General features: G+C 36.2%; 3 protein-coding genes across 3 annotated transcripts; 1 reads left to right on the top strand and 2 right to left on the bottom strand.

Moving 5' to 3' along the window:
- Positions 1 to 23,019: 23,019 nt before the first annotated feature.
- LOC145107000 (uncharacterized) lies at positions 23,020 to 34,442 on the top strand. The gene is made up of 12 exons (XM_079043898.1): positions 23,020 to 24,522; positions 24,982 to 25,055; positions 25,363 to 25,432; positions 25,513 to 26,259; positions 26,347 to 26,443; positions 26,585 to 27,124; positions 27,968 to 28,000; positions 28,111 to 28,348; positions 28,461 to 29,067; positions 29,128 to 29,358; positions 34,348 to 34,358; positions 34,406 to 34,442. Exons 1-12 carry the CDS (start codon positions 23,020 to 23,022, stop codon positions 34,440 to 34,442), a joined length of 4,188 nt encoding a protein of 1,395 aa, XP_078900024.1.
- A 461-nt stretch (positions 34,443 to 34,903) lies between these two features.
- Positions 34,904 to 38,466, bottom strand: LOC145109349 (putative galacturonosyltransferase 9). The gene is made up of 3 exons (XM_079046494.1): positions 38,053 to 38,466; positions 36,475 to 37,683; positions 34,904 to 35,443 (listed from the first exon to the last, which is right to left on the bottom strand). Exons 1-3 carry the CDS (start codon positions 38,221 to 38,223, stop codon positions 35,168 to 35,170), a joined length of 1,656 nt encoding a protein of 551 aa, XP_078902620.1. The 5' UTR covers positions 38,224 to 38,466; the 3' UTR covers positions 34,904 to 35,167.
- Positions 38,467 to 52,197: 13,731 nt separating this feature from the next.
- Positions 52,198 to 53,079, bottom strand: LOC145109348 (basic leucine zipper 43-like). The gene has a single exon (XM_079046492.1). The coding sequence runs from the start codon at positions 52,993 to 52,995 to the stop codon at positions 52,402 to 52,404; it is 594 nt and encodes a 197-aa protein (XP_078902618.1). The 5' UTR covers positions 52,996 to 53,079; the 3' UTR covers positions 52,198 to 52,401.
- Positions 53,080 to 72,089: the final 19,010 nt, after the last annotated feature.

Raw genomic sequence — 72,089 nt, 5'->3', positions numbered from 1 at the left:
ACCCATTCAATCGCCATTTTATAGGCAATTTCCTTAAACACCCCTTATAGACTAGCTTCGTGAATGAGGCCTACTAACGGTAAGACTGACTCTTTCCTCATATATATATAATATTAGACTTTTAATGTTACATATATATAGTATAGGGTGTATTTTACACTTTTAAAATACTAGGTGGTTTTATTAACTTTCTCTTTTAATTAAACCTTTAATTAACTTAACAAAACCATGAGGGTGTAATTTGAACTTTTCAAAATACTTGAGTTTTAGAATTTAAATATTCAATAATTAAACTATTAATCAAAATTTTAAATTCCAAAACTTGAGGGCAAGTTTTGAAACATTTCAAAACATTAGGGTTTAACTATTTAAATTTCAAAAACAAACTTTTAGGTTCAAATTTAAACTATAAAACCTAAAGGAAGTAATTTGAAACTATTCAAACTTACTAGGGATCAAATAACAAATAATATAAATCAAACAATTAATTTAATGATTATCTATATTTGACCTAATTCAATTTCTTGCAAGATAAGTTACCCAATTAATACAAATAATCAATTTTAATCATATAAGGAATTTATTATCTAATCAATTGGTAACTATCTTGTGTTTTGGCAAGGATAATCATTTAATTAAGATAAAATTCGGATTTTAACTTCAAAAAACGATTTAGGCATCAAATCCAAGTCAAAACAGCAACAAAATCTCGAAATATCCTCTGCCTGACGCACAAACTCGCCGAGTCAGCTCTGAACTCGCCGAGTAGGGCCAACTCGCAGAGTCCAGATACTGACTCGCCGAGTTGAGTCGGGCAGAGACAAAAAATTCGATTTTCAGCAAGCAAAATAGTTAAGCATCACATACAATTGAAACCAATCAAGGCTCTGATACCACTGATGGGTTTTATGCATAAGAAACAATCCTATGTGCTCATACAAACCCTAATGCTTGGATCTAGGTTTCTCTATTGTACATGCTTTGAATCCAAGACTTACAAACCCTAGATCTATCAAATAAGAACTGAAATAAGGGTTTAGTAATTACCTTTGATTGTTATATAGCAATAACAATCAATCCTTGCTTTGATTAGCTTCAGAAAGCTTAGAGCCTCAAGTGTTGCACCTCTAATGGAGTCACAAACACCACTAAGCAACTTGGATGAAGAAGGAGGAGAGAGGAGGCAGCCAAAACGTCCAGAAACCCTAATCTAAGAGTTGTGCACGTTTTTGGGCATAAAGGGCTCTTTATATAGGTGTAGGCTATTAGGGTTTACAACTAGGAAACCCTAATCTGACTGCTTAGGCCCTAAGCAGCCCATGGATCCCTTTCTTTAGAGTCATGGACGAAATCTTATGGGCTTCCCCATAAATATCGTCCACTCCACTCTATGGAGTCCATTAGCCCACTCTTGCAATTATCTTATAATTACAATTCCAGTCTCTTAAGTTTAATTAATCTCTTTTAGTCACAAAATTAATTCTTAATTAATTCTTGACTAATATTATTTAAACAATATGATTTCTCCTTTAATATATTATTCTTATAATATATTAATAAATCATAATTCTCCTTAATTCATCCTACATATTGCTGTGGTGAAGGCAACCCAAAAGGACCATGCTCATAATCGGGTCAAGTACATACCAAAATAGTTATGGACTTAGACACTAATCCAACAAAATTATGGGTCACATCGGATGTGTATTGACTACTAGGAGCTGAATAAGCTAACGGTGAAGAATTGTTATCCACTCCCGAGGATTGACAATTTAATTGACTAGCTCTAGGGTGCATCTTGGTTTTTCAAGATTGATCTGCATTCGGGTTATCATCAGATGAGGGTCGGAGAGGAGGATACACAGAAGATGACCTTACGTACTCGTTATGGTCATTACGAGTTCGTGCTGATTCCCTTAGGGCTCACCAATGCTCTATACACATTCATGGATCTCATGAATCGCGTATGCAGGCCTATTTTGGATGGCTCTGTGATTGTGTTTATTGATGACATCCTGGTCTATTCCAAGATCCAGGAGCAGCATGAGGAGCATCTGAAGGAGTTATTGGAGACTCTGAGGAGGGAGAGATTGTATGTGAATTTCTCCAAGTCTAAGTTCTGGTTGCACGAGGTGCAGTTTTTGGGGCACGTTGTCAACCAGAATAGTATTTTGGTTGATCTGGCCAAGGTCAAGGCGGTGATTGTGTAGGAGGTTCCGAGGTCTCCATATGAGATTCAGAGTTTCCTTGGATTGGCGCGTTACTATCGGAGATTCATTTAGGATTTCTCCAAGATAGCAGTTTGCTTGACCCTGTTGACGAAAAAGACCATCACGTTTCATTGGGGGCCTCAGCAGCAGGCAACTTTTGAGACTCTGAGGCCGAGATTGTGTGAGGCGCCGATACTGACCCTGCCAGAGGATGTTGAAGATTTTGTGGTGTACTGTGATGCCTCAATCATGGGTTTGGTGTGGTGTTGATGCAATTGGGTCATATGATTGCTTATGCTTCGAGGCAGCTGAAGCCTCTTGAGGCGAATTATCCTACGCATGATTTGGAGCTACGGGATGTGGTTTTCTCCCTCAAGATTTTGCAGCAGTACCTCTATGAGGTCCATTGTACTATCAACATGGATCATAATAGCCTGAGGTATTTGATGGATCAACCGAATCTGAATATGAGGCAGCATAGATGGTTGGATGTGGTGAAGGATTATTATTGTGAGATCCTTTATCACCCGGGGAAAGCCAACGTGGTGTCCGATGCTCTCAGCCACAAGGCGGTTGCTACCCAGATCAGAGATGTGTGCTTGAGGATGACAGTGATTACCCCACTCTTAGAGCAGATTTGAGTGGCTCAGGTTGAGGCTATAAAGGAAGTGCACTGGAAGAGTGAGTGCATAGTGGGCCAGGTGGCTTCCTATGATTATGATAGTCGGGGGTTATTGACCCTTTATAGGAGGGTATGGGTTCCATATTGGGGTGGCATACGTCTGGTTTTGATGAAGAAGGCACACAAGTCGAGATTCTCTATTCATCCTGGAGCCACAAAGATGTATAGAGATCTCTGGCTCGACTATTGGTGGCCATGCATGAAGTGAGATGTGGCCTGGTATGTGGAGAGGTGCTTGACTTGCAGGAAAGTCAAGGCTGAGCATCAACGACCTCACAGCAAAATGGAGTCGTTGGGAGTTCCCGTTTGGAATTGGGAAGAGATTACGATGGATTTCATCACAAAGTTACCCCGTACGGCGCGCAGAATGGATTCAATATGGGTCATCGTGGATCGGTTGACCAAGAGCGCGCATTTCATTCCGATCCAGGAAAGTATTTCGGCGGAAAATCTAGTCGATATCTACATTCGAGAGGCGGTGGCACGCCATGGGGTGCCGGTTTCTATGGTCTCTGATAGGGATGTTCGGTTTACTTCCAGGTTCTGGAAGAGATTCCATGAGGAGTTGGGTACTCGTCTGCATTTCAGCATGGATTTTCACCCACAGACTGATGGTCAGAGTGAGCGGACTATCCAGACTTTGGAAGATATGCTGCGGGCATGTGTTCTAGATTTTGGCGGTAGTTGGGATACGTATCTTCCTTTGGTGGAATTTTCATAGAACAACAGTTATCACGCCAGCATTGATCAACCCCCTTTTGAGATGCACTACGGGAGGAAGTGTAGGACCCCGATATGTTAGGGAGAGGTCGGTCAGCGGGTCATGGGGAGTACCGAGTTTGTATTCAAGACGAAGGAATTAATTCAACAAGTCTGCGACAGACTTCAGACAGGACAAAGTCGATAGAAGAGCTACGCAGACAGATGTCGGTCAGGCTTGGAATTTTAGGTTAGAGATATGGTACTCCTGAAGGTGTCACCTTGGAAAGGTGTCATCCGAGTCAGAAAGCGGGTCAAGTTGGGCCCTAGGTATATAGGTCCTTTCAGGGTTTTAGCCCAGGTGGGCAGGGTGGCATATCATTTGCATCTCGTGGAGGAGCTCAGTCAGATTCATATCACTTTTCATGTCTCTCAGCTGCGTAAGTGCCTAGTTGATGATTTCATAGTCATTTCATTGGAGGGCATTCAGGTGGATGATCGCCTAAATTATATAGAGAGACCAGTAACGATCCTTGACAGGAGGATGAAGACTCTACGAAACAAGGTGGTGGATCTGGCGAAGGTGCAGTGTCAGCACCGAAAGGGTTCTGAATGGACATGGGAGCTTGAGGTCGAGATGAGGGAGCATTACCCAGAGTTATTTGCGGCAACAGACTTCGAGGATGAAGTTTAATTCAAGTGGGGAAGAATTGTAACACCCGATTCAAGGTACTTTTCATTTTTGACCCTTAGGGTGTAAATAATTTGCAAATTTGGTCCCAATGGGTGTAAAGTGTAACTTTGAGGGGAGCATGTGTATGTTGGGCGTACTTCTAGTACGTTGGACATACGTTGTCCAAGGACAAACCCTAATTTTAGGGTTTGGACCCTATTTAAGCAACCTTATCTCCCATGATCCCCTCATTTCTCAGCCTCCATTAGCCTTTGAGCCTCATTTCAAAACCATAACCCATCTAGAGAAGATTTGGCCTCTTTGTGTGTGTGTTTATTGTGTGTTGGTGAACCTTGAGGAAGAAGAATCTTGAAGAAGGAGCTTTGACCAACGGAGAGCTTGTAGATCCAGATTCCACTCATTATTTCCAGCTTCATTGAGGTATAAAGCTTGGAACTTGCTCATTGTATGCTTAGATCTAGTCTTTATGGATTTTTGGTCACTTTTGGTCCCATGAATGAGATCTAGTGGGAATTCTTCGACTCCAGAAGTTATAAGTTGCTTCTCTTGATATTTCTGAGGCCCCTAGTCCATAAAGTTAGCATCTTGATGGTTGAGGATCAACCATGCATGTGTTTATGTCCATTTGGTGAAAGTAGGATGCTAAATCTAGGATTTAAGTCCTTTTGATCCATACAAAGGCATCAAGTTAATGATTTTACGGATTAAGACGTTGCCTAATGCTTGGATCTGGAGTTTAGACGTTTAGTCTTAAGCATTAAGGACTTAATGGATGAATAGTGTTGAAGGCAGCGTACGCTGGGCGTTCGAGTCCGTACGTTGTGTGTATGCGTTGGACCCCCCGACTCAGTGAATCCACCTAGTACGTCGGGCGTACTAGGGAACGCTTAGTGTTCGCGGCCAGGTGGACTTTTGGCTTTTGGGACGCCTTTGGGCTTTAGGGTGTTGGGCCTTTGTTAGGCCACAAATCTTTCTGACTTTGGGCCATTATTAGGCTTTGGGCTTCTTGGATTTGGGCCCATATTGGGCTTTGGTATCCTTTAGGAATTGAGCCATATTGGGTTTTTAGTTCCATTGGGTTAGGCCTCGGAATTTAGGCCAAGTGAGGAAAGGGTAAAATGGTCTTTTACCCTGGGTGTTGGACAAATGAACTAGATTCTTGGTTATGGTTTATGGCCCAATTATTAATTAGGGGTTTATTTCATTGGTTAGCACGGGGATTTTCTGGTTCATCAGCCCGTTCATTTGTTTGATTGGCAGCAGACTGAGGTGAGTTTGCTCACTATACTATAGGACACTAGGATATGTTATGTGTTTGTATTCTTTGTGACTCCTGATGTATGTGTTATATGCATGTGTGCCTTTTTGCTATATTTATATGGGGTGAAATAGAACTAGTGTAACGCCCGTGTTTCTAGGCTAGACATTAATATTGACATAATAGTCTAGGTTAACCTTTGTAACTCATTTTGAAGAAATGAAAAGGGATTATGTGAATTATGTGTTTTATGCTTAATTACTAGGATTTAATTAATTAAGAATAAAAATGAGAGTCGAAAATAAATATTAGATAAAGCCGATATCTATTAAGAAAGTTGTAGTGGTCGTCACAAGGATTACGGATATATATAAAGAATACCAAAATCCAAGTTATAACGAAGAAGTTATGACCAGTTGAAGTTTCGCGACAAAACCGGCACGGTGCCGAATGACGTAAAAAGTGAGTTTTTGATAAACTACTTTTTAGCCTTAGTGATGTAAATGAAAGTCTTAGTGTTCGTTAAACCGAGAGTATGTATAAAAAGAACGTCCAAATCTGACTTCGTATGAGGAAGTTATGATTTTTCTAAGTTTCAGCTTAGCAGTAGACAGCTAAAAACTCGAATTTCAGATCGAATGATTTTTAGCCGACACAACCTAAAAGAGAATCGAAGGTCTCGTCAATAGTAGTACAACGGTAAAAAGACAGACGAAAACGGACGTCGGATGAAGAAGTTATGAATTTTTAACGGATTTCCTGTCCCGGTGTGTTAAAAATAAAAATATAAAAATTAAAGTCAAAATTAGCCAACAAAGTCTAAACGAAAGTTGTAGAGCGTAATTTTACCTACGGGTGCATATAAAGAACGTTAAAAACGGAGCCCGTATGCGGAAGTTATGGATTTTAGAAGTTTGGGGCACAAAAATCGAGAAAAATCCCAATATTCGAGAAATTTCGCATGGATAAGTCCGATCTCGGTGAGCCACCTGCCCCGTGTCCGATGCTGATGACGAGTCTGAAGTGGTCCAGTAGAAATCCGACGCGTGTCCGACGTCGTAACTTGTTCCGGAGCAGCAGCCGATGTGTGTCGCGTGACGCTTCGCATGTCCGAAGCTTTGGCACCTCGCATGCGCGCCATCTGTCCGAGCCACCTGCCCTCGCGAAGTCCGAGCCGCGTGTCCCTCGCTGCTGACTCACCCTTCTCGGCCGACCTTCGGACCTCGCCTTATAAATACAAGGCTTGCGAGATTACCCGGGTAAAAATTGGATTTTCGCCATTTTACACCCCTCTTTCAATATCTTTATCATATCGACTTCCCCCGAAGCCCCGAGATCATTTCCAATTCCCGAAACACGCCCCGAAGTGCCCGAAGACCCGGAAAAATTCATCTTTTCGGTTTTGAAGCCCAACCCTCGCAGAGCCCGGTTTCTCAATAAAACTCTCGGTTTTATTAGAAACGATTGTTTTAGGAAACGAAGTGCTGCCCGATTATCATTAAATCAGGTGAGTGTATAGTCACTTTCATCTTACACATAGATATGAAGTATTTTATATAAAATACGTGCTATTTGTATATATGTTGTTTGTTTATTTGAAATGGATGTTGCATGGATGTTTTATACATGTTTAAAATAATTTAAAATGTATATATATTTTATCTTCAAATATGTTGGGTAAAACATGGGTAGATAAAGAATGAGGGATAAAAGTACGGTATAGATGTACGTTAGTAGCTATGAATTTAGTATAATATAGATGTACGTTGGTAGCTATGGATTTAGTACGTTGGCAGCTATGGACTTAGTGCCTGTTGTATAAACCTTGGTGACGATGTGACTTCGTGCCTATTTGACATAAATTGCTGAGGGAAAGCAATTTTGTCACCCTGATGTTTGCCTTATTTGACATAAATTGCGTAGGAAAGAAATGTTGTCACCCTATGGGTTGTTTTATTTGACATAAATTGCTGAGGAAAGCAGTGTTGTCACCCTATTGTTTGTCTTGTTTGACATAAATTGCTGAGGAAAGCAATGTTGTCACCTTATTGGTTGTTTTATGTCAGGTTGTCTTATTTGACATAAATTGTTGAGGAAAGCAGTGTTGTCACCCCGATGGTTGCCTTATTTGACATAAATTGTTGAGGAACCCCCGAAGCAATGTTGTCCCCCTAATGAAAATCCTTAGGCTAGGTCCCTTGTGATAATTGTTTTAGGGATGTGAAGTGAGGATAACGGTAATGGGTAATTAGGGTTATTATTAATAAATTTATTGTTGATTGATGAACTTAATAAGTTTATTATTTATTGTGGGTTGAAAACCCTATATGCTCACCAGGCTCCCAAGCCTGACCCACTCAGCTTTTTATATTACAGGTAGTGGACCCTGAGCATAGTCGGATGATGATGAGAGATTTTTGGATTATAGGCCAGTAGTTGTAAATAACTGTTGTAAGGCTTATAATGTCTTGTTTATGCTTTTGATCTGTATCGGAACATGACATCCCGAGGTTTTGATATAAAATGAAAATATATATTTCTTAAAGAAAGGTTTTGATAAATTTTTATCATGTTTTGTTTTGGGAACAAATTCTGCAACATCTTTTAAATGGATTACTCTGATTTTATTTTAAAAAGCATAAATGAAATTGGTCTTTTCTGGCCGATAAATTAGGGGATGTCACAGTTGGTATCAGAGCATTAGTTTAAGCAAACTAGGAATTTGTAGGATTTCTAGACTTAAACTTAGAATGTTGAGTGATGATTGTGAGATGAGTGTCTACCATATTTTAGACACGAGCACTAGTTTATTTTAGGAAAGATGCCTAAAATGGGCTAAATGCTATATGTTTGCCATACATGATATTATTTGTTCGGATCTATGGTCTGTTGCCGACCGGATCTGGAAACCTTATGTGTGTAGGTTTCTAAGCGTACGATTACGATATTAGAACTAACATGTAACGTTTCGGAGTGATAACGAGAATTTAAATACCTGTCGTGGATAAAGGTTTAAATTCTCCTAATTTGGCGTATAGATCATAATGGCAAGAACCCGAAGTGGAGCTGGAAATGTAAATAGAAATCAGCAACCTCAACCCCAAGTGATGGAACAGGTGCCTATAGCAGGAGCTGCACCAGAACCCATCACCATGGCTGGAGTACAAGCCATGATTCAGACAATGATTGCTGAACAAAGGGAGGAAATGAGGAAAATATTGCTGAACAACAGGAGTGAACCTTCAATTCCTGTTGAACAACCTGAATTAAATGACGATCAATCTGAAGAAGGAAACAACAGTAGATCTGTTGGTCAAACTGAACCGTTTGTGGTTAGGAGAAATAACCATGAGGATAGAGTGGAGAGAAATGGATGCAAGTATAAAGACTTTATGACTTGCAAGCCATCAACTTTCACTGGAAAAGAAGATCCCGTCGTAGTAATGGATTGGATCTTGGAAATGGAATTGGCTTTCATGACATGTGGTTGTCAAGGCAAGTTACAAACCACATTTGCAGTGCGTCAGTTCAGAGGTAGCGCTGCTCGTTGGTGGAATACTCTGGGGAAAACCCTAAGCCCTAATGAGCCACTACAACTGACTTGGGCAAAGTTCTTGGTGCACTTCAAGCGCAAGTACTGCTCGGCCCAAAATGTGCTTCAGCTAGAAAACCAATTCCTGACGTTGAAGAAGGGAAGTATGACCATTGATGAATATACCAATAACTTCACAGACAAAATGGAGTTTGCTTTGCGTATTGTCCCAGATGAGCTGACGAAAATAGACAGGTACGCAAAGGGACTTCCATGGGAGTATGCAGTGCCAGTGCGTTAAGCACTTACTTTGGAGGCGGCTATCTGGGCTGCCAAGTCTGTTGAAGATATGATTAAGGGAAGAGCCGCCAACAAGATTGAAGTTGGCGAGAAAAGAAAGTTTGAAGGAACTTCAGGGTCCAACGAGAAAAGAAAATTCCCGAAGTCTGGAGGAGGAGGAGGCGAAGCAAAATGGTGTGAGAAGTGCAAAAAGAAGCACTTCGGGAAATGTAGCGAAGAGGTGACCTGCTACAAGTGTGGGAAACTGGGCATTATGCCAACGAGTGTCCGTCCAACAAGAGGATGTGCTATGGATGTAACGAGGAAGGGCACATTTTGAAAGACTGCCCAAAGAAGAAAGAGGCAGCAAGGCCCAATGTTCCACCAAAACCAAAATCAAGGGCATTCCAAATGATCCTTGATGAAGCAGATGGAAATACAAAGGATCAGGAGTAAGGACCTTATATTCCCAAAACTAAGACATCAAGTAGCAATGCAGTTAGTAACATGTGGTGTAGCCTATTAGAGGCATAGTATAGGGTAAACTTGAACCTCTGTGTAATCATTTCAAGAAAAATATAAACCCTAGTTTTGTTATCTGATGTATTGAATGACTATGTGAAATCCATGTATGGTGACTTGGAGAACTGCGAGACAATACTTGGGACGAGTATGAGTAGGTGTGAATGGTAGTAGAGGCCTATACTACCTGAAGCACAGGACTCGTACTTGGATCAAGGAAAGTCACAAGGTTACCAAGAAGCTAGAAATTGATTCCGTTTTGTTCGAGTATTTCATTACCTTCGTTTCGGTAATGACTAAGAAGATGATTGTTATTCCGACCCCAGAGGTCATATCAAATTGACTCCGACTAAGATAGGTATGTTACGTGGTTTGGGAAAGTTGAGTCCAAGGTTTATTGGACCGTTTAAAGTTCTTCAGAGGATTGGGAACCAAGCTTACAAGGTAGAATTACCAGAAGAACTAGAGGGTATTCATAACACCTTTCATGTGTGTTATTTGAGGAAGTTCACGGGAGATGTACCCGACATAATTCCAATTTCTGAATTAAGGTTGGATGAAAACAAGAGGTTAATTGAAGAACCAGAGGCAATCGTTGACCGTAAGACTAAGAAGTTGCGACGCAAGATGGTCGATTTAGTGCTTGTGCGATGGAAACATACGAATGGGCCAAATCTCACCTGGGAAACGGAGAGCGACATGATGAGTCGCTACCCGTATTTTTTTCTGATGTGTGATTCTGGGGACGGAATCATTCTAAGGGGGAGAGAATTGTAACGCCCGTGTTTCTAGGCTAGGCATTAATATTGACATAATAGTCTAGGTTAACCTTTGTAACTCATTTTGAAGAAATGAAAAGGGATTATGTGAATTATGTGTTTTACGCTTAATTACTAGGATTTAATTAATTAAGAATAAAAATGAGCGTCGAAAATAAATATTAGATAAAGCCGATATCTATTAAGAAAGTTGTAGTGGTCGTCCAAGGATTACGGATATATATAAAGAATACCAAAATCCGAGTTATAACGAAGAAGTTATGACCAGTTGAAGTTTCGCGACAAAACCGGCACGGTGCCGAATGACGTAAAAAGTGAGTTTTTGATAAACTACTTTTTAGCCTTAGTGATGTAAATGAAAGTCTTAGTGTTCGTTAAACCGAGAGTATGTATAAAAAGAACGTCCAAATCTGACTTCGTATGAGGAAGTTATGATTTTTCTAAGTTTCAGCTTAGCAGTAGACAGCTAAAAACTCGAATTTTAGATCGAATGATTTTTAGCCGACACAACCTAAAAGAGAATCGAAGGTCTCGTCAATAGTAGTACAACGGTAAAAGACAGACGAAAACGGACGTCGGATGAAGAAGTTATGAATTTTTAACGGATTTCCTGTCCCGGTGTGTTAAAAATAAAAATATAAAAATTAAAGTCAAAATTAGCCAACAAAGTCTAAACGAAAGTTGTAGAGCGTAATTTTACCTACGGGTGCATATAAAGAACGTTAAAAACGGAGCCCGTATGCGGAAGTTATGGATTTTAGAAGTTTGGGGCACAAAAATCGAGAAAAATCCCAATATCCGAGAAATTTCGCATGGATAAGTCCGATCTCGGTGAGCCACCTGCCCCGTGTCCGATGCTGATGACGAGTCCGAAGTGGTCTAGTAGAAATCCGACGCGTGTCCGACGTCGTAACTTGTTCCGGAGCAGCAGCCGACGTGTGTCGCGTGACGCCTCGCATGTCCGAAGCGCTGGCACCTCGCATGCGCGCCATCTGTCCGAGCCACCTGCCCTCGCGAAGTCCGAGCCGCGTGTCCCTCGCTGCTGACTCACCCTTCTCGGCCGACCTTCGGACCTCGCCTTATAAATACAAGGCTTGCGAGATTACCCGGGTAAAAATTGGATTTTTGCCATTTTACACCCCTCTTTCAATATCTTTATCATATCGACTTCCCCCGAAGCCCCGAGATCATTTCCAACACCCGAAACACGCCCCGAAGTGCCCGAAGACCCGGAAAAATTCATCTTTTCGGTTTTGAAGCCCAACCCTCGCAGAGCCCGGTTTCTCAATAAAACTCTCGGTTTTATTAGAAACGATTGTTTTAGGAAACGCAGTGCTGCCCGATTATCATTAAATCAGGTGAGTGTATAGTCACTTTCATCTTACACATAGATATGAAGTATTTTATATAAAATATGTGCTATGTGTATATATGTTGTTTGTTTATTTGAAATGGATGTTGAATGGATGTTTTATACATGTTTAAAATAATTTAAAATGTATATATATTTTATCTTCAAATATGTTGGGTAAAACATGGGTAGATAAAGAATGAGGGATAAAAGTACGGTATAGATGTACGTTAGTAGCTATGAATTTAGTACAATATAGATGTACGTTGGTAGCTATGGATTTAGTACGTTGGCAGCTATGGACTTAGTGCCTGTTGTATAAACCTTGGTGACGATGTGACTTCGTGCCTATTTGACATAAATTGCTGAGGGAAAGCAATTTTGTCACCCCGATGTTTGCCTTTTTTGACATAAATTGCGTAGGAAAGAAATGTTGTCACCCTATGGGTTGTTTTATTTGACATAAATTGTTGAGGAAAGCAGTGTTGTCACCCTATTGTTTGTCTTGTTTGACATAAATTGCTGAGGAAAGCAATGTTGTCACCTTATTGGTTGTTTTATGTCAGGTTGTCTTATTTGACATAAATTGCTGAGGAAAGCAGTGTTGTCACCCCGATGGTTGCCTTATTTGACATAAATTGTTGAGGAACCCCCGAAGCAATGTTGTCCCCCTAATGAAAATCCTTAGGCTAGGTCCCTTGTGATAATTGTTTTAGGGATGTGAAGTGAGGATAACGGGAATGGGTAATTAGGGTTATTTTTGGTTGATGAAATTAATAAATTTATTGTTGATTGATGAACTTAATAAGTTTATTATTTATTGTGGGTTGAAAACCCTATATGCTCACCAGGCTCCCAAGCCTGACCCACTCAGCTTTTTATATTACAGGTAGTGGACCCTGAGCATAGTCGGATGATGATGAGAGATTTTTCGATTATAGGCCAGTAGTTGTAAATAACTGTTGTAAGGCTTATAATGTCTTGTTTATGCTTTTGATCTGTATCGGAACATGAGATCTCGAGGTTTTGATATAAAATGAAAATATATATTTCTTAAAGAAAGGTTTTGATAAATTTTTATCATGTTTTGTTTTGGGAACAAATTCCGCAACATCTTTTAAAAGGATTACTCTGATTTTATTTTAAAAAGCATAAACGAAATCGGTCTTTTCTGGCCGAGAAATTAGGGGATGTCACACCTAGGGGTGAAATAGACCCTAGGATATGTTATGTGCTTGTAGTCTTTGTGACTCCTGATGTATGTGTCATATGCATGTGTGCCTGTTTGCTATATTTATGTGGGGTGAAATAGACCCGGTATAGCCTTGTGCTGACATATGAGTTGAAATAGACTCGGACGGTGAAATAGACCTGGTACGGCTTGGTCTGACGCATGAGTTGAAATAGACTCAGAGGTGAAGTAGACCTGGGGATGAAATAGACCCGGCACAGCCATGAGCTGGCAAATATGTATGGTATGCAGTATTTTGGGGAACTCATTAAGCTTCGTGCTTACGGTTTTAATTTTATGTTTTAGGTACTTTCGGATCGAAGGGGAAGAGCTCGGGATGATCGCATCGTACACACCATGACTTTTCACCTATTTGACTCTGATGTGTTTTTAATGATTATGAATACATTATGATTCCCCTTTGGTTTTACTAAACGCGTTTGGTTGATGTTTTATTTAATATGAAAACAAAAAATTTTGGTTTTGAATTTTGGGACGTTACAAAGATCCCAACTCCCATTCTCCTTCTCTTTCTTCATCATCATGATTTGATAGCTAAAAAGGGGAGACATGGAAAATATGAAGGATGTCACCCATTAAACTTGGATCTAAAGACTTTAAAGCTTGATTGGAATTTTCTAGTATTGCAAGGTATAATATTCCATAAAACCCATTTATATTCTAACTAGAGTTTAGGTGGGGAGAGATAATCTAAATTTTTCTGGATGATTTCAGCTTTTTGTTTTCAAATTCATTTTATGGCATGCTACATGGTTATCAAGCTCAAAACATTATTCATATTGATGAATTTGAGTTTGGGTAAAATCCAACCATGAACCCTAATCATTAAACCATGAGTAATTGAGTTTATGACCAAGCAATTGATTGAGATCTATGATTATATGGTAATTTTGATGCATTAATCCCAAGGCGGATGATCTAACTCTTGAAATGTGAGATATAAGGTTTTAAACATGAGAATTGGTCATTCCGAGGCTTGTATTTTCTAATAAGGGTGTAAGAAACTCTTATGAGTAAATCTATGTCCATGGAAATCATATATATTCATTAGGAAATGATCATGATCTCAAATGAAAGGAACTCCATGAATCCAAAGTGATTCCATAAGAGTATTAAGGTGGTTGGGCATTTTGGAAACTATAGAATTGGAATGTATGATTCCATAGTTGTAACACGGGATCCTAAAATAACTTAAAATGTACTACAACTATAAATTAAGTGTTACAGTTAATTAATATAACAATTATCTCATATGTATGTTATTACTTTGGTCAAATATTGACATTTATACAAAAAAAGGTCTATGACCTCTCAAGATGGAGTTTTATGTAAAACTTAGCCTATGGACTTGCTTTAATGAGACTTAATGAATTAAGTTAATAAAATGGTGAAGTCCATACTACATATTAGACATGATTATTATCCCTAAAATATAGTACAACTTGGTTAACAAAATCATATAGACAAAAGTACATTGGTGTAATGAGAAAATTACATATTTGGGTTGTGTACATGGCACTTACAGGTCGTGTGTCTTGTTGAAAAATCCCACACTTCACATTTTTCATATTGTTTTAGACATGATAATTTATCTGATTAATATAATTTAGAAATAAGTTTTATGACTTATGAATTGTTGTGACCATGTGCAGGAATTTTGGTCTTTTTAGTAACCTATGTTGAGCTCAATAGGTGGTGACAGAAGAGCTTCAAGACTTAGAAGAAATAGTGTTGTTTAGCTAATCTTTTGAGGTAAGTTTACCGGGACTACAAGTCCCTATCTTATATTCGCATTTGATGTTTGAATGTTGTTTTCCTACTTCGAGTTGATATCATATACATATCAATATATCGTGGAGTTTGATTTCACTTGATATTCTTATTGTTTCTTTAATTTCTATGTGTGTATCCAAGAGACTTATACGTATTCATGAAATCCTTTTGAGATGTATACATATTGTTTTAAGAAAATCTATGCCTAGATTTTGGAAAATATACTTAGAGCATCATTATGTACATATATGTAGGATGAGAGTTTGTGGGTGTCACTCATGATACCGGAAGGGGTTTGACAAATTTGTTGTAGTTAATTATGTGTGTGAGTGGATTTCTAGATAATCATCACATTACACATTTAGGGTTAGCTACCCATTTGTGTAGCCTAGTGTCATGGTTTATTAGTGACTAGTATATAAATAAGCAAAAAGGAGAAAACTTTCTCATGAGCTCGATGATTAACCATATACTTTGGTGAAATGGACTTTATTAGATGGACAAGTTTTGGGAATAAATGCATGCATTATATATTATTGTAAGTTAAATCCTAATTACCCTTTTCAGAGTTGGGAAACAAATTATTAAGCTTTACTAACCAATGTTTGGCCTTGATTGTATTTTGAGATATGGTGTATATATATATATATATATATATATATATATATATATATATATATATATATATATATATATATATATATATATATATATATATATTTGGTTGTTTTGAGTCACTACAAACCTAAGTTGATTTATGATGTTTTTTTTCGGAGGTTTGATTCGACTAAGTTAGATTGTTATCTTCGTACTCAAAATGAGTCAACCTCGGGTATTCTCACTAGGTAATTTCATTTCGTAACTTATTTTGACTTGTGCTTAAATTGAACAACTTAGAGGCAAGATTAGAAGTACAAGGACTTTTGAGAAGGTCACGTCACATATGGTTATTAAACTGGACTAATATTATAAAAGCCTTAAATTTTTAACGCGTAATTGGAAAAAGCCCTAATATTTTTTTTATTATTGCTATGGCCACAACTTTCTCGCAGAATTATCACTCTAGCCCACTTAACGAGTTTCATGGTTAACTTTGTTAACCTTTTTGCAAAATCAGTCCTAAAAAGTTCAAATTTTGTCCCTGAGGTTTGCAAAAAATTACACCACATGATTTTTTAACTTTATTTTTATTTTTTTTGTATACTTTATTTATTTTTGGTTTTTTTTTATAAATATATATACATTTTTTATTTTCTTCTTTTATATATTTTATTTATTTTCATTTTTAACTTTATTTTTCAACAATTTGATTTTTTTTATCTTTTTACCTTTTATTTTGTATTTTAGTTATTTATGGTTTTTATAATGTTTTTATTTATTTTGATTCAAGTAACGAACTTGAATTCAATATAAATGACTATAACAAGTTTTTTTTATAGAGACCGACTATTTTTTTTTGTTATTTGTTTTAGTCTATTATCAAATTGAAAAATATTATCTTGAATTTGAACAATTGTTATCACATATAGAAATATGATTTAATTTGCAAGTTATATAACACACTGAAACATAATTCTCAATAAACAAGCTAATTTTTTTTAATTTTCATTTTTGGGTAACATAAATATAGTAACACTAAAGAAAAAAAGATTAAAAAGAAAATAAGTTGGACCGAAATTAAAAATATAAACATAACTATTTTATTTACTTGAATAAAAATAAAAAATTACAAAAACTATAAATTAAAAAAATTGTAATATACTCTAATATATTAATACATTCTACATTTTTTTGAAAAATGTCAATAAAAAGTTAAAAATACAAAAAAAACAAAAACAAATAAGAAAAAAAATTAAAAAAATAAAAAGATGGAAAAAATAAAATATAAGACAAACAGAAATATGAAAAAAACTAAAAAAACTGTAATATACTCTATATATACACTAAAAATAGAAAACAAAAGGTAAAAAGGTATAAAAAATTAAATTGTTGAAAAATAAAGTTAAAAAATAAAAATAAATAAAGTATATATAAAAAAAAGAAAATAAAAATGTATATATATTTATAAAAAAACCGAAAACAAATAAATTTTACAAAAAACCAAAAATAAAGTTAAAAAACCATGTGGTGTAATTTTTGGCAAACCTCCGGGACTAAATTTGAACTTTTTAGGACTGATTTTGCAAAAAAGTTAACCAATTTAACCATGAAACTCGTTAAATGGGCTAGAGTGATAATTTTGCGAGAAAGTTGAGGCCATAACAATAATAAAAAATATATATTATGGTTTGTTCCAGTTACGCGTTAAAAATTTAGGGCTTTTATATTATTAGTCCTATTAAACTAGGTTATGATATTATAATGTTACACCCTCATTATTTTGGATTTTTAAACCTCTTTTGGATTATGTGACACATGATTTCTGCAAACTTAAAATTTAAATATTTGAATTTCAATATATATATTTTTTTAAAGTTATTTTAATTACCCCAACAGAGGTATGTTTAGGGTTAAACCCCTGTTTATTATGGACAAACAAGAATAGACAAATTCAATAGTATCTTATGAATTCAAGCCAAAAATCACATGTCATCTTTGTGTTCCCTTTGAGAACGATATACATTCATACGTTATAAACCTTTTTCATGACCTTCTAGAAGATAAATCAATAATTTTCATTTGAGGTGACACCACCTTTAGATCATATAGACAAAGTTTTACAATATCTCCATTGCTTAGATGCCTCCTGAATTTTGTAAAGAGTTTTAACTCAACCTCGGTTTTGGCAACAATGTACTATATCCTACCTCACATGGATATATCATTAGTGATAAGGTCTTCTATCATTAGTGACTTCGTTATCACCCTATAAACTTAAGGATTAAATACAATAATTTCAATTTAGGCATCCATCAGTAAACAGTTCTATTGTGGTTTGAAGCCCATGACTCTCTCGTTTGAGGTTTGGTAAGTTGATCTACCAGGTTCTTACTTGTCTTGACATAAACAACTTTGATGATATCACTTTCAATTAATTGTCTCATATAATTATGTTGAAGTTCAATGTGTCTTGACTTCCCATTTCATACAACATTGTAAAGTTTGGAGAGTGTGACCTTACTGTCATAATACATGAGAATATATGGCATTGGAATATCCAAAATTAGATCTTTAATTAAGTTTGCCTCTTTTTCTGCTTCTTGTAAGGCAATAATCTCGGCCTCTATTGTTGTGAGCTATACATGTATGTTTTTTTCCCGACTAAGAAATAACTCCTCTAGCTAGTGTATATATGTTTTTTTCTCGACTAAGAAATAACTCCTCTAGCTAGTGTATATATCTAACTACTCAGCTCCGAATGTGCCATGTGAACTGCAAGTTGTACCTAAATTTCATCATTTTAAGAACTCCGCGTCTTGCGTGTTTGACCTGGCTAGACGCACGTGTGGGCTTGGTCCATCCCTTAACCTCCACTAAAGCCTTTAAAAGCTTAAATGATGTAAAACCTTGGAAACCCACTCAAACTTCTTTCCCCACCTATATGAGGCAAAAGAAACTAGCCAAGTTGCTACTTCCTTCTTAATTTCTATCATATTCCTTTTTAGGTCAATAATACCAACCAATTTTATTATGCTAAATGTTTTTTTTAAGTTTCATATTTTGTACACTCAACCTTCTTTGTTGAGTAATATTCTATGTTATGCTCCTTATTATACTTAACATTTAAAACTCATCTCTAATATTAAATATTGAATTCCTAATGGTCTTATGATATGCTAATCATTTTCTTTTATTTTATAATTATATATGCAATGTTATGCGGTTACATAAAAGTGAAATATAAACTATAAATTTAGTAGTATTTATTTTAGTATCTTGATTGTAATTAATGTTATTATTAAGGATTTCTTTATTTTATAAATATCATATATGCTTAAAAACAACAAATTAGATAAGGGGCTAGAGTTGATCCGTACACAATAGTTTTTCTTCATATACAACAAATTATGCTTTAATACAATAATATTGTATTGTACAAACTTATAAAGCATAATTGGTGTATATGAAGAAAAAATGTTATGTACAAATCATATCCCTTAATATCATATCCCTTAATAAATAGGAAGGGTAAATTACTTAATTTGAAAAATGATTTTTTTGGTGGTCAATGATTGAAGAATGTGTAGGTTAATAGCATTTTTGTTTTATAAAATTATAAAAGCAAAAATAAAAGGTTATGCATAAGATGGAAGATCGAAGATATTTAGGATTTGATTCCGTATGACTTTGAAGAATAAAATGTAATGAACTTGTTTTATGCGAAAGATTTAAAGATTGTAAGCGAAGATATCAAACGTTTGACATTGCTTAATGATTTCCAAATATTCTAACCTCAACTCCAACTTTCTATGATAAACAATTACTCGAATAAGTAGAATGTGCAAAATTATGTTAATCTAAAGATTTATGTCAACCATCATCCCATTTCAGTGTTTCACATACGTTTTTGTAACAGTTTGTTTTTGTTTTTGTAATTTTTTTTTTTTTTTTTTGTGTGTTTGTCGATGATTTCCCTCCATTTAGACAAGTTAGTTTTGGGATCCTATAACGAGTGAATGTTAGTACTCAATATTTTCCTTTGAGATCAAAATTTAACAAATAAATATGAACATTATAGCAACTGATCTTTTAAATTAGAGGCAACTGATCTCGTAAAAAAATATGTTAAATTAGAGGGTATAGCTATCGGTCAACATAACCAATTATTAGAGCATCTCTAATTTTTTTTTTATTTGACCACTTATTACCATTGAAGTAGATAGGTTTTTTGCTTTTTTATTTTGACTGCTCAATGTATATATATTGAGTGGTCAATTTATTTTCACATCTTGTTTAACAGCTTATATTTTAATCATATTTCAATTTACATTTTTAATTATAATTTAATTTTAAATATTTTTTTATTTCTTTGCTAATTAATTATTCATATTAACTATTTAATAACATCTTAGTTATGAATATAATTTTTGTGATGATTATATAATATTTTCAATGTTTTTATTTTATTTTTATAACTATAACATAATAATTTTTTTGTATTTTACGTACATAAATAATGAACCGATATATTTATATTTATATATTCATATTAAAATATTATTTGTGTTTAAAAATAGACTAATTAAATGAGGAAGATTTATAAAACATTTTAAAAAGATGAGGATAAATTAGTTAAATTTGTGAAGAAAAAAAAAACATTATGTAAATAAACTTAATCATTGGAGCATTCATTTATTTAGACATCAGCACTATAACCATTGGAGATGTCTTATTTCAAACATAACCACGTATTAATTATTTGGAAAATAATCATTAACTAATTGTTGGGCGTTTGGGCTGGACATAAAATGAAAAAGCCCCAGTGCTTAAGACTAAAGAGCCCAACCAAAGAAGGCCAAACATAAATAGTCTCGGGTTTGGGGCTATTTTAAACCGGTTTTAATTATTTTATTTTTTAACAGTTATTAAAAGCAACAAATGTGAAACAATTTTTTTTCTTGCTATTAAACAAATACGTATTTATCTGCTTATTAAATACAAAAGAAAAGGTTGCGAAATTTAGAATGCCCAAAACAAATTTAATAATTGAATGTTATACTCCAATCACGCACTATACTTTAATAATTGGGAACTAGAGGGACACAAAACATAATAATATAAAACCGCGAAAACGACTCATGTAACAAAATCTAACACGAAAATAAATTTATAATTTTCAATATATATATATCATAATGATTGTTTCGCCGATGCTACATGTTATCATGTGAAATGTTATTTAACTTTAAGGGGAAATAACAATACATAAAATAAAAAAAAATAAAAAAAGTTAACAGGTGGTGCACCCACCACTACAATTCAGGTACCAAAGGAGAAAACAGAAAAAAATGCTAAAAGGGCAGGGGACCACTACCGGTCACAAAGATCCTGTTGATGTGGAGGAAACGCAAGGGTAAAATGGAAATTAACATCAAAAGTTGGCAGTTAGGTTATAAGAAGTGGTGGGAGCGCATCATCGTGGGCAGGAAGAATATTTTTAGAAGTTTCTTCTTCTTTTCGGAGACCATAACATCTCGAATCACTATATCTATCTTGTTCTTCATTTGTTTCTCAATTGTTCTTTATTGCCCTTGTTTTGTTATGAACATCGAGTAATATCAAGTTGATTTCCATTGTCATTCCTGTGTTCTTGTTATCAATTCAGTAAATTCATAACAAATTCAGTAAATTCATAACAAATTGGTATCAGAGCCCTTACCTGGGGTCATGGCCGGAGGAAAAGAGACGGGAGGAGCTCCACTCAAAAGGGTTAACAAATTGGTAATGGGAAAGGGGAATTGCAAAGGAGTGATATTACACATTCAAGGGATGGAAATTCGGGAGGATTTCTTACCTCTCACATTGGGAAATTCGGATGTTATTCTGGGTATTCAGTGGCTGGAAAAATTAGGGGCGGTGATAACAAATTGGAAGACCCAAGTCATGAAATTCCAAGTTGAAGGGCATGGAGTGATTCTCAAGGGAGACCCATCTCTGGAAAGAGCCAAGGTGTCCTTAAAAACAATTATTAGAGCTATTGGGTCAATGGGAAGAGGCTATTTGGTTTAGTTCAACCAACTGGAAGGACAACCCCCAACTAACCAGGAAAAAGATTGCCCTCTTTTTTTGCTGCCAACATTACAAGAATTTGCTCAGGTTTTCTCATGGCAGTGAGGACTTCCCCCGTTAAGAAATTATCAACATTCTATAAACCTTAAGGAAGGGACATAACCAATATTTTGTTAAAATAAATAATATTTAAAGTTACAAACTAACATTTTGTTAATTAAAATAAGGTCATTTGTAGATATATGTGTAAAAGGGTATTGCAGGAAAACATGCAGAATAAAGAAGGTGGTAATATGTTTAGTTTGATATGTACCCGGGTTAACACGCAGATCCTTGGGTTAGAGATGACCCAGATATTTAAGGTCAGGGGTTGTTGTTCCGGTCATTCATTCAGTCATTCTTCACATTCACAACATACACTTTCTCTCTCATTTTGTAGAACACTTGTAATTAGGGTTTTCTGTATTTCTAAGATGATCTATTATATGTTCTTGATCTTGTTCTAAGATTAGGATTGAGTGATTCATTGTTGAGAGTAGTGTAGGCTTATGTAGTGAGGTTTGCATTGTAAGTTCTTCAAAACCACCTGTCTATTAATCCTTAAATGATATAATAGATGGTGATGTTGGGTAACTGAGTTCTTACTAGTTTTTACATGGTATCGGAGCTATAGGGCTCCGATTCTCGTCTCATTGTTACTATCGATGCTTCGTCTTCGCAGAATAAAGGTAACTGTTTAGGGTTCTGATTCTTTGTAGTTGTTTTTTTCTATTGATCTTCATAATCTGTCTTTTAGTCTAGTTTTCTTGTTGAAAACTAGATCTACCTTCAGATCGTGTAAGATTAGGGTTTTGTTTGCCTATTGCAAACAATAGCTTCTTGATCTGGGTTACTGCGAGTTTTTTGTTCTTGCTTTGCAGATTCAGAAGACTGGAACTGCTTGTTCTACATTCTAATCGAGTGATGGCCTTCTCTTCTACTGGATCGGTCGATCAATCTCATAAGGTCTGAAATAACTCACTAAGGGTCGGATTTCATCACCGATAAATCTTAGTTGAGATCGGATATGAGAGTCGATCGGTTTACTGGTTGTGTTCTCTTCTAATCTCACTGTGAGGTTTTCTTGTTCCTTATTCCTTCTTGTTATTGTTCTAGGGTTCTTTGTTTTCTTTGTAAATACGAGTTGTTATATTGTTTTTTGACTTGGTGACTGCTTGTCTTGGACCCCGACATACTGTGGTGACCATCTGGACTTTAAGGCTTCACTATTGTCTGCTTTGTTTTTGATTTCTGGTTTTATCTGTTTTCTTTTGTAAAGAATGACTGATTCTGGGGTTGAATCTTCTGGTGGGTCTGGGGCTAAACCAGATCCTACAATAAACTTTGATGATCCTTTGTATGTTCATCCTTCTGATAATACTGTCACTAGTGTTATTAGTTTCAAGTTGTTAGGCACTGAAAATTTTAGGATATGGCGCAGTTCTATGGTTAGAGCCTTAAAGGCTCGTAATAAACTTGGTTTTACTTATGGAACTGTACCTAAACTTGTTAATGATCATGTTAAAGAGTCTAAGTGGGAACGTGCTAATGCTATTACTTGTTCTTGGATTCTTGGGTCTATTTCTGAGAACTTATATGCTAATCATGCTTGTTCAGAAAGTGCTCATGATCTGTGGAATGAATTATCTGAAACTTATCATAAAACAGATGGTTCTGTTATCTTTAATGTTCATCAAAAAATTGTTTCTCTTACTCAGGGAAGTTTGTCTTTATCTGATTACTTTAGTAAACTTGATTCATATTGGAAAGAGTTTGATGGTTTAACTAATCTTACTGAGTGTACTTGTGAAGCTGCTAATAGCTTTAAGAACCATTCAAAATTATTGAAGTTAATGCAGTTTTTAAGTGGTTTAGATGAGTCTTATAATCAAGTTAAGAATCATATTTTGCTTATGGATCCTCTTCCTTCTGTCAAAACTGCCCTCTCTTTAGTGTCTCGTGAGGAGTCAAATAAAAAACATGGTTCTAATTCTTTGACTTCAGGTTCCAAAACCTTGTCTTCCGCTTTTGTGTCTAAATTTGTTGACCAGAAAAAATCTAAATCCAAGGGTCAAATACCACAGTGTAAAAACTGTGGTCTTAAGGGTTATTCCATTGATAAATGTTTCAAAATTATTGGGTATCCAAAGGATCACAAGCCAAGGTCTGAAGTCAATAGTCAAAACAAAAGTTTTTCTAATAATTCAACTTCTGTTTTTCAAACTGAATCCCCTGGATCTAGAACTGGTGATAGTGGTAATGATTGTCGTTTTTTAACTAATGAGCAATATGCAAAGTTTCTCAGTCTCATTGGTGAAACAAAGCAAGCGTTGGATGAGACATATGTCAATGCCAATATGGCAGGTATTTCATGTAACTCTTTTCTTAATAATAACTGTTCCAAATGGGTCGTTGACTTTGGAGCTAGTCAACATATGATTAGCTCTGAGTCACATCTTCAAGATTCAATTGATGTTTCTAGATTAAATCTAAGGGTTAGTCATCCTAATGGGTCTTCTGCTCAAATTAATAAAATTGGGAATATGCAACTATCTAATTCTCTTACACTGTTTGATGTCTTTGTTGTCCCAGATTTCAATGTTAATTTGTTATCTGTTCATAAGTTGTGTAAAGATAACAAATGTGAAGTTGTTTTTAATGAACATAGTTTTCATATTCAGGATTCACAGTCCAAGGGGACGGTGGAGACTGGTAACCAATCTGGTGGACTTTATTACCTTGATCCATATATTTCAGGTAGTAAGTCCTCTATTTCAAAGAATGTTTGTTGTGTGTCTAAATTTACTTGGCATAGTAGACTTGGTCATCCTACTGATCAAGCTTTAAACATTCTTAAAAATAAACTCAGTTTTAGTAATGTTTCTCTCCCACCTTGTGAAGTTTGTCATAAGTCCAAACAGACTAGAGAGGCATTTCATAATAGTCTTCATGTGACAAAATTTCTTGGTGAACTTGTTCATCTAGATGTGTGGGGACCATATAGATTTGAGTGTGTAGGAGGGTTTAGGTTCTTCTTGACTATTATGGATGATTTCACTAGAGCTACTTGGGTTTTTCTTCTTAAGTCTAAAGAATAAGTTTTTCAAAGCTATGTTATATTTTTTAATATGTTAAAAAATCAATTTCGAGTTGTTGTTAAAACTATAAGAACTGATAATGGAACTGAATTTATAAATTTTCGTTTTAAAACCTTTTGTGAAAATCATGGTATTGTTCATCAGACCTCTTGTGTTTACACTCCACAACAAAATGGAGTTGTGGAGAGGAAACACAGGCATATTCTTAATGTTGCTAGGTCTCTGATGTTTCAATTAGGAGTTCCATTAAAGTACTGGGGTGATGCTATTCTCACATCAGTTTTTCTTATTAATAGAACTCATTATTCTGTTTTAAAAGGGCTATCTCCTTATGAGTTAGTTTATAAAAAGTCACCTAATTTTTGATAATCTTCGTGTGTTTGGGTGCTTGTGTTTTTCTACCAGTTTAAATAATACTGATAAGTTTTCTGCTCGTTCTGAAAAGTGTGTTTTTATGGGTTATTCTTTAGAAAAGAAAGGATACAAAGTTTTGAGTCTTGATTCAAATTCTATGTTTGTTTCCAGGGATGTTAAATTCTATGAATCTGTGTTTCCGTTCAGAATGCAGAATCTTGTGTTTAGTAGATCTAATGATGTTTCTAGTGGGATTGATCCATTTTCCTATGATAATCCTTTACCTTCTGAAAATTATGTTGATAATGGTGTTTCTAATAGAACTCAAGGATTGGATCATCATTTAGATGTGCTAGTTCTCCTTTGAGTCCTAGTAGAACAGATCCTACAGAGAGGGACATAGATACTAGTTTAAGATTTGAAGGGTCCAATGTGCCTCTATTTGATGGGTCTAGTCCTAGTTCTGTTAGTTCTCCTGACTCTCCTGTCCGGACTGAGGAAAATAGTCCTTTAGTTTCTGATCCTCCTGATACTCAGTCTATTGGTCTCACACGTACTAGAAGAGAAACTAGGCTTCCATCTAAATTTAGTGATTATATTGTAGAAGGAAAATATAAATATGGAATTAAAAAAACTCTTAACTATTCAAATTTAATTTCTGAAAACAAGCGTTTTGTCTCTAATCTTGATAAAACAGTTGAACCTCAGTCTTATTATGAAGCTTCTCTTAATCCTGAATGGGTTAAAGCTATGAATCAGAAAATGGAAGCTTTGTATAGAGATAATACTTGGGTTATAACAAATTTACCTAAAAATAGAAAACCTATAGGGTGTCGTTGGATTTATAAAATAAAATACAAGGCAAATGGTGAAATAGAAAGGTATAAAGCTCATTTAGTAGCAAAAGGGTATAATCAAAGGGAAGGTATTGACTATGAGGAAACTTTTGCTCCAGTAGCCAAAATTGTTACTATTCGTGTTGTTCTTACTTTAGCTGTAAACTATAATTGGAATTTATATCAGTTTGACATTAATAATGCTTTTTTGTATGGTTCTCTTGAAGAGGATGTATATATGACATTACCTCCTGGATATCATAGTAAAAATGATAACAGGGTTTGTAAACTGTTAAAATCTTTATATGGTTTAAAACAGGCCCCACGAAAGTGGAATGAAAAGTTAAGTAGTTCTTTGATTAATTTTGGTTTTAAACAGAGTTATAATGATTACTCAATGTATGTTAAAATTACAGGTAAGTTGATTGTTATTCTGTTAGTATATGTTGATGATATTATTGTCACTGGAAACTATGAGACAGAAATAACAAAAGTAAAAGATTTCTTGAAATCACAGTTTCTCATAAAAGATTTGGGAAAATTAAAATATTTTTTAGGTATTGAAGTTATTGATATTCCAAATGGTATTTGTTTATCTCAAAGAAAATATTGCTTGGAACTTTTACATGACTTTGGTATGTTAAGTTGTAAACCTGTTAAGACTCCCCTTGAGTCAAATATTGTGTTTGATAATAATAAAGATGTTTTGGTGGAAAGTGTTACAGATTTCCAGAAGTTAATTGGTAAACTTATTTATCTTACAATTACCAGACCTGATATTGCATATGCAGTACATGTTTTAAGTCAATATATGTATAAACCTACTAAAGCTCATTTTCAGGTTGCAATAAGATTGTTAAGATATCTTAAGTTTAGTCCTGGTAAGGGTACTAGTATTTTGAAGTCTAAATCTAATGAACTTTTATTAAAAGGGTATTCAGATGCTGATTGGGCTAAAAGAATTTTTTCTAGGAAATTAGTAACTAATTATGTTGTGTTTTTTGGTAATTCTCCTGTCTCTTGGAAAAGCAAGAAACAATCTACTATATCACGCTCTTCTACAGAGTCTGGATATAGAGCTTTAAGTTCTTTATCGTGTGAGTTAATTTGGATTTTGAAAATTCTATATGATATTGGGTTTAAAATTTATGTACCTGTAAACATATTTTGTGATAATGAATCAGCCATTAAATTGGCTATGAATCTAATTTTTCATGATAAGACTAAACACTTTGAAATTGATGTTCATTTTATAAGGGAAAAAAATCATAAAAGGAATTATTAAACTGGTTAAAATTAGTTCTTCTAATCAAGTTGCAGATATATTCACTAAGTCTCTTGTGTCTTCTCAACATGAAAGTCTTAGTGATAAATTGAATTTGTTTGATCCTTTTTCTTTTAAATAATTAATTTCAAAATGTTTAGTTTGAGGGGGGATGTTAAAATAAATAATATTTAAAGTTACAAACTAACATTTTGTTAATTAAAATAAGGTCATTTGTAGATATATGTGTAAAAGGGTATTGCAGGAAAACTTGCAGAATAAAGAAGGGGGTAATATGTTTAGTTTGATATGTACCCGGGTTAACACGTGGATCCTTGGGTTGGAGATGACCCAGATATTTAAGGTCAGGGGTTGCTGTTCGGGTCATTCATTCAGTCATTCTTCACCTTCACAACATACACTTTCTCTCTCATTTTGTAGAACATTTGTAATTAGGGTTTTCTGTATTTCTAAGATGATCTATTATCTGTTCTCGATCTTGTTCTAGATTAGGATTGAGTGATTCATTGTTGAGAGTAGTGTAGGCTTATGTAGTGAGGTTTGCATTGTAAGTTCTTCAAAACCACCTGTCTGTTAATCCTTAAATGATATAATAGATGGTGATGTTGGGTAACTGAGTTCTTACTAGTTTTTACATATTTGTTCGTCCTTATAGATATTCTCATGTACAAAAAGCTTAAATCGAAAGGTTGCTTCATGATATGCTCACTTTCGGTATCATATAGCCATCTCGTAGTCCTTTCTCTAGTCCGATGTTGTTGGTGAAGAAAAAGGATAGCTCTTTGAGGTTTTGTGTAGATTATCGAGCCCTTAACAAGGTCACAGTTAAGGACAAGTTCCCAATACCGGTGATATACGAATTGTTAGACGGATTACATGGATCACAAGTCTTTTCCAAGCTAGACCTGAAGTTGGGGTATCATCAAATCCGCATGAAGGCAGAAGACACCCCAAAAACAGCCGTCAATACACACGAAGGACACTATGAGTTTAGGGTCATGCCCTTCGGCCTTACCAATGCCCCCGCCAGCTTCCAGTCCGTCATGAATGAAATTTTCAGACCCTATCTTCGAAAATTTGTTTTGGTTTTCTTTGATGACATTTAAATTTATAGTCGTGATGAAGTCCAACACCTTTCCCATTTGAAGGGTATTGAAGACATTACAACAACACAAGTTCTATGCGAATCTAGCTAAATGTGAATGGGGCAGAAAAGAAATAGCATATCTAGGCTACGTCATCTCAAGGAAAGGAGTGGCTGTAGACTCGGAGAAGATCAAGGCAATTAAAGACTGGCCAATTCCAAAAACCTTACGGGAACTCAGGGGGGTTTTGGGCCTCACTGGATATTACCAGAAATTTATCGCAGGATATGCTAACATGGCAGCACCAATGACGGATCAGTCACGCAAGGATTGTTTCGATTGGTCACCACTAGCCACGGAGGCTTTTAACAATCTCAAGTCAACCCTTCTCCAAGCGCCTGTCCTAGTGATGTCGGATTTCTCCAAACTCTTCATCATTGAAACAGATGCTTCCGGAAAGGGTTTAGGGACAGTTTTGTTACAAGATCGACATTCGATTGCCTTTTACAGCCAAGTTCTTGGGGTTAAAAATAGATTGAAATCAATTTATGAAAATGAGCTGATGGCCATCGCCTTAGCTTTCAACGGGTGGAGGTACTACTTAATGAGTCAACACTTCTTGATCCGAACAGACCAACGCAGCCTCAAGTACTTGATGGAAGAACGGGAGGTAGGCCCGGAATACCAAAAGTGGATGTATTAACTTTTGGGCTTTGATTTTGAGATTCAGTACAAACCAGGAGCTGCCAATAGATTCGCCAATGCTCTATCACAAGAATTTACAGAATCAAAGGAAATGAAAACTCTTACCTCTAGTTGGACTTTTCCTGTTGATGAATTAGATCAAGAAATAGCTGAATATTTGTTTATTCAACAGGTTAAAAAATGCATAATTGAAGAAGGGAAACACCACGTGGGCTATACCGTGGAAAATGGAAGGCTGGTGTATAAGGGTAGGCTGGTCATACCCCAAAAATCTAAGTTGATTCCTAAATTGTTAAAAGAATTCCATGACTTCGTGCTAGGCGGACATGCAGGAGAACTTAGGACGTATCAGAGGCTAGCAACTGAGTGATATTGGGTGGAATGAAAAAGAGTATTCAGAAGCATGTCCAGGCGTGTGTCGTGTGCCAAACACAAAAGGCGTTAACAACCCACCCGACGAGTCTTCTACATCCCTTACCCATTCCAAACCAAGTTTGGGACGACTTGTCCATGTATTTTATAGAAGGCCTTCCTAATTCGCACGGTTACAATTCCATTTTGGTGGTGGTGGATCGCCTCGCCAAATACTCTCACTTCATAGCAATCAAACATCCCTTCACAGCCAATTCCATAGCATCAATCTTCATTAAAGAAGTCATCCGTCTTCACGGGTTCCCATCGTCCATAGTCTCGGACCGGGACAAGGTTTTTATGAGCTTGTTTTGGCGAGATTTGTTTAGACTTCAAAGAATGAAGTTGCTACGAAGCACTGCCTACCACCCACAAACTGATGGGCAAACGAAGATTGTCAACAAGTCCGTCGAGTTGTAGCTACGGTGTTTCATTCAGGGAAAACCTCATTCTTGGTCACAGTGGTTGCCGTGGGCAGAATTTTGGCATAGCACCTCTTATCACACCACCAACAAAACCACCCTGTTTAAGGCTCTATATGTCTGTGACCCGCCACGAGTAATTCGGTTGCAACCAAGGCAAACAGGGGTATCAGCCGTGAAAGAGCAACTTATGGAGAGAGATGTCATCTTGGATGAGCTTAAAGGCCATTTACTGCAAGCTCAACAAAGGATGAAGACTTATGCTGATAAGAGCCGCAGAGACATGTCTTACGCGGAAGGGGACTGGGTTTACTTAAAATTGCAACATTATAGGCAAAGATCTATAACCAACCGACCCTTTCAGAAGTTGGTGGCTAGATTTTATGGTCCATTTTTTATCCTTAAGTAAAATGGAGCTGTACCATACCACCTGCGATTGCCGGACACAACTCGAATAAATCCAGTCTTTCATGTCTCACAACTCAAGAAAGCCATATGCGACGAGCCTGTTCACCCGGAATTACCAATCCACTTAACAGAAGACATGAGGCTTAATTGGGAACCAGAAAAGCTGATGGGAGTTCGAACCATAAGAGAAGATATGAGCCAAAGAATAGAGGTTTTAATCAAATGGAAGGGTGTACCATAATTTGACGCCACCTGGGAGGATTTCCAAACCATTAATGGCACATTTCCCGACTTTGACCTTGAGGACAAGGTCCTTTTGTGGGGGCAGGGTAATGTGGTGCACCCACCACTACAATTCACGTACCAAAGGAGAAAACAGAAAAAGATGCTAAAATGGCAGGGGACCACTACCGGTCACAAGGATCCTGCTGATATGGAGGAAGAGCAAGGGTAAAATGGGAATTAACATCAAAAGCTGGCAGTCAGGTTATAAGAAGTGGTGGGAGCACATCATCTTGGGCAGACAGAATATTTTTAGAAGTTTCTTCTTCTTTTCGGAGACCATAGCATCTCGAATAGCTATATCTATCATGTTCTTCATTTCTTTCTCAATTGTTCTTTATTGCCCTTGTTTTGTTATGAACATTGAGCAATATCAAGTTGATTTCCATTGTCATTCATGTGTTCTTGTTATCAATTCAGTAAGTTCATAACATAACATAACATTATTCTCAAAAGATGATATAAATCCATGCTTTTTTGTTTTTCTTAAAACACACACACACACACGATAGATATGACTGTAATAAAACGAGCAGTCCTTGCCCGATAGATGGGCGAGTTAGGCCTAGGCCCTGGGCATCAAATTAAGGTGGGAATATTTTTTGTATAAGTAAAACTGTATGCATATTAAGTCCAGTTTTCAGTCCAAGAAAGAATAGGTCCGGCCGTCCGGAGGCAAGTGTGAAAAGCGGGAGCGCCAAATTAAAGCTTTTTGAGAACTGCAATCGTCGAAATCGGTAATAGCTACCCTTGAAAATCGAGGAGTCGGCAGTGGTTTGGGAGGAGTCGGCAGTCAATTGATTGATCTGTAGTCATTTGACTAAACTATATGGTCTGACTCCTATTCCCAATTTCTTATTTGTAGTTTCTCATTCTCTACATTCAATCGATCATTCTCTTAATCTGCTGCTACATTGAGTTCGATTTTCTTTCATCCTCTCATTCGATCACCTCTCATTGTGAGTGAATGGGTTGGATTTCTCTTCAACTGATTTCTGATTCATCTAAAACAAAAGAAAATACCTATTGGATTCTGATTTTTTTATTTCTCTTCAACTGATTTGGGTGAATTCGATTTTTCTTAATTTGTTTCCAATGTCTTTCTAAACCTGCTACCATCTATCATCATCTGACCTCTTAATATGATTTTTATGGTTTGTTTTAGGAGCTTGATTTTTTATGTTTACCTGTTAGAGCTCGAAATTTGCTTCTTTGAATCTGATTTTAGTGGTTTTACTTAGGTAAATTTTTTGAGTATATATAGTTTTCTTCTGGTACAAATTTCTAAAGTTCCTTTCTAAATTTTTGTGTCCTTTCTAAATTCTTGTGGTTTAATTTAAGCATCAAATGATTCATTCTAAGTGTTTGATAGAATTACTATGAAAGATTGTGTGGTGACACTTGATTTTAATTTTGTTATTTCTGATTAAAGATATTGGGGGGTGGGGTAATTGTCAATTTTACAGTTTAACCAATTCAAATATTATTATATGTGAACCAAGTTCAAGAGCATCTACCCCATTTTCATTTTCATTAAAGAAATGCAACCATGCTACATTTTTACAGGCGAAACATTTCAAATATTATAACCTATTGAAATATTATTACATTAATTTATATTAGATGTTATGAGTTTTTAATACAATGCTATTTGTCGACTTATGTTTTTATTTCCGTGTAAAAATTTAATTCCTAACAGAAGAATAAAACTCAGAACATGTTTGTGATATTTATTTTGTTTCTTGTTTATAGTATTTTCATGTTTCCTTTTAAAAATGAGAATTTTCTAATACATATTGAAGGGTTGAAGGACAAAAGGCAGAAGCCATATAAATCCCAAATCACACTATGGAATGGAATGGAATCTCTAATTCCAATCTTGCAAGATTCCATCAGAATAACAAATCAAACATCGTTTTAGGAAAAAAAAATTGTATTTATATATTTTTTATTAATTGTATAGTTTATACCACTTTTGTTATTAATTTTTTTTATATATGTGCGTAAAAGTATAGGACATTATTTTATTATCTAGCTCAGGGCATGGAAAACCAATGGACCTGCCCTGAAAACGAGCACAAACAATAGCTTGTACATGTTCATTCATTTATGTAAACTGAAAAAACAAACGAACACAAACGATTAAATGAACGAATTTTTTTGTTGGTGTTCCTTTCTTTAACAAATTACATTGTTCTTATTCGTTCATTTATCTTCATTAAGACAATAAATGAAATAAATGAACGGACATAAACGATCATCAATGAACATAAACATTCAAATTAAGGATTGTAAAACATGGCGTTATATTTCTAATATATTGATCATAATAACATTTACATTCCTAAATTGATAGGGATCCATGAAAAAAATTACATTATTTATAAAAAAAATGATGTGGGGAGATAGGAAAAACACCGGTTCCGTTAAAAGTATATGTATTTGATCTGGAACCCGTTTTACAAAAAAATGGTTTAAAGTAAATTGATTCGTTTTGGATTCGTTCAAACAACTAGTTTACTAATGAATAAAATCCTTTGGTCTGAAAGTGGTTTAAATATCTGGTCTGCAATTAGGAGTTGGAAAATCTTATTTGTTCCGACCTTTTTTTTGCATAATTCCACTGACTTGGGAAATTCAACAAGTTTGAATGTGCTTTAAGATAAAAAGCCACTTTGAAAATGTTTCTCGACCTTGTTGAGCGCAATAATGTCATACCTTTCTAACTCGTATTGGTTAATTATCTAAGATCTTAAAGTTAATGATTTGTGTTTGTGATAATTTGAAAAATATATAGTTTTGTGGTTGTATTGGTTAATTATCTAAGATATTAACTTATTGAAATTAATGATTTGTGTTTGTGATAATTTGAAAAATACATAGTTTTGTGGTTGGAAAATCCATAAGTCAATAAGTTATTTTTTTAAAAGTGTTTATCTTAGCTTATATATGTTTTAATAAGTATTTGTCTTTTACAACCTAAAAAGTTATAAAAATTTTTAAAAAGTTATAAATTTTAACTTACTGAAATTTTCTTTTGAAGGATCAGTGGGAAGTTATTTTAAAAGTCTTTTTTATATTGTCAAACATTTTTTTTACTTGTTGACTTTTCAAAAAGCCAATAACTCAATAAGTTGTTTTTAAACGAAACCATAAGAGGGCGTTTGGTTCGCAGAATTTTTTTGGAAAGAATGAAATATATCAAAAGAATTGGAATCTGAAAGAATTTGAATCTAAATGTACTAGAAGATGCAATGCGTTTGGTTGACATGATACTAGAATGAAATATGTTTTCTGTTGGTTTGCTGATTTCATAAATGAATTGAAAAATATATTTTGTAATATAACAAAAATACCCTTTAATAATTTTTTGCAACTAATTATATTTTTTTAATAAACATGACATTGTTTTATTTAATTACAATATTTTTTATTGAACTCTTCTATAAAATTTAAGTTAAAAAAAGAAGTTTATCAAATAGAAATATAGATGAAAGTAAAAAGCTAAACAATTTGTCAACTTCATTTTTGTGAAATTAATGGTTACTAGTAATGGATTTTAAATAATTTAAAGAATTTTGTCATTTTCTCCAAGAAAACAAACATAAGAGGTAAAAAGAGGGAACAAAAAAAAATTCAACGTAGGTAATAAAAAAAAAAGGCAAAAATCACTTGGATGGGTTTTTTTTTTAATTTTTTTAAATTTATCTCATAAATAACAGGACGATAATGTGTAATTTAAAATAAGGATAATAAATTGAATTTACATTCTTGATGCAGGGTGGAGGAATTAGAATTCTTTCAAATTGGAAATTGAATGATAATTATAGAAATCTAATTTCATTCCTTATGTAACCCAAACACCATCTCCAACATATTTTAGTTTCCAATTCCTTCTAATTCCTTTAGAATTATGTGAAACCAACTCACCCTAAACACCCTCTTATTATCCTACCTACAAGTTGTATACAGTTTTTAACCTTTTTTTAAATACATCAAAAACTAAACGAATATGAAATGTGAAACGACATGTTTCATGGTATATATAATAAAACAAATTAAAGCTAAATTTGTAAAATATTTAAAAAAAAAAATAAAATGCCCCCCATCTGATTGTGTCATCACATTAAACCCAACTATATATGTTGGCAATGTAGAAATATTACTTGTAAATACATCAATTGATTAGGGTTTACTCGATGAAGTTAATTTTCCCATAAACGAACATAAATTTAACAATACTTTTACAAAATTATTCCAAGTTTATATAACAAAATATGGATGAAACAAAACTTCTTCATTAATCTTACACTCAATATTTATAAATAAACGGCAATTCACATTTCATAATTTTAGCACTTTTAACTATGATGACATGTGTATAAATAATGGGACACTTGGGAGAGCTTGGCTCACAATGTTACAACTAATTAAAAGTAAAAAAAGATGAACCCAAAACGATGGATAGTTTATATAATATGGTTTTGATGGGTTACCTTTGTTTTCACTCAGGGGCAAAATGGTCATTTTGTTGTTTTGTGTCTATAACCCAAAGTTACACATTTGGACGAATTCCATTTCATTATCGACATATTTAGTCCATAAATGCTTGAATTGATTCATAGCAATGTCAAGCCATGGTTTCATATTCCCATTGAAATGAATCACAGCCGCATTATTGATTTCATCCATGCTTATACTTGGGTTGTATCCTAGTCCAAGAACATGCCATGTTTTTTCCAATGATCTTGTTGTTGAATAGAATGTCATTAGTCCAGGTGGCAGTGTCCCCATATCCCATAAACTCTCATCTTCATTCTAATAATTAAAAAAAAAACAAATTACATAAAGATATAATCATATTCCAAATTACATAAAGATTACTTGTTTTTTTAACAAATATAGGCAATGTATTTTAATTTCACCCCATAATTGCATTGTAGTTACGATTTTAATTAATAATAAGGGTTAATCTCATAAAAGACCTTATATTTTGTGTTTTTCCCAGATTAAACCTCATTTTTATTTTTTGCTTGAAAAAGACCTTGTATTTTTTTCATTTTTTCAGCAAAGTCCTCAACTTTGTCTTTTTTTCCGGAAAAAAAAACCCTCAACCTTCTACATGCTTCCAAATAAACCCTCAACTTTTTTAGTTTTTCTCGAAAAAACCCTCACATTTTATAAATTTTTTTTGAAAAAATGACTAAAAGGGCCAGATCGTAAAAATGACAAAATATAAGGTCTCTTTCAAGCAAAAAAATAAATTTGAGGTTTAATCCGGAAAAAACACTATATAAGGTCTTTTATGAGATTAAAATTTATATAACTGTTACATTTATTATAAAATGGAGTAACTTACTGAAATCGTCCCTATGGTTTGGCCAAAATTGCACGTTTGGTCCCTAACTTTTTTTTTGCACTCGGATCGTCCCTGTGGTTTGATTTTGTTGCGTTTTTCATCCTTTACATATATAAAGTTAGGGACCAAACGTGCAGTTTTGACCAAACCATAGGGACGATTTCAGTAATTTACTCTATAAAATGTATATAATTGTTAACATGTAATGGCAATAAACTTACATTTCATAACAAATAATAACAATTTAGTCACATGTTACATGTTCGAGGATATATCATATATGTTGCTATTATCATTAAAATATTTGTAATTCAGTTGCTATTTTAATTTATGGTTAAAAAAAACAATTTTTTTTACCCATAATAACTACATAACTTGAAACTTGTAAAATGTAAGTAAGTTGCAATTATTGTTATTATTATTGTAAAGTATGTTACTATTTATGTAATTAATTTTGAAAAGAAAAAGAAAAAGAAAAAAGAAAAAGTACCAGATCCTGCCAATAATGATACTGATCAGTTAATCGTTCACGTCTCCATGCATCAAGATCAAATATATTCATTCCAAAAGCCCAAGCACAAGCTTTTGGATTAAACTTTTCCTTAATTAAAGGATGTGAAAAGTTTAAATATTGAGCATATCGATGAAAAGATCCAAAACATGTCTCAACAGCTCCATTGACTTTCCCCTCCAAGTCAACTTTCCATAATCCAGTCAAATCTTTCTGAACCACAACATCATCATCCAAGAACAAGATCCTATGAAGCTTCGGATACATCTCTGGTAAATAAAACTTCAAATAATTCAACATTGAAATATGCTTTGTGTTTTCAGATTTCGTGTTGTTTTCTAAATAAATCTTTTGTAGATTTGCAGATTCAAGTTGTCTTAGAAGAGGGACATAAGAGGAATTCAAGAAAGTGAACTCTTCAACTGCTTTAATGTCAACAAAAGCTCCACCTTCAATTGGCCTCATTTTGAACCAAACTTTCATAGCTGCAAGATTCATCTTATCTGTAACAATATGGAAAACATGTTTCCATGGCTCTTCAGCATTCTTCACAGCTGAATTCACCACAACAGAAATTGCAATCACATTATCTGAAAAGATTGCGTAATGATACAAAGAAGGGTCTTCAAATTCAGATTTGGGTTCTTCATCTCTGTATTTTTCTGGATTTGCAATTCTTTCTCCCATGAGTCTCATTGCAAGACAATGGAGACTTTTTGGAGTTGATTTTGCAGCAATTAAGCTTGCAAAAGCTCCATTCTTTTTAGCTTTAATGAGAAGCTCATTAACTGCAAAGATTGTGTCTTTTAGCTTCTGGATTTTGAGTTGATTGTCATAAGATTCTTTGTTTTCAGCAATCATTAACCTTGCAATCTTGATTTTGTCCTTGACTTCTTTTTCAAATTGTCTCAAGACTTCTTCATCTACTGCTCCATCGGATTCGAATAATGCAGTTCGATAGGTTGGTTTTAGACCTAAATCTGAAAAGTTTTGTGCCATGTCATCGAAAGTTTTGAGTTGCTTTGATATTTCTAGCTTAAGCTTTCTTGCATATGAGGCATATGCATTCACAAGCACAATATGGTCACTTGCTTGCTTATGTATCAAGTCCAATCTAGTCTTCAATGGATCTGACTTCAAAGCAAGAAATGTCCTGTGCATGTATGCTCTTCCAGTTGTTTGTATTTCCTGTTATGAAATCATATAAACCATCAAAACAACTTCAAATCCTCATCTCTTTCCACTATCTTAAGGACAAAAGAGAGTTTTATCATCTAATACTATAAGCTATTGAAATGAGTTCATTTGCCAGATTTAGTTCAGTAGGATGGAAGTAAAGGCCTCAGATTATGTAACTGAAACTAATTCGCAACCAACAGCTCCAAAAATAAGTATATACTACGCCAATTTCAAATTGAAAAGTCCATCATTAATTGGATCCACAGTTAACTTAACAAGAAACTCTCACAACATACCTCAAATTGCATAAATAGTAGCATAACCAAAAAACCATATTCACAATAACAAATACAAGCTGAAGACGATCGAAACACTTACAGAGTTGTCGGAGAAATGTGCAGGATGAGATGAGAAAAGCACGGAGGCAGTTGCGAAGAAAAGAAGAGTAAACATAGCTGACACAAAGATCCGGTAGGAAAAAAAGCTGCGTAAGGCGGAGGAAAACGCCGATCCGCCAGCGCCTCTGCCGCTGCGTGCTACCACCGCCATTTGGCACAAGATCTAGCCAAAAACAACACTGTATTGTATCGAATTCTTGTGAAATCAATTCAAAGTGTAGGGATTTGAAGTTGAAGGAGGTTGAAGAGGACTATTGGTGCTTGAGAGAGTGTGAAAACAGCATGATGAGATGAGTGGGATCTGATCTGAAAAAAGGAGTAGAGGGCGAGAGTTGTAAATTTGGGGGTAGAACGTGATGGGGTCCAAATTACCGGATCCCGCGTCGGTGGGTTGTGTTCTGTTTTTGTCTTCTAATTTATTCTTCGTAGTTCCGTGTTATTGTTTCCTAAAAAACGATTATGCACATTTTTCTTATGTAATGCTTATTAACATTGTACATTTTAAAAATGTATATCAGTATATTTAATTATATATCTTTTTTCTAATTTTATTCTTTTTTTTTTGTCACGTTTCATCTTATTAGGTCTCCTAATTTTACTTAACTAAAAAATATCTCTTGATTAATAATTTATTTAAAATAATTGATTAATAATTTTGAGTTTTTACTATTAAAATTTAATTAATTTTTTAACCGTGGTTCCTACGGATTATAAACTAGTGATTAATAATATATTTAAAATAACTGATTAATAATTTTGAGATTTTACTATTAAAATTTAATCAATTTTTTAACTATAGTTCCTGCGGATTATAAACTAGTGAGTTATAAAATAATGTTGTTGGCGACACAGGGTTTCATAATCTAGTCTTTGCATCTTCGTTTTGATTATGGATAGAAGTTTTTATATTTTTTGCTATGGTAAAAATTTGATATCATCAATGAACGATACTATCGTGACGATAATAATGGCAAAGATTAGGACTTGGCTTAATGCTGAGATATCCATAGTGTAACTCTTGCAACAAACTTTCAGTTGTTTATAGGAAAGTCGTAAACATATGAAAATAAATTGTAAGTTATGTTACGTGATAAATTTATTGAATAATTTGTAATATTGGCTTTGGTAACTACGTCATATTTTGGATAATTCACGCTACTTATCTGATCAACTTTCGTCTATGCCATCTTTAGAATAATCTGTTCACATGACTTTATTATCTTGGTTAGTTAGAGAGCATCCCGAACTCATTTGATTTTTAGTTTGTAAATTGTAACAGTGGCGGCCCTGGGATGTGCAGGAGATGCAGTTGTACGACGCCTCCGATTTTGGGGGCCTCTAAATTTTGGGACAAATATATAGTTATGGTGTTGACATATTCGTAAAATATATTTTTAAGAGTTATCACTAAATAAAATTGGTTGTCGGTTTTTTATATGCACACTATAGCATTGGTTGCAATCTTAAAGTCATTTTGAATTATGAAAAAAAAAATCAAAGAAAATCAAAAAATCAAAATCTAATCATAAATTTTAAAATCTACCAAAAATTTAATGAAATTATCTATATAAAAAAAAAATACAAATATGTTTCAGGATTCAATATTTTGTGAACATAATTTTTTTTTGTGTGTTCATATTTCATAAAGCTATTGGTTAATTGGAGAAAATCTTTGAATAATGTAAAAAATATGAGACACTTTTGGTTTCTTATTCACTACAGAAAAATTGAATTCGGTGAGTTAAAGACAAGTTGCAAAAAGCTTGAAAATATGTTGCAAATTCACTACATCTCAGACATCGATGTTAATGATTTATTCAACGAACTGCAATTATTGCAAAAATATTTACCGTTGAACATAATACAAAAAGCACACTACTAAATTTATTAAAAATGACAAACACTTATCCAGTTTCTTGTCTGCATACAAAATATTCTTGACTGTTTGTATTACAAAAATAATCTTTTGAAAACTAAAGCTTTTAAATCTTGTTTGCTCTCGACCGTGAAGAGAGATTAAATGCTTTAACTTTTATTTCGATTAAGAAAGAGTTTTTTGAAAATATTGATTATAAAAAGTGTAATAGATAAATTTTCTTCTAAAATGGTAGACAATCGATGTTTAGAAAATAGTAATGCGGTGAATTTTTATCTTATTTTTTTTAGAAAAGTAATAATGAATGAAGACATGATATCATGTTAGTGAAATTACGAGATGTTTGTTACCAAATTTATGTTTTAAATTTAACAGTTACTTAATAATATTTTACAATAAATTTGTTATTGTCTCATTTTGATTTTGAGTAAATTACATGAATGGTCCCTATAGTTTGGGGTAATCTGCACGTTTGGTCCTTAATTTTTTTTTAACTCGGAAGGTCCCTGTTGTTTGTTTTTGTTACGCGTTTAGCCTTATTGTTTGTTTTTGTTACACGCTTGGTCCTTATCTTACCTAAAAAGATTATTGTTTAAATAGGGAAAAATGACGAGGTAGGTAAGGTAAGGTAAGGTGAGGGGGTGGGTTGGGGTGTTTTATTTAAATAAATTAAAAAATCAATGGCAAAATAGTCATTTTAGGTAAGAAAGGGACCAAGCGCATAACAAAAACAAACAGTACGAACCTTCCGAGTTAAAAAAATAAGTTAGGGATCAAACACGCAAATTACCCTAAACCATAAGAACCATTCGTGTAATTTACTCTTTGATTTTTGCGCAAGGCCGGATCTGGTTGGTAAGTAAGAAAGCTTAAACCGACAAGTTCATGTGATGTTAACTTTGATCTTTTTTGGTTTATATGGTGTTAAAAGGCCAAAGTACGTATCAAAGCCAATCTAAAAAATTTAAGTGTTGTTTTTTTGTTATATTTTTACATTGCTAATTTTGGTGCAGTTAATAAGTACCATGGTGGTTTGGAAGTTATTTGGGAGCTTAGGAACTAATAGTTGTATTTATTTTATAATAAATTTGTTATGGGGTCTCATCATTCAAAATTCACGTCAACACTATAAGACAAAGAACATTGAGATAAGACATCACTTCATCATATATATTGTTTAAAAGGGAAAAATTAAGTTGGTGTATGTCCTTACAACAAATTAGCTCATTGATATTTTTGCAAAGCCATTGGATGAGAAGAAAATCACTTTTCTCATTAGTGAACTTGGGATATTATCCCTAATATGATCATGTACCTTAATTATTTGACGGTAGACTTTTCAAGTCCAAAGCATGTAACTTTTGTATAGTACTTTTTGGTCCCCAGAAGCATGTTGTCGCATGTAGCTATAAGACTCACCGTTCACATCAGCATTACAGTTTGTTAGGAATATATAGCCACCTTTTCGTATCATGAACTTATAAAATTGTTTATACTTCATCATATAAGAATGTCAGGTCCATAAAAGTTCTCTAGCATAGGTGTAATCTTCATGAGCTTGTGGAGATATTTTTAGAACATAGAAGCATGCTACCATATTTGATTAAAGTATCTTGTTCTCTAATTGCATATCTATATGCTGAAACTTTTTAGCACCCTTCTTATCAAGCTTACAACAAAATTTGTTTCTTAATCACAAAGACTGTATAGTCCACTATTAACCATTACTTTATTAAGGAAAGGGTATTTTGTTCTTTTTATTTTTATAAAAAAAAAGTGCTACACTGAAGATTCAAGCTCACACTAAGCATACATGTCATGCTAAAGGAAGAAGACTCAAACTCAGTTAACACTAGAGGTAAAATACTACAACATCTCACTAAAGGTCTTTACGAATTCTGTTCTTATACTGATCATTTCTCACATTGATGACCTTCACACACTGATAACCCTATCTGCTATACTATCTCATGTTGCTCGCATATAATAACGTCTACTAAATTACAAATATGTATCATGTAGAAGTAGTCGTTAGAATGAGTCATAAATGTTCTGGTCTCAAGGCACTACTGTTCACGTGCCTATGTATTAGGAATTAGGTATTCCTTTGTATTTTCCAGTGTTGCAGAAATCGGCATTGGCGGCCGATTAATCGCTTGGCGGCCTTCAACTGATTACGATTAGGGTGCTTGATGGAAATTAGTCAAAATCGGTCAAACTCGGGCTTGGCGGTCCTTGGCGGTCATAGGCGGGAAAAATTTTAAAAATTCAAATTTTTTAATTTTCAAATATTACACCAAAATTTTTAATTTTCAAATTTTTAAGCTTTCAAATTTTAAGATATTATACTAAAATTTTAAACTTTTAAAATTTTTAAATACTTATTTTTTTAGGATATATTAATTTATTAAATAATTTCTTAATAATTTAGGGTCCCCGATTAATCGCCGATTAATCCCCGCCGAGTCCGATTAATCGTTTAACGTCAGTCGACCGCCGAGCTACCGCGAACGATTTTCACAACCATGGTATTTTCTTTATGTATAAATACCTGTGTCAGAAGCTGTATCAATATAGAGAAGATTTTCACTTCAATTCTCAATAAATTATATGGTATCCAAAGCCTAGGTGGTCCATCAATTATTTTTTTCCCACCATGTATACCCTTGCCACCACCCAACAACTCCTTGCAGCAGCTACTATTGCCTCTACGAATCTGAACTTTCAGATTCCTTCTCTTAGCATCAATTTAGACAGAGAAAATTATTCCCTTTAGTGCACAACACTCATCTCTGCCTTGGAGTGTTTTGATCTAAAATCGTTTGTTCTCAACCCCTCTCCACCAGCTGAAACTATTACCCCAACTACTAAACCTACTCCCTCCACCACTCCTACCACTCCAACTCTCAACCCCGAATACACCACTAGGAAGAAAAGGGACAGGTTTGTCCTTCTTTGGCTGAAATTAACTCTCATTAAGCATTGTCTTGCCTCTGTTGTTCGCTCATCATCTTCTCACGAAGCATGGCTTACTCTTGAGCATACCTTTCAAGCCCAGACCCGTGCCAAACAGATGGCTCTCAGAGCCCAACTACAAACTCTTGCAAAGGGCTCTTCTTCAATGCTAGATTATCTTGACCGAAAACGCCAAATTGCGGACTCTCTCGCTGACAATTTGACTCATGTCTCAGATGACGACCTAATCGCATATATTCTCCAAGGATCGGACTCCTCTTACACTTCCTTCACCTCTGTGTTTCTTATGCACTCTGCAACCGCTACTATTGATGATCTTATTGGCTTGATCCTCCATGAAGAAGCTCACATTGATGCCGATCTTGCTTGTCAGGCTACGACCCAGCTACCCTTCACTCTGATTCCCCCCTCAACACCGCCATTCCCGGTCGTAAATCAGGTCTCTCAGAACAGCAAAAAAACCAATCGTCCCTCTACTCACTCATCTGGCAGTTCATCCAACTATCGTGGTCCTGAAAATCGCAGACGTCGCCTCCACTGTCAACTATACAACAAGCTAGGCCACAAGGCTATAAACTATTGGCAACGGGGTAACCAAACCGACTACCCCTCATGCCGGCCCAATTCTACTTCTCGTGATCCACCTAGACAGGCCCATCTCACCATTAGACCAAGTCAATCCACAATCATGGATCCGACCTGGTACTTTGATACCGGTGCCACTGATCATGTCTCACTGGATCTAAGCAAGCTATAAATCACCGAACCTTACACAGGCGACGACAAACTCCAATTCGAGAATGGTAACCACTTAATTATAACTCATTCTAGCTCTTCTTCTATATCTTCATTTCGATTACCAAAAGTCTTTATTGTTCATAGATTAACCAAAAACCTGTTAAGTGTTTCCCAACTCACATAGGATAACAATGTATATATAAATTTCTGGCCTAACCATTGTACTGTCAAGAATTTTCAGGGCAAACCTCTTATTCAAGGCCACGTTGAAGGTGGTCTCTATCGATTGTCACCTTCTCCAAATAAAACAACCATGGCTCTCTCTGGGATTTTCACTTCTATGGCTAGTTGGCACAACAGGCTTGCACACCCACATGAGGGCAGTCTTCGACGTCTCGTTTCTACCTTCAAACTTCCCGCTTCATCAAATAAACTTCCATCTGTTTGTGAACCATGCCAATTAGGCAAAAGTCACAAACTTCCCTTTTATTCAGATCATGTTTCTTGTAACAAACCATTTGAATTTATTTATTCAGATGTTTGGGGACCATCTCCCCTGTTTTTAATAAATGAAAATCGATACTTTTTTATTTGTGGATGATTTTACTAAGTTTGTGTGGATATACTTTGTCTCTACCAAAGCACAAGTCTTACAAACATTTGTTAATTTTTGCACCATGATTCAAACTCAATTTATCTGTGAAATCAAAAATTTTCAATCAGATTAGGATGAAGAATTTCGTTCTATCTCCACCTATCTTCAATTTTGTGGCATTCACCATTGTTTTTTGTGTCCTTATACATCAGAACAAAACGGATATGCAGAACGTCGCAACGGTGTTATCTTTGAAAAGGGACTCTGTCTTCTTGCTTAATCCAGCCTATCTCATAATCCAGCCTCTCTCATACATATTGGGAACACGCCTTAAAATATGCTACATACCTTCATAATCGCATGATTACACCAACCCTCAACTATGCCTCTCCTTATTCAAAATTATATAACAAGGACCCTGATTATGCCTTTTTACGTACCTTCGGCTGTCTATGTTACCCCTTCCTCCGTCCATACAACAACAATAAGATGGACTTTCGCTCTCTTCCTTGCGTCTTTATTGGCTACAACGCCTCCCATAAAGGATATCTTTGTCTTCAAATTCACTCCTCTCGTATCTATATCTCCATACATGTTATCTTCAACGAAGATGTTTTTCCATATGCCACTCCAAATTCACCCATTACTTCATCTGCTTCCCTCTCCCCTACAAACCCCATTCCTGATACTTTTCTTAGTCATGCAACCTCACTACCACCTCCACTTTCCCCACCCACACCTGTACATTCTCCTTCATTGTCTACCACCTCTTCTACACCCTCCCCAACATCCCCATGTCCTTCTCATCAACGTCCCACTTTTAGTTCTCAAGCTAAATAAGCACCTCATTTTCTTTGTCCAGTTGCCAACACTCACCATCTAATGGTTACTCGAGCTCATACAAACCCCTTCAAACCAAGCTCCTTTCTCGCTTCCACCTCCACTCCTCCTACAACTGAACCTTTCAATATTCCAACAACCCTTCAAAACCCATTTTGGTTCCATGCAATGAAGTGTGAATATGATGCCTTAATGAGAAATAATACATGGTCGCTAGTTCCACGTCCTACTAATGCTAACATTGTTGGTTGTAAGTGGATTTCCAGGATAAAATGACATTCGTATGGAACAATTGAACACTACAAGGCACGTCTTGTTGCAAAAGGGTTTGGTCAAGAAGAAGGTGTGGATTTATTTGAAACTTTCAGTCCAATAATCAAGCCAACAACCATTCGTTTAGTCATATCTGTGGCTTTATATCGAGGTTGGGACATTCGTCAATTGGACATCAACAATGCATTCTTAAATGGATTGTTAACTGAAGTAGTTTACATGGAACAACCACGTGGCTTTGAAGACTCATCTCACCCCACATCCGTGTGCAGGCTTCACAAGGCCCTTTATGGCCTCAAACAAGCTCCAAGAGCATGGTTCAATCAACTCAAACACCACCTTGTTACACATGGCTTCAAAGCCTGTCATTTTGATACCTCCTTGTTTGTGCACACATCTTCCATTGCCACCATCTACATCCTCATCTATATGGATGATTTTATAATCATTGGGAATAATCAACATCTGATCCACACAATCATCAACACCTTGAATTAGTCCTTTTCACTCAAAGATCTAGGCCAACTTAACTATTTTCTGGGTGTCTAAATCACAAAAACAGCCACTGGTCTCACCCTATCCCAAACCAAATATATTCAAGATCTTCTCACCAAAAGCAACATGCTTCACTCCAAACCCATAACCACACCAGCAGATCCATCCACTCGCCTTGTACTTTCTGATGAGCCATTCACTGATCCAAAATTATACATACGAACTATTGGTTCCCTCCAATATGCAACCATCACCTGTCCCGATATCGCCTTTGCAGTCAACTGTGTGTGCTAGTTTATACATGCACCCACCACTCTTCATTGACAAGGTGTGAAATTTATACTACGCTATCTTAATGGAACCTTACATCATTGCCTTCACTTTAAACCTCATCATGCCACTTATCTACTCGCCTGCTCAGATTCTAGATGGATATCAGACATCGATGATATTCGCTCACAATATGGTTTTATTGTCTTCCATGGACGAAATTTGATAAGCTGGACCTCACGAAAACAAAGGGTGGTTGCTCGATCCAACACTGAAGTTGAATACAGAGCCATTGCATACACAACAGTTGAATTACTTTGGATTCAACAACTCTTGCGCGATCTTCATATCACCTTACCAAAGCCTCCTATTCTCCTTTATGATAATATTGGTGCGGCATTCCTATGTAAAAACCCAGTTATCAGCACACGATCGAAACATATCATCTTAGACTTTCATTTTGTTTGTGAACAAGTCGAATATGGTGCATTACAAATCTCCCAAGTTCACTCCATTGACCAACTCGCTGACATATTCACAAAACCACTAGGTAAAGATCGCATAGCTCAGCTTCGAACCAAGCTTCAAGTAACTCCTGCCCTTTGATCTTTCCAGGGGGTAGTAACGTCTACTAAATTAAAAATATGTATCATATGGAAGTAGTCATTAGAATGGGTCATAAATGTCATGGTCTCAAGGCACTACTGTTCACGTGCCTATGTATTATGAATTAGGTATTCCTTTGTATTTTCTTTGTGTATAAATACATGTATCAGAAGCTATATCAATATAGAGAGATTTTCATTTCAATTATCAATAACTTATAGCATACATCTTTAGTTTTGACAAGTCAAAGATTCTTCACACACAAGTCTTTGCTTTTGATGTCCATAATCATCATTCTCTGATATATAAGGAAATAGAAAACTAGTCTTGGGATCCTATAATATTTGCCTTCTTGTTTTGACACTATATAATTCCTAACTACATCATCATGAGTTTAAAATTCTCACCTATAAATACCTCTTTGCACCCTCAACATTACTTTTCCTTCTCCGTACTCTAAACCCTAAATTTCCAGATCTTGAATAATGGAAACTCTCTACTTGTATGTTCCAACTACCAATGTCGTGAAAGTTGCTTCAACCCCAATGACATCCATTATGATTCAACCAACCAATGTTGTTGCATCCTTTGTCATTCCATGTTGTCTCAAGGATCAAGGGTTATTTTCTTATGAAGAATCTTTGTAGGGGGAGGAGCTAGAGCATGTACATGTTAATGTTGATAATGAGGAAGTGGAAGAGTTAAACACTGATGAAGCAACATATGGTAATGTTGATATTGAAGAAGGGTTCATAGAGTAGTATTTTTCAAGAGATTCGGTTCATGTTGTTTAGCTTGCTATCGTTTATCCAACTCCTAACGGGTCACATGCTGAGGATGAGCTACAACGCGAGGGAGAGCTAAGAATCACTTAGACATCTCTAGTTCTGATGATGCTCAACCAATGTATGTGTTCCTGTCAAAGAAAAGATTCGTTGAATCTCATTTATCCTAGTACTTTAAAGAAACAAAAGCCTTTTTCTTCAGTCAAAGAAAAGAATGTTGAATGGGGAATGACCGTGGAAGAGGAAAACACACTTGATGATCGTTAACAAAAAAATTGATGTGTAGCGTCCCATTTTTTAAACCAAAATTTTCATTTTTAAAAGATAATAATTTAACCAAAATATTCATTCAAATTAGAAGACCATTGCTTGACACACAAAACCCAAGTATGCAAAATCAGAGTAAATAACAAAATCATGAAGAAGTCTCATATCATAATGTCGATGTGTGTACATAGTCAATCCTTGTCCTTCCCTTCGTATGAAGAAGTAGATGAAAATATTTAATCAACAACTATAAGCATAAAGCTTAGTGAGTTAATATATCACAAACATCACCGTAATAAGTATACAAGAAAGCATTAGGACTATTTGACTCACGACATGTCTGAAACTTGTCATCAACCCACCGAGCACTGATTGGCTCGTGGTATATCTTGATCTTTTCATCAGCCCAACAAGCACATAACATACCAATCAACAAGCATTAAACAATAATCCATAATCAAGACCCTACTGGTCTAGCTAAGCATACTAACATGTCATAGTATTACCAACCATCCGACACATAGGGGATCCAATTATGACATAAGTAATATAGTGAGACATCTCACCTCAATGAAGTAGATGAAATCCCAAATACTCAAAGTCACACATAATCAGCTGCACAAACCACGTTAACCAGATATAGTTCAAACCTCAGTCTTTATCCTAAACCTAACAAGTTTAACTAAAAGTTAAACTGGTCAAAAAGTCAACGGTCAACAGCCTTGTGCCGTAACTACTACCCTGGTCGCATCGTGGTCACAAAGTGGCAAAATAGTTATGAACCCATTCAGAAATCGCGTCGCAACCTATCCTTGGCCGTATCATGGTTCCCATAGCATAACCATTTTTTTTTCATTAAGCACTTAATTTATTCAAGTTAAGGCTTAAATCTTCAGATCTGAATCTCTCAAGTGACTTAAGGGATAAAGTTTCCAATTTTATCCAGATTTATAACCCAAACAATCCCAATCTCAAACCCTAATTCCTTTTATCCCAAAATTGCTTGAATCCTTTGCATGGACACCAAGAATCTCATTTATGCACTCTAAAAGGTCCTTAACAAGTCTAGAATTCACCCATAAATAATTTAATGATTCAAGAGTTCTCAAAAATCCAAGAACTAAAAAAAAGGGCCAAAAGAGATCAAAATCTCTCCCCAAGTCTAGATCAGAGTATAAAACTAAATAAATCAATGAACTTAAGATCTTATAATGATAGATAGGTGACTAGTAGGTAGAATCTTGAGCTAGAAAGAACTAGTCCAAGCACCACAATAATCTTGATCTCCATTAATCTCTCCAAACACCACCATATTCTCAAAGAGGCATAAACTGGGGGAGGGGGAGGGGAGCTAAGGTTCGATCTGAAAGGTGGAGGCTGAAGATAAGAGAAAACCTAAAATGTTTATGCCTTTATATAGGGTCTAGTCCCAATGTTGCAACCAACTACCAACCTTTTTGCTACTTAACAACGTGGCTCGCACTGCGAACGCCAAGAGACTGCATCGCGACCAAGCCAAAACCCTAATTCAAACCCAACTTAATGAAGAGCAAGAGATAGACCACCAACTAAAAATTCAGATGTACAAGGTGCATGATGACAGTTTGGTTCATAAAATGGAAATGAAAGAAGGAGTCTTGAACATCATAATAATTTAATCAAGTAGTAAAATTACCTGATAGCTAAAAAGAAAAAGCTAGAAGAAGTGAACCATAAAATCGACTTGTCCAAATATTTTGATGTGTTTAATCGAATGTATTCCATATTTCCTATTATTAAAGTCGGGTGCACCAAACTTAATGATGAAAAAAATGTTTTTAGTGTATGTCGCTAGAAGAGATGATTATGGTGTATACCCTAAGAAAGGGAATTTGTCAGTCCTTATCAAATATGGGTATAACGAGTGAATCGAGATGGCTAATATTGGTAAAGAGCACAGAGGGATTCATGCTTAAGAGCTGAGAATGATATTGGACTCTATGAGCAACAAGGCTCAAAATTTAAACCTTATTCCTGTTGATTCCCATTCTTCTCATGCTGGTTAAAGTTCATCATTGGTTAAAGTTCATCTCTTCTAGTGGGTGTTGAATATGAAGAGTGCATGCTGATTCGTAAGCATGTATACGAAATATTCTACAGAGATGGGAATGAAGTCATATGCTTCATAAGAACATATGATATTCCTAATGCTCCCACTTCTCATCTATTCTATCTAAGGGAAGAGTGTAGAGCATAAGAAGTCGTTGAAGGTTTTTATTATCTTTCGTCTTTTGAAATTAACAAGAGAAGGGATGAACTGAAGTAGGATGATTATAAATGGTTCAAGCTTGAGATAATCGATGAAGTTGAGAACGTTAGAGCTTGGGGAAATGTGATGGGTTGATAAGTTATTTTTGGAGTATGTTTTGACATCATCAAATTAAGAGATCGTTAGATCGAGCCTATGAATTTGATTAGTGTCAAACTACTTTAACACTACAGAATCCCTCAACGTGTGCTTAAATTGATAATTAATTATTGAAATGTTAGCATGAATGTCTTTCTTGTGCTGCAAATCCATATCAGAAGTCTTAGTGATAAGGATCAATATGCATAATTTGTTCGCTGATTTGTATGGATTTGTTTTTATCTTATAATATAGTATATAAGTTATGTTAGGGTTTGTTTCAATGTGTACACTAACCGATTGTAATAAAAAACCTCTTTATGAGAAATATATCTTTTAATCATAATAACTTTCTGATTAAGCTTTGTAAATTGTTGAGTTGGTCTTATTTATTTGCATTTACGCGTGTTTACGATCCAAAAGCTTCTCCACAACCACCATAAATAGTTTATATCGTCAAATAAATCTTCGACATCCACACTATAAGCAGAGTGGCGGCGGAAGAGAGAAAAGATATCGAGATGAAAAATTGCACATCATGCGAGAAACCGAGCAAAAGAAAGTTGAACTCTTGAATCGGGAGATAGAGGTGTAAGATATGCAATTTTTTTTTAATCTGCATGAATATTTGGCTGGAAGTATGTTGTGAATCGTGCTTGAGAAGAAACAAGAAATTACCAAAAAATATGGTTGGGAGTTTTAGATACTATTTTAGGAATCTAGTAATCATTTTAGGATTTTAATTCCTGTGTTTGAATTTAAATTAATGTCGGTTTTTTTTTTCCAATTTGTATTGGTTTATATTTTAATAACAAATGTTGTGTTAAATTTTATATTTTATTTTTAGGTTTTAAATTTTAGTTAAATTTAGTTTACAAAATGAAAAATAAAAAATTGAATGGGTTGGAAATGATTGAATCAAGATGGATGGAAGAGAGAAAAAAGAAAAATATGAGAGTGTTGTAGGTAGGTTTGGGAGGGATGGACTTCCTCACCTTACAAGTATAAAAACAAAACATAAAAATCAAATTGAAAAAAAACTTTCCTATTATGGGGATACATTGAATTTTTTACATTTTGTGTTTTTTGTCATGAAAAAACTAAAGAAAAAAAAATCGTGGATGGTCTAAAATATGAAGGTTTATATATGGTTGATGTGGCATGAAAACGTAGGACATGAAAGTGAAAATGCTCTAATTAAGGGGTTGTTTCTTGTGTTTTTTTATAGAGAATTCACTTGAAGTTTACTACAAACATCCCATAAAGCAAATCCACAAAAATTCTGCAACCTTGTCTCGTTAAACAGATTCAATGAATTTATGTTCATAGTTTATTTGGAATATAAGAATTCATGGAAAGCATGATCGATTGAGTAGAATACTGAATGACAAAGTAATTAGAGGCTTTCCTCGAAAAGTATATATGTCTTCTCTTTAACAAGAGTCCTCATTATATACTCTACATACAAGCTTATTAAAAGTTTAAAATTATAAATTTTTAGCCTATAAAACAACTTACGTACCCTAATCTAAAAAAAAAAAAAAAAAAAAAAAAAAAAAAAAAATATCTAAAGATAACGAGAATAACAAATATTTTATCTGATTTGATTTTTTACATAATATCCAGTGGAGATTGATTTGCTGCATAAATAATAATCAACTAATAGGCTAATATCATTGACACTGAAAAAGATGTAAAAGTAAGCAACTATTATTGCCTTTACGTAAAAAACATTGTGGTAGCAACCGCACTTTTTAGTGCTAAGTTGTCATCCGTATGGCCTTCGAGCTTTATCGTTTGTGGTGATGTGCTGAATTCCAGACACTGAATTTCATTGATTCCTTCACTTTCCAGAATATGTCATGCTTTTTATTGGTGTTGATATGTTGATTCTTGGGAGCCACAGTGTTTTATTGATTAATGTACTTTCCCTCATATATCTCTGCATTTCCATCTAGTACAAAAATTATTGATTCCTGTTCCTGGCTTTAGAATCTTATGTGGGTTTTCATATAAGCTTCTACAAAATGCGTATTGAAATCATATTATTATCTATTCAATAATAAATATTGTATCATAAGCTACCCCTTAGAATAATAAAGATGCTACTATATGCTATATCCTCTCCGATCACTTACTGTTAACATAATAAGCAGTAATCGACTTAGAGCTTAAAAAAGGGAAAAGAAATCAATCATGGCCTCATGGGACGCGATCTGGTTTTAAAGAAAATCTGATGAGCTTGAGCCAGACTGGTTTGAAGATTCTGTTCTGAGGTAAGCATCGTTACAGTGGATATCATCTAGATCTCTTAAAGCAGAATAGGTCCCATTAAGCTGCATATCAGCAACCATTTGACGTAAACCAGAAACTTCATCCTTAAGTTGAGTATTCTCTTGAACAACTTTTTCATGAGTCTCAGAGAAACTATTAAGTTTGTCAATAAGTTGATGGTTTTCATTACGAAGCCACATAACCTGTGACCAAAGTTCATCGAGGTGCTTCTGTTTCCGCATGCGTGACCTACGTGCTGACTCTCGATTAGATATCATCCTTCTCTGCTTCCTCTCATTGATGAGACTTAGTTGTTGCTCATCTGCTTCATCGGATGTTGAGTTGCTTCCAAAATACATAGATTGCATATTCAAATCTTGAACGCGTGGATTCATATGAAGGTGGTAAAAAGGATTCGTCAGTGTGTTAACGTCAAACGGGATGGTTGGTGAATTGCTTAGATTCATGGCTAAATGTGGTGTGTTAGGATTAGGGTTTGTAGGAACCAAGTAGTGGAAGTCTGTAGGCTCACTGGCTTGCATGTCTATGAATATGGATTCCAACTTGGGCAAATTTAGTAGGTGGGGATTAAAGGTTATAACCAAGAGAAACCAGATTGAAGTTGTTGTTTTGGAAGACGAAGGAGAACATGAGGTAAGAAGGCCCATTTATAGTATGCCAAAAGATACAACGGGTCCCACCTGTATAATTTACTCTTGTATGTCCGTATGATATACGGATATGATACCAGACCCACGTGTCATTCGCTTACGCTAAACGTATCCAAATGTGATATAACATATCAATCAAATACATGTATATGAAATACCTTTTTCTTTTGAGATATTTTGAATTATTTGCTGTATTTTCGTGGTATATTTAGTTTACATAGTCTTTAGAATGGTCAACTGAATACGTGATTCATGATTGATTCAAGACGCTTTGGCCTACGTGTGGTTTACGGCTTTTAATGTGGATAGGATTTAAAGCTTACAGCATGCTTTCATCACTCCCAGTGGCACACTTATGGAGACAGAGAGAGGTGGAGGTATAATTAATTCTATGGGAAACCACTATAGGAAACTAAACAAACGAAAGAAATGTGATTATAAAATGAAGGTTAAAGGTGGTGATTAAATATTTTTTTTACTGTCAAGTGTCTTCAAGGGGTAGTGACGCAATAGGGCAGAGATAAGCGAATGGAAATGTGAGAAGATAAACCCTTTTGCTATAAGTGGAAAAGATTATATATGAAACTGATGACTCACTGGCCACTGTGGCGGGGTAAGAATGAGACGAGACCTTATAATGAGAACAAAATAATACTTCCTTGTTCCTTCCTCGAACACAATTCAGTAGTCTTTTTGGATTTGGTTTTGTTCCAAAATAATTGAACATTTTTGTTTTCTTTTTCAAGTTTTATGCATTTATATCATCTTCATGATGGTTGTTCAAATAACATCCATAAACAACTTAATCACAAGTTACTAGGAAATAATGCATGCTTATATATATATATATATATATATATATATATATATATATATATATATATATATATATATATATATATATATATATATATATATATACCAAAAAGCTTCTAGCCCAGCGGTATCCGGTGTTGCCTCCCTTCTTGAGGTTGAGGGTTTAAGTCTTACAAGGGACGTATGTGGAATAATTTATATGAGTATATATTGTCGTTTCAAAATAGTGCTAAGCACGACCCATGGAAGGTTATTTAGGTAATTTTTTTAGTGTAATCTAGTGTCACACAATACACAATGAAGCTGTGGTGATATAGGTAAAAAAAGCCTTGTTATGTTAAGATAAATTTGAAATAGGCATAAACAAATTCATTAACATAACATTTCAAGTTGTACATTGAAAAGGTAAAGAGAAATACATCATTAACATATTTAGTAACATAATATACATATATTAAAGTACATTGGCGTGTGTTTATTGCTTCACCATCAGGTAATACAGAGAAGGAATGAAATTGATAACATGTGAACAACCCTTAGAATAATTTGGACCCTGCAAATAAATTAAAAATTAGAAATAAAATTAATCTAAAAACAAAATGTAACTGCCATTGATGTAGAATGTATTCCAAATTTGATTTCAAGTACAAATGGACTTTGTGTCTGGAAGTTGAATATTCACCAAAAGAAGTGACAACTTACTTTAATATATTCTAAATTTAAACACACGATGAGGGTATTGCGTAATATTTAACTAAGTAATAATTAATTTTCTTCAAAAGTTGTATTTGTACACAAATTTATGCTCACATGAATTTTATGAAATGAAAATGATTGCCAATGTGATACCTATTTCATTTTCTTAGTCGGTCTTGCAGGAGCAGCTGCTGAAGTTTCTGTCTCCTTGGATCTCTCGATTTCATGTTGGTTATGCTTTTGTGTTTGCATAGGTGAAGGCGGTTTGGTTGATGATTGAGGTTCATTTGGATTTGATGTTCTGATTTGTTGCTGGTTATGGGTATGTGGTTCTTGAATTTTATGTGTCTTAACAATGACAAATCGTGTGGTAGGTTTTTGTCGATGATATGTTTGATATGATCTTACAAATGCCACAACCGATAATGATTGAATTGGTGTTGCAATTTTATCATGAACATCTTTTCCCTTGTTCAATTAATTGGTGATTTGTTTGAAAATGTATCTATTATTACAATTGGTAAATTAAAAAATAGTTATGCTTACATTTTCTTCGGCATCTCTAACTGCATTTGGGTTGAACGAAATGAAGTTTTCTATATCCGGAGTAGAAATAGTTGCACTAACGGATCCGTTCCCGTCATTGATATCAATTGTTGCTCTCGATCTATTCATGTAAATACATGTAGTAGTATAAATGTTTTTGTTGATCATAATTTATTGTAGTAATACACTTACATGATTCAGCTTTACAAACAGGGCATGTGATGATCTAACGTACATCTGCTTCAATTGGGTTCAAACAATTAGCACATCCTATATGTGTGAAACTTCTCTAATTATGATTTCACCCGAATGTGTTGAGTTTTCTCTTGTAGATCATTTAATCTTTTTTTTTTTTTTGTTGATGCAATGGAGATTTGAATTGCAAGTGTTCTTTGTTTTCTTTTGTTTCCATTTTATAATCGCTTTTTTCTATATTGTTTCGTATATTAAAAAACATTATGACTCATATATAACTTATCTATTATATCATTATACCTGACTTGTTTTTTCTTCTAATTTATAATAGCTAATGTCTTGTATTTGTTTTTTTTATTTATAATGGAACATGGAACAAACAACATGTAATGTTTTTGCGTAATTATTAGATGCTTGTTGACATATTCTTATGATATTCAAATTGGTTGCAATTGATGGCTTGTCAATTTAATTGCAAGTTTCTTTATTTAACTTTACAGTAGTTGTTCTTCCCTTAAGGATTTACACCAATCCAATTAAACTGTTTATTTACCTGTCTTGTTGATTAAGCAGGAAAGAAGAACCTGGCAAATGACATAGTATGGTTGTTACCTACCATTCACATGTGAGGTGAAAGTCAACATTTCTTGTAAGCACTATAACATCTGGTTTACCAAAAAGTAGCTAATTATGCAACAATTATGTAAATTCCCCACAAGGAAAGAAATTGGAAAGTAACGACATGCATTTAGTAGGATTCTGTAACGCCCTGATTCTCAGGTATTGATTTATGGTTATAAATTTTCATGATTTCAAGGTCTACTCGACGAGTTGGTTGCCCTGACTCGTCGAGTAGCTGCGGGTTGGTTCACGTGTTTAAGTGACCTACTCGCCGAGTCCAAGATAGGACTCGACGAGTAGGAGCTGGAGGATGAAACCCTAATTTCTCGGGGTTTCCACCCTGTTTAAGGGATCATTAGCCTCCTTTGGCCTCCTTACATCCCTTGAGAGCTCAGAAAACCCTAATACGTGTGTGTGCGCTCCATTTGTGTGTTTTAATATTTGGAAGAGGATTCTTGGTGAGAAGAGCTTAGAGAACAAGTGACTAGAAGCAAGGAACGTGTGGGAATCAGAAATCTACCTCAGTTAGCATCAATTGAAGGTGGTGGAGTTTGTGGCGGTTATCCGAGAGTTTGAGCTTATCTTTCGAGTCGACAGTTGCGAGGTGAGTTATCCTCAATATACTAAGGGGTCTAAGGCACCAAGGCCGGCCCATTGGATATGATATCCTAGCAGTTGGTAGCATGTTAAGTATGAGTTAGTTCTGCATGCTAGTTGCTATGCCAGTTAGGTAGATCTGTAGGACTACCTGTGTTGCTATATGATTAGCTGTATGCTCAGTGGTTGTGTTATATGTTGAAATATTATGTGGGATGGGTTGAGGTGATACTGCTCCGTGCGGTAACCGACAAACCCGGGAGCATTCCAGATACGAGCTGAGGGCCAGGTGGGGTATGCCAGACTCGTACTGCGGGCTCGGGAGCATTCCAAATACGAGCTAAGGGAGAATCGTATTGTGGGCTCGGTGGCAATCCAGATGTGAGCTGTGGGCTCGGAAGGCAATCCAGACTCACACTGTGGGCCCAGGGGTAATGCAGACTTTAAAGTTGTGGACCCAGGACATGCTGTTATTGTTGGGTTTTGAGCATTCTAACACTCCTATGGTGTACATGCAACCCTATAAACCTTGGATCTATGTTTTCTCTATTATACATGCAAATATTAACTATTCCAAGGTTTCATCCTAACTAGCATATTATGAAGCACCTATACTACAAAGTTCTAGTTAGATGACATACCTTTTGATGTAGCTTGATGTCTTCAAGCTTTAAGAGCTTAGCCCCAATAGTGTGGAAGCCTCAAATGGAATCACAAATCACCAAAACACCTTGGAAGAACTTGAGAGAATATGTATGCACACTAAAATCGGCCCACTCTTATTTTCACACACTTGTTCCAATTTTGTGAGCCAAGGACCCCTTTATATATTATGGAGGATTAGGGTTACATCCATGTAAACCCTAATACCCATGACCTTTCATTTACATAGGATCCATGGGTTAAAAGCTCCATGGACCATCCATGAAAGCTTAGCCCAACCTAAATGAACTTGGCCCATTCCATATATATAAGAGTCCATATTTAATTAGTTCTTTTTGATCACTTAATTAATTCTAAATTAATTCTTGATCAATATTAATTAAATAATATGATTCCATATTAATATATTAGAACTTATAATATATTAATATAAATCATAAATATACTATTCTCAAAAGACTATCCATATAAATTGTGCCGGTGAAGTGCAACCCAAATGGACCATGCCGGGTCGGGTCAAGTACATACCAAATATAGTTATGGACTTAGACATTAATCCAACAGTCTCCCACTTGGATAAGTCTAAAACTATTATTGAGTATGACTTCATAACCTAACTGGCAATCGTAGCTCTTAAAGCCGCTGTCGAACTCTGACCTTGTCAATGACTTGTCCATTAGATAAGGGATCATATATTCCTCCATTCTAGATATCATATGGACTGAGACATGGATTATAATTCTCTCTGTCCATTTGTTGTTTCCCGATTTTCGATTTATGATGACTGACTGATTGAACAAATCAAATCAGTCCTGGCTTGGCCAAGCACTCACATGTGTCATCGCTAAATCATCGAGGGGCCCACAGATATCGCTTTTATCCCGAAGGTAAAAGGAATGGATAAACTTCAACTCATATGGCTTGTTCTACTACTTGTTGAATCATACACAAAGGCACGTTTTATAACATTGAGTTACCAAATGCGTTTTCGTGCAATCAATGTATAACCAACTCATAGTAACAACTCATATCTCTAGGTTTGAAGAATATAAGATATTATCGTCTCATGATCACTCGTGATAAAATCCATGAAGTGATTCAAATGAGCGCGGGTTGAATCCAATACTCAGAACTTATGAGCACTCATGAGTGTTGTAGCACCACTTTGTCCACCAACTTGGACCTCTACAAACCAACCCATGACAGTCTTGATTCATATCTACTTCCAACATATGACCGACTGTGGATGGTTTAAATAACTTAATCATTCAGGAAGAGCGACTTAGTTATTCTGGAAGTCAAAACATGCAAAGTGAAACACAAGAATAAATGAATCAAATATGGTATCAAACCCTATGAATATAAATAAACACTTTTATTTATCACCATACTGATTACTCATTATTCATTGTTTCAGTTTTATCAACTTTATACTTGAATTAAAAACACTAGTTGTCCCATGCTCCAAGCATGTACACTATGTTTTTCTTAAACAATAGCTTTGCCATACACCAAGTATGCACTCTATGTTTGTCTATGATCCTTACTTTGTGAAATAAACCAATTGAACATAATTTCAATGATTCTAATTTCACACTCCCAAATCCTTATCGAAAAATGTGAGAATTTCAAATTCCTATCATTTATCGAAATCTGTTTAGATTTTAAACTTATATGCACTGACCCTCCTGTAATGAATATGTACAAAGTCACAAAGACTTGTCAACAGTCATTATAAGGTATTCCAATGGAGATCAACTCCATGGAAACTAAGTCTCATATTCAAAGTACATTGCTTTGGACATGCTTCTTGCATTAAGTTTTCTAATCTTACACAGATAACTTCCACCTATGGAGACAACTCCATATTCTCATTTTGACTATCACTTCTGAATAAGAGATGCCTCTTTTCAGAATATGTCAATATGGTCCTTCCAAAATTAGCACTATACTTCCAACTGTCCCTGAGCAACCAATCTTTGGTAAACCTCAGATTGTCCTCGACAATTGCTTAATCATTTTAGTCATATCCAATTCTAGACCTTTTCCCTTCTTAATGCCTCTGGGCATTTGGAAAAATTTAGAAATGACAAATATTATAGCACATGCAATCGATCCTGTACCCAAAGAAAATGGTACACGATTCATGATGTCTCACATAAAGACATGATTCTAGACCAGTCTTTTGCTAAATATTTTTATTTGCCATGTTTTCAAAATTTGACTATGAAGAGGGATGCCGTAATCATAATCAAATTTTGAGAACGCAATATATAGAATTTCCTTAAGTTGAACCAATCCAACATGAAATTCATATATATATTCTTGACTAAAGATGATTAAGGTCTCAATCTAAGCCTTTAGAACTGAAATGAAGTATATCCTCTCCCTTAATTATAGCAAAACAACTTTTTCAATCCCTGCAGCCTCACGAATTGAAACTTTTGTTTTCTATAATTAACATTGCTAACTTGCAACACTAACAATAATTATCACGATCCCACTAACATGATGATTATTAGCATAACACTTATGCTCCCACTAGCTTTGACATGTACTCAGAAATCAGCTGGACTTCTAGAAATCAATACTTTATTGACTTTCTTACCAAAGTTCAGATTTCTGATACGAGATGCTTTGATAAAACTTTATCAAAATCATACACCTTTCCTTAGATAGCATGCATGTGTGTCTAAACAATTTCAGAACTATAAAAAGGGATGCGGTAATCATAGTCTCAATTGTTTAGACCTTTTGCCATCTGCTTCAAATCTACTTGGTGGAAGTGTTTCCTCACCATCATTTTCATGAATCGGAGAGAAACCTTATGACCCTTAGATTATATGGTGTATGTGTTCTTATCCATGTGAATCGTCAAAACCATAGTCACAAGACAAGGATAATGACAAATCCAAACTCATATGGACTGAACTTATGCAATCTTAACTTCTTGCCACCTGGCAGTACAGGGCCTGCCATTGCTTCCAAGTTGTTATGCAACCAATTGAGAACTTTCAGAACTCCTATGCAAAGCCAACTTTAACTGGAATGGGCACAGAATATGTCAACACGATAAGTTATAAACCTCAAGTCGTGTGCTAGTGAAGAACCTCAGGTTTTATTCTTGATTAGTTCTTGAAATTCTTTTTAGGATCTTTAAGACTCCCACTATCCTCTTGACATATAACACTATCTTGCCAAATATTCAAGAGATAGCACGGATTCTTTATCAAGACAAACACTTCACACAATTGGCCTTAGTTGGTCTTTGTTTTATCCAAAACATCACAACTTACCAATTTCAAATGTACAAGAGTAGGACACTTTTACTCTTACATTTGACAAGTGTTTTAAACCTTTCTTTAAGATATGTCACTCAAGTTACAATCTTGGAGTATGACTCTAAGAATTGTTTTGGAACGAAGTATGACTCATCTTCCTGATCTAACCATTTCAACAATTCATGAGTCCTCTTCTTAGTCATAAGAATGCACTAAGATGACCTTTAGAGGACTAATTGTGATATGATTTCTAAATCATTAAGATGATCACAAACATGATACTAAAGTACTCTCCCATCTTTTCAGATTTGAGAAACTTTGATCTTTCTGCCTAATTTGATTCTTCCCATTCGTTCTGCCATACATTGAGACTTTTCCAATGTTTCAGAATTATACTTAAACTTGTAAGTATAACCATATTTACTAAACTTTAGTAAATCAAATAGTCTTAACGAGCTTTGTGGTGGACATGACCAGTGCACAAGAATATGTACTCGATCCCTTTAGTCCTTCACTTGACTCACACATCCATGTGAACAAGTAATTAGTCTTGATTTTCCAATGCTTGAAAGTTCTCATTCATTATACTATTCAACTTGCATGATTCCAAGTTTTGGTCCAATTGAAACTTGGGCGATGAGGAACTTTCCTGATTTGGTAAATTTAGACACTACCACAAATGAAAGAATCAAATCCATTTTCCAATATTGCTGTCAGTGGAATCATATAAGCAACAATTTTCCACAAATGCCATTGTAAGGATACTTCAAATAAATAAAATTAAACAATTTTCTTTTATTTTAAAACTTTGCGGAAAAACTTATCCTTACAATCCACATGGAAAATTGTTGTTATCTATTCCTTAGCAATATATCATAACTTCTTAAGCAACTGCTCAAAATTCTGATGCGATCGAAATCCACCTTCGCGATCAGAATCAGCATATACTTCCTTTAAGATTTCTCTCTATTCTTTGATTCTTAAAACATCAACATGTGACCCAGTCACATCATGTAATGAGGATCTCAGAATAGAACTTAACAGAGTTAGATAATGGGCTTTACCTGATGTAGAGTCAAACTTATTGACTTTAACATCCTTAGGTAAATTTGGCAGCTTTGCAATCAACGCCCCTTCCTTTGGCAAAATAAACATATGAACCCTTTGGTAATGTGACTATCTCAGACTTAGCCTTTCTCTTTACCATTTGGTCAACCGGGTTGACTATGGCCAATCCCTTTCCATTGGGAAGAGAATGCTTTTTCTGGATTTCCAGTGTCACCATTGTCACTGTCCATAAAGTTTTTGGGAAGTTTATCTTCTAATTAAATTTGCTTTACTATCGTTCCAAATCATTGCTGATTCAGCAGCACTAAGCAAATAGATATGATCATTAAGGTTCATGTCATAGTCTGTTTCATAGTAGTCCCAAAGGAGCTCACTATGTGACTTAGAAAGTGATTGAACATCCAACTTTCTCAAGACTTTGACACCCAACTCTCCCGGCTTGTCAATATGTGACTTCATCTCTAAGATGTGATCACACATAGACCTTGCTTGCTATTAGGGCTTGAGTGACCTTGAACTTGTGGGTTAGGGAGAATAATTGGAGGAGGTGGAAGAAGAGAAGTATGATTTCCATGAGCCAAACTCAGGAAGTCATATTCATTAGGAAAGCTTGGTTTGGGAAGATCATTGTTGTCTAAACCAGACATCAACAATGGGAGAAATTCACGTAAAGTTGATTTAAGTCCTTAATATAACACCCAATATGATATATTAAGGCTAGGACCCAACAAAATATTTTATAACTTGGAAGAGGGATGCCGTAATCCAAGCTATAAAATATTTGAAGGTAGGTGAATGACGATTCACCAATTTCCACCAAGATAAACTAAATGTATTATTAGGTTTTAATTGGTTTTGAAACTCCTAGATTCTTTTGAGATTCATTGAACTTTTCAATGACATGTTTCAATCTCGAGTGTGCCCTTCAGGTTTTGTGACTGGGATGCCGATGATCACAAAACAAGGTGTGAAGTAACCATGCAAATATACTTGGTACCCTTAATATTTACCCCTCAATCGATGTGCCGGTTAACCACACACGCTCCAACGATACTATGATAAACATTAAGTTACCCTTTGCCTACCTTGTTAAGTCCAGGTTAGTGTGCCGGTTAACCACACACGCTCCACTAACAGCTTAAACAAAGTGCAAAGTGTAATTTCATGGATTAGCACCTTATTCACATTTTCCTAAGCAACTAAGATTGGGAATTTATAAGTGTTTAGTTAATTAGTATTTATCATTATACTTATAATGAAGGGAGAATTATAGTCCTTGTCCTACCTGTTCGGCTAACGACCCTCCACCAGTCAAGGAAGCGATGGGTGAGAGTGGACACCCATTAAACTGCCATTTTATAGGCAGTAACCTTATACCCCCCTTATAGACCGGCTTCGTGAATGAGGCCTACTAATGGTAAGACGACTTGCTCTTATACATATAATATATTAAACTTTTAATATTATAATAGTATAAGGGTGTATTTTTGACATTTAAAATACTTGGTGGTTTAATCTATCAATTAAACTATACTCTTAATTTAATTAAATTTAAACCATGTCATTATGGAATTATTAATTCTCTTTTAATTAAACACTTTAATTATCTATTAATAAAGTCCATAAGAGTTAATTGAATTATTCAATAAAACATCATAATTTCAATTATTAAATTCAAAATTAAAACCATTTAATTAATTGTTTAAGTTATGAACCCCAAGAGTTTTAGAATTCAATTCTTTTTTTTATCATAAAAAAACTTTTTCCAAATTCCAAAACTTGAGGGCAAGTTTTGTAACTCTTGAAAACTTTTGGATTCCATAACTTATGGAGTTAAATACTTGTTTTATGATGAAACTTTTCATGTTCCATAACTTAAGAACAAGTTATGGAATTCTTTAAAACATTAAGACCAAGTTTTGTAACTCCATAAAAAACTTTGAATCAATTTTTTTAAAAACCTTTTCATATCCATAACTTATGGAGGTTTCAAAAAACTCTTTAGATCAAACTTTTAAAACTAATAAAATAATCATATCATTTTATCTTTTACTAAATTTGACGTAATTCAACTCATATAGCAAATGATTCAAATTTTACAAATAATTAGTTTTTCACAAAAACAAGTAATTATCTTAAAATTTGACAAACGTCATGTTTTTTTTTCTTTTTTTTCCAACTTTGAAAATAAAACATTTGCATCAATATAACAGAAAACAACCCATGGCTCTGATACCACTGTTGGGTTTTGAGCATTCTAACACTCCTATGGTGTACATGCAACCCTATAAACCTTGGATCTATGTTTTCTCTATTATACATGCAAATATTAACTATTCCAAGGTTTCATCCTAACTAGCATATTATGAAGCACCTATACTACAAAGTTCTAGTTAGATGACATACCTTTTGATGTAGCTTGATGTCTTCAAGCTTTAAGAGCTTAGCCCCAATAGTGTGGAAGCCTCAAATGGAATCACAAATCACCAAAACACCTTGGAAGAACTTGAAAGAATATGTATGCACACTAAAATCGGCCCACTCTTATTTTCACACACCTGTTCCAATTTTGTGAGCCAAGGACCCCTTTATATATTATGGAGGATTAGGGTTACATCCATGTAAACCCTAATACCCATGACCTTTCATTTACATAGGATCCATGGGTTAAAAGCTCCATGGACCATCCATGAAAGCTTAGCCCAACCTAAATGAACTTGGCCCATTCCATATATATAAGAGTCCATATTTAATTAGTTCTTTTTGATCACTTAATTAATTCTAAATTAATTCTTGATCAATATTAATTAAATAATATGATTCCATATTAATATATTAGAACTTATAATATATTAATATAAATCATAAATATACTATTCTCAAAAGACTATCCATATAAATTGTGCCGGTGAAGTGCAACCCAAATGGACCATGCCGGGTCGGGTCAAGTACATACCAAATATAGTGATGGACTTAGACATTAATCCAACAGTTATTTGTATATGTGTTATTTGCAGTGTATCAGTATTTTGGGGGAACTCACTAAGCCTCGGGCTTACGGTTTCAGTTTATTGTTTCAGGTACATCAGGGGATCGCGGCAAGGCGAAGGCGTGATCGTACAGTTCCTCATGTTTTGTTTATGTTTCTGGGAACTCTGATATAGACTATTTTGAAAACAAATTTGTAATAACTGTTGGTTTTAAATGTTTTGAAAAGTTTTAAATTGGCTTGAATTTTATGAGTATTACAAGTTGGTATCAGAGCCTTGGTTTGAGTGAATTGGAGGAACACTTGTGTGAATCTAGTCTCAAACCAAGGAAAAGATTTTCAAAATGGGTTTTCAAAAAGGTTTTCAAAATATCAAAGGAGGATGCAGGGTGTACGATCAGCCGGAGCCAGTAAGTAGATGCCAAAATACCATACAGTTATTTGATATTGTGATATGTTAGAACAACATGCGAGTACTAGGCTAGGGATCTTCAGGAATCGCCTGATGCAATTGTCTGATTACATGATGGCTGCTAGCCTATGGTTTTCTCTATATGAAGTTGACATCATTACTGCAGTTGCTTAGTGTATGCGTCATGGTCGTACATAATTAAGATCTTAGAGCATGAGAATGTTTGGTTTGGCCTTATATCATGTTCTTGTCTAATGAAGGGATTAGGGTAGGATCAGGTATTCGAAAGTCTATAGGGTCCAGCGTTATGTATGACTAGCATACACTAGTGCTGTAGGGTTGGTGGAAGTTTCATGGATGGGTGGGTCGTGTGAGGCCAGGAGGCCAGTTATGAGATATTTAGCATTCCTCTAGGAGTGAGGATTGAGTGCTCGCTATGTTTATGTACATATATGTTTAGGGTGTTGTGGTGATACTTGAGACAAATATGGGTAGGTGTGGAAGGTAGTATGGGCCCGTACTACTGAAAGCACAAGACCCATACGCGTAGCAAGGAAGTCACAACCCCTAGGGTTTAGTTGGAAGTTGGTTCCCTGTTATTATGAGACTTGTCTGATATCTTTCTGGTATGTTTCAGAATGGTGGTTACGAGACGCTTTGTGACTGGATCCGGGTCAAGATCAGGTTTCAGGAGACGGAGGCCGGGAGAGGCCAACAGCACCCGAGACTGTGGTGCAGATGGGGACAGAGGAGCTAGATCCCAGGATTCGAGAGATCCTGCATGATGAGGTTGTCGCTATGTTCCAGGCACAACTACCAGAGATGTTTGGGTCTATCAAGACCGCCATGGTCGAGTATTTCGACGAGCGTTACGCAGCCCTTGCAGAGACGGCTGCCGCTGCAGCTGCATTAGCTATAACAGCGGCAGGAGGAGGAGGAGCCAGTCGGGATTTCCAGTACAGGTACTTCGATAACACGAAGCCCCCTACTTTTGATGGGACTCAGGAGCCCATCAAAGCCATGAGGTGGATTTCTGATGTGGAGGCGTGTTTCTTTACTTGCTCGTGTCCTACTGACCAGAAGGTCAGATGTGTCCTGAACCTGTTGAGGCTTGGGGCCAAGGACTGGTGGAGATTGACGACAGGGTCATACACTGATGATCAGAGAGCTGCTGTTACTTGGGAGCAGTTCAGGGATATGTTCCGCGCCCGTTACATTCCACGTTTGGCTCAGTAGTTTTTGAGTTTAAGACAGGATGGGGAGTCGGTGACGGAGATCACCCGTATGTTCACAGAGAGGGCGATGTTCTGCTCGGAGTTTGCTTCCGAGCAGGCTCAGATGACACGTTATCTGAGCATGCTCAAGACTGACATTCGTTAGTTTGTTGCCACACAACAATGTGATACTCTGTTGGATTTACAGGAGGCCGCTAGGCGGCGTGAGTTGGAGATTGAGCTGCAGTTGAGGGAGCAGCGACAGGCCCCGACACAGTCACAATCGGCGCCAAAGCGATCTAAGACCGCTGATTCTAGGGTTGGGAGTCAGCAGAGCCGCACTTGTGAAAAGTGCGGCAAGGGTCATTCTGGGGTTTGTCGAGCTGGTAGTGGGTGCTACAAGTGTGGCGAGGAGGGGCATTATGCGAAGGATTGTCGCCAGCCCGCCATGGTTCCAAGTATGAGGTTATGTTATCACTGTGATCAGGTTGGCCACATGAAGGCCAACTGTCCGTTGCTTGCCGCTAAGCCGACACAGGCTCCCGCTCCAGCTACATTGAGGATTACGTACGAGAGGTCAGGTAGAGCAGAGCCCCCGAAGGCTCAGGGGCGTGCCATTCAGCTCACCGCATAGGAGGCCAGGGCAGCACCAGATGTGGTTTCCGGTATGTTCCTATCCCTTATCTTACTGATCTTATATGTTTTATGCTTATCTGTCTATACCTGTGTTTAGGTACGTTTTTAGTGAACTCCTTTCCTGCATTGGTTTTATTTGACTCGGGGGCGAGTCGGTCTTTTGTATCACAGACATTTAGTAGGGAGTTCAGTGTGCCAGTAGGCGAGCTAGAGTGTCTGTTGCGAGTCTCTATCGCCAACGAACATGAGGTTTTTGCTTCTTCGGTCTACCGAGGATGTGAGATGGAGATCTTCGGGGTATCTTTCCCGATAGACTTGATTCCGATTCCCATGAGGGATGTGTGCGTGATTGTGGGGATGGACTGGATCAGTCGATTCGGTGCCATGATTGATTGTGAGGGTCAACGGGTACTGGTTCGAACCCCAAGCGAGGAGAACTGATTATATATGGCGAGGGCACCAGAGTGGGATCAGGGTTTTGTTCAGCTTACAGGGCTCGACAGTATATTCAGCACGGGTGTGCGGGTTATCTAGCGTATACGGTGGATACGCGGGACAGGGATTAGACTTCAGTTTCAGAGGTTTCAGTGGTTAGAGAGTTTGCTGACGTGTTCCCGGAGGAGTTACCAGGGATACCTCCGGAGAGGCAGGTGGAGTTCCGGATCGACCTGGTGCCGGGTGCGGCCCCTATCGCCAAGGCGCCGTACCGATTGGTGCCACCCGAGATGCAGGAGCTGTCATCACAGCTGTAGGAACTGCTGGGCAAGCAGTTTATTCGACCGAGCAGTTCTCCATGGGGAGCACCAATCCTCTTCGTCAGGAAGAAGGACGGTTCGCACCGGATGTGCATCGATTATAGGGAGTTGAACAAGTTAACGGTGAAGAACCGTTATCCACTCCCTAGGATAGATGATCTCTTTGATCAGTTACAGGGTGCATCTTGGTTTTCCAAGATAGATTTGAGGTCGGGATATCATCAGGCCCGGGTCAGAAAGGAGGACGTGGAGAAGACCGCGTTTCAGACTCGTTATGGACATTACGAGTTCGTGGTGATGCCGTTTGGGCTCACCAACGCACCGGCAGTATTCATGGACCTGATGAATCGGGTCTGCAGACTGATGCTTGATCGCTCGGTCATAGTGTTTATTGATGATATCTTGGTGTATTCCTAGACTCGAGAGCAGCACGAGGAGCACCTCAGGTATTTGTTGGGAGTTCTGAGGCGAGCACGGATGTATGCCAAGTTCTCGAAGTGTGAGTTTTGGTTACGAGAGGTCCAGTTCCTTGGGCATCTCGTTAACCAGGAGGGGATTTTGGTCGACCCGGCCAAAATCGAGGCAGTCATGCAGTGGGAGGTGCCGACATCTCCTTCAGACATCAAGAATTTTCTGGGATTAGCAGGGTACTACCGGAGATTTATACGGGATTTCTCCAAGATTGCAGTACCCCTCACTCGTCTGACGAGGAAGGGGGTAGATTTTCGGTGGGACGCTGAGCAGTAGAGGGCGTTTGAGACCCTCCGTCAGCGTTTGTGCGAGGCTCTAGTTTTGACACTCCCGGAGGGAGTTGAGGATTTTGTGGTGTTCTGTGATGCAGCCATCACAGGTTTAGGGGCGGTCCTCATGCAGAGAGGACGGGTGATAGCCTATGCGTCGCGGCAGCTGAAGCCGCATGAGACGAGATATCCTACACATGATTTAGAGTTGGGAGCGGTGGTGTTCGCTCTCAAGATATAGAGACATTACCTCTATGGGGTCCGTTGTACCATATACACGGATCACAAGAGCCTGAGACACATCATGGATCAGCCGAAACTGAACATGAGGCAACACAGGTGGCTGGATGTGTTGGGTTTTGAGCATTCTAACACTCCTATGGTGTACATGCAACCCTATAAACCTTGGATCTATGTTTTCTCTATTATACATGCAAATATTAACTATTCCAAGGTTTCATCCTAACTAGCATATTATGAAGCACCTATACTACAAAGTTCTAGTTAGATGACATACCTTTTGATGTAGCTTGATGTCTTCAAGCTTTAAGAGCTTAGCCCCAATAGTGTGGAAGCCTCAAATGGAATCACAAATCACCAAAACACCTTGGAAGAACTTGAGAGAATATGTATGCACACTAAAATCGGCCCACTCTTATTTTCACACACTTGTTCCAATTTTGTGAGCCAAGGACCCCTTTATATATTATGGAGGATTAGGGTTACATCCATGTAAACCCTGATACCCATGACCTTTCATTTACATATGATCCATGGGTTAAAAGCTCCATGGACCATCCATGAAAGCTTAGCCCAACCTAAATGAACTTGGCCCATTCCATATATATAAGAGTCCATATTTAATTAGTTCTTTTTGATCACTTAATTAATTCTAAATTAATTCTTGATCAATACTAATTAAATAATATGATTCCATATTAATATATTAGAACTTATAATATATTAATATAAATCATAAATATACTATTCTCAAAAGACTATCCATATAAATTGTGCCGGTGAAGTGCAACCCAAATGGACCATGCCGGGTCGGGTCAAGTACATATTAAATATAGTTATGGACTTAGACATTAATCCAACAGGATGTAGTCAAGGACTACGATTGCGAGATTCTTTACCACCCCGGTAAAGCGAATGTGGTGGCGGACGCTTTGAGCCGTAAGTCAGCCGGGTCTCCTGCCCCAGCGTTATGTATGAGGATAGCGGTGGACTCTTCGCTTTTGAGTTTGATCAGAGATGCTTAGGTTGAGGGCATGCGACCTGAGAACTAGAAGCTGGAGAGGATCACGGGTGAGAACACTCGTTTTGTGCAGGATAACCGGGGATTATTGACCCGATGCGGTCGGGTATGGGTTCCGGTGTCTGGTGGGGTCAGACAGACAGTCATGGAGGAGGCTCATAAGTCTCACTTCTCTATTCACCCGGGGGCCACCAAGATGTACCGAGACCTGAGTTTAAGTTACTGGTGGCCATGTGTGAAGCGAGAAATCGCTTGGTATGTCGAAAGCTACTTGACCTGTAGGATGGTCAAGGTCGAGCATCAGAGGCCGCATGGTATGCTGCAATCCCTAGAGATTCGCATGTGGAAGTGGGAACAGATGACGATGGACTTCATTACCAAGCTCCCGAGGACGGCGAAGGGATTTGATGCTATATGGGTCATTGTAGATCGATTGACTAAGAGTGCCCATTTCTTGGCTATACGGGAGAGTTTGTCGGTCGAGAAGTTGGCCGACGTGTACGTTCGCGAGATCGTTGCTCGCCATGGGGTTCCGGTCTCCAATGTTTCCGACCGGGATGTTAGATTTACCTCCCGTTTTTGGCAGAAGTTCCACGAGGAACTAGGTACGCGACTGCACTTTAGCACAACATTTCATCCGCAGACCGACGGTCAGAGCGAGCGGACCATATAGACCCTCGATGACATGTTGAGGGCTTGTTTCATCGATTTCGGTGGGAGCTGGGATTCCCACCTACCCCTTGCAGAGTTTGCCTACAACAACATCTATCATTCCAACATTGGCGCCCCTCCTTTCGAGATGTTGTATGGGCGGAGATGTCGCACCCCGTTTTGTTGGGGTGAGGTCGGACCCCGTTTTGTTGCATACTACCGAGGAGATTCAGCAGATTAGGCAACGACTGCAGACCGCTCAGAGTCGGCAGAAGAGTTACGCCAACAAATGCCGATCTGAGTTAGAGTTCCAGGCTGGGGACATGGTACTCCTGAAGGTTTCGCTCTGGAAGGGTGTGATCCACTTCAGGAAGAGGGGGAAATTGGGTCCCCGGTATATTAGGCCATTCAGGATTATTTCCAGGGTTGGCAAGGTGGCTTACAGACTACAGCTACCGGAGGAGCTCAGTCAGATCCACAACACTTTTCATGTTTCGTAGTTGCGAAAGTGCATTATGGATCAGGAGGCGGTGGTATCATTGGATGACATTCAGGTCGATGAGCGCCTAAATTATGTTGAGAGGCCCGTGGCCGTTCTATAGAGGAAAGTGAAGGTTCTACGGAACAAGGAGATACCTTTGGTAAAGGTACAGTGGGAGCACCGAAGAGGGTCCGAGTGGACGTGGGAGCCAGAGGTAGAGATGCGGGAGCACTATCCAGAGTTGTTCACCGCGGCAGACTTTGAGGACGAAGTATAGTTCAAGTGGGGGAGAATTGTAACGCCCCGATTCCCAGGTATTGATTTATGGTTATAAATTTTCATGATTTCAAGGTCTACTCGACGAGTTGGTTGCCATGAATCGTCGAGTAGCAGCGGGTTGGTCCACGTGTTTAAGTGACCTACTCGCCGAGTCCAAGATAGGACTTGACGAGTAGGAGCTGGAGGATGAAACCCTAATTTCTGGGGTTTTGCACCCTATTTAAGGGATCATTCGCCTCCTTTGGCCTCCTTACAGTCCCTTGAGAGTTCAGAAAACCCTAATACGTGTGTTAGTGCTCCATTTGTGTGTTTTAAGCTTTGGAAGAGGATTCTTGGTGAGAAGAGCTTGGAGAACAAGTGACTAGAAGCAAGGAACGTGTGGGAATCAGAAATCTACCTCAGTTAGCATCAATTGAAGGTGGTGGAGTTTGTGGCGGTGATCCAAGAGTTTGAGCTTATCTTTCGAGCCGACAGTTGCGAGGTGAGTTATCCTCACTATACTAAGGGGTCTAAGGCACCAAGGCCGGCCCATTGGATATGATATCCTAGCAGTTGGTAGCATGTTAAGTATGAGTTAGTTCTGCATGCTAGTTGTTATGCCAGTTTGGTAGATCTGTAGGACTACCTGTGTTGTTATATGATTAGCTGTATGCTCAGTGGTTGTGTTATATGTTGAAATATTATGTGGGATGGGTTGAGGTGATACTGCTCCGTGCGGTAACCGACAAGCCCGGGAGCATTCCAGATACGAGCTGAGGGCCAGGTGGGGTATGCCAGTCTCGTACTGCAGGCTCGGGAGCATTCCAGATATGAGCTAAAGGAGAATCATAGTGTGGGCTCGGTGGCAATCCAGATGTAAGCTGTGGGCTCGGAAGGCAATCCAGACTCACACTGTGGGCCCAGGGGTAATCCAGACTTTAAAGCTGTGGACCCAGGACATTCTGTTATTTGTATATGTGTTATGTGCAATGTATCGGTATTTTGGGGGAACTCACTAAGCCTCGGGCTTACGGTTTCAATTTATTGTTTCAGGTACATCAGGGGATCGCGGCAAGGCGAAGGCG

Source organism: Lactuca virosa, chromosome 4 (assembly GCF_052849685.1).
Source record: "Lactuca virosa cultivar CGN04683 chromosome 4, Lactuca_virosa_CGN04683_v6, whole genome shotgun sequence".
NCBI lineage: Eukaryota > Viridiplantae > Streptophyta > Magnoliopsida > Asterales > Asteraceae > Lactuca > Lactuca virosa.
This window is presented reverse-complemented; position numbering and strand designations above follow the sequence as displayed.

Coding starts and splice junctions, on each gene's coding strand:
- LOC145107000 (XM_079043898.1), top strand. CDS start 23,020: ATGACTGATTCTGGGGTTGAATCTTCTGGTGGGTCTGGGGCTAAACCA. Junction 25,056..25,362: donor CATATTCTTAATGTTGCTAG/GTCTCTGATGTT, acceptor GTTTGTTTCCAG/GGATGTTAAATTCTATGAAT. Junction 29,068..29,127: donor ACTTGATGGAAGAACGGGAG/GTAGGCCCGGAA, acceptor TTTGAGATTCAG/TACAAACCAGGAGCTGCCAA.
- LOC145109349 (XM_079046494.1), bottom strand. CDS start 38,223: ATGGCGGTGGTAGCACGCAGCGGCAGAGGCGCTGGCGGATCGGCGTTT. Junction 37,684..38,052: donor CACATTTCTCCGACAACTCT/GTAAGTGTTTCG, acceptor ATTTCATAACAG/GAAATACAAACAACTGGAAG. Junction 35,444..36,474: donor ATCATTATTGGCAGGATCTG/GTACTTTTTCTT, acceptor TTTAATTATTAG/AATGAAGATGAGAGTTTATG.
- LOC145109348 (XM_079046492.1), bottom strand. CDS start 52,995: ATGCAAGCCAGTGAGCCTACAGACTTCCACTACTTGGTTCCTACAAAC.